General features: G+C 38.7%; 1 protein-coding gene and 1 long non-coding RNA gene across 2 annotated transcripts; one reads left to right on the forward strand and one right to left on the reverse strand.

The window, feature by feature from the left end:
* Positions 1 to 15,560: 15,560 nt before the first annotated feature.
* LOC134478087 (uncharacterized) lies at positions 15,561 to 18,048 on the reverse strand. Its single transcript, XR_010050466.1, has 2 exons — positions 16,092 to 18,048; positions 15,561 to 15,756 (listed from the first exon to the last, which is right to left on the reverse strand). It is a non-coding gene; the product is annotated as an uncharacterized LOC134478087 (long non-coding RNA).
* A 3,889-nt stretch (positions 18,049 to 21,937) lies between these two features.
* On the forward strand, positions 21,938 to 32,626 carry Isl1 (ISL LIM homeobox 1). The gene is made up of 6 exons (XM_003470190.4): positions 21,938 to 22,258; positions 23,096 to 23,285; positions 25,900 to 26,159; positions 27,984 to 28,270; positions 29,432 to 29,599; positions 31,491 to 32,626. Exons 1-6 carry the CDS (start codon positions 22,231 to 22,233, stop codon positions 31,605 to 31,607), a joined length of 1,050 nt encoding a protein of 349 aa, XP_003470238.1. The 5' UTR covers positions 21,938 to 22,230; the 3' UTR covers positions 31,608 to 32,626.
* Positions 32,627 to 72,089: the final 39,463 nt, after the last annotated feature.

Below are 72,089 nucleotides of genomic sequence, written 5' to 3' on the forward strand. Positions count from 1 at the left end.
TATTGATGAATCAAATCCAAACTCCCTGTAAAGCATGACACTGGAGCATGAGAATTAAAATGCTAGGAATGTTGTCTGCTGAATAATAACAAATGTAAACTGGACTTTTATTTTGAGATAAATTTATTACAGAATATACCCACTATATACAATCTATAAAATGCCATATCCACATTTGAAAATTAAAAAACAGTCTCAATTCAATGAATTGGTCTTTTTTTAATAGTAGCTAAACACAAGTAATCCACTAATTACACCTAATTTGTTTCAAGTTAAAAATTCATCTTTGGGTAGTGCATTTTTATTAAAAATACTATGTTGAATAATACAAAGTAAAATTAATCAGACACACAAGCTTAAGTATCACATGGTTTCTCCAATATGAAAAATCTAAAATACAAAATAAAGACCAAAATTAAAAAAGAGAGAGATAATAGGAACTAGGGAAGTAGATCTTCTGCAAATGGAAAGGGAACCTAAAGATGGAGGGAAAAGAAGGGAAGGGAACAAAAAAAATTGAGTGTGTTGTGTACAACTTTCCAAAGGGAATGTGATCATATGCACTGCAAGTATATATTAATAAAAAAAAGTTGAAAATAAATTAAATCCAACCTTTATTTTTCTCATGTAAGAAAAAAAAAAGGATAGCATACTGAAATGATCCAGGTTCTGAAGTCAAACATAACTCTGTAACCAAATTGCAGTTGATTTCCAAAAAAGAGAAAAAGAGATGGCACATTCAGAACAGTTTGACTGGAAAGAATTTAATGAAAGCATTATAGGTAGAGACTCAGGAGAACTGAGAAGAGACAAGGGGTCATAAAGAATCCAGGTACTAGGAAAATGGGAAGCCATCCCTACCCCCAAGGACTCATGAAATATGGTACTAACTAAACTTTGGGAGGGTGGAATGAGCACCCACCAGCCATACAGCTGCACAGGGAAGAAAAATGTATATAGCAAAGCAGGGCAGGAAGAGAGAGCATCAGTAGAATAGGGAAAAATAACTCCGCTTCTTTCACCCTTAAAGTCCTGCCCTTTTGTCCCACTGATTGAAACTAAGGCCCCTGGGGATGGATGATACAATTTGAATAGTTCAGCGCTCTGACAGCAGAGCAAAGAAGACTGCAGAGATGATCTAGAGAGTCAAATGGAAAATGATAACCAACATATCTACTATTCGTTATATTATCGAAGGCAAATTATTTAGCTCATGTTTCTGTTTCAGCATTTTCCAAATACAATGAATAGTGACAGCTTCCTTATAGAAATATTATGCAAAAATACATGGGAATTATTAGAAAATCATACTAACAAAATAAATCTCCACTGTTGGTGTTTTTTCACTTCAGCTTATTTATGAAAAATGTCATAATATTCTTCCCATGAGATGTAGCAGGTAACTTGGGAAGCTGAAAATTTAGAAGACGTTCAAAATGTAAAGTACTAAATATATAGAAAAATGTTAAAATTAAATGGAACATTTATTAGACTGTTTCCACTTTTCAGGAAAAGAAAATAGTTTTTAAATTACAAAAAGCAATCCCTTATTAGCAACACAATGTATAGACATAGTTTGTGGTTTTAATCTGTAACTAGAGACATCAATGTCTTTCATATTCATAGCTAGTTCGGATCTGTGGCCTATAGACAGGAAAGTTGCTCCCTAAAGATATCTACTTGCTAATCCCCAGAACTTGTGAATGTACTACCAGGCCTTGCAATGTATGGGGTTAAGATAAGGATCTTTAAATGAAGAGATTATCCTGGATTACAGAGGCGGACCCAATGTAATCACAATGAGAGGCAGCATGTGATGGTAGAAGCAGATTAGAGTGATTAGGGGGAGACTATCGGGTGCCAAGGATGTCTGTTGACTCTGGAAGCTGAAAAAGGCAAAGCTTTAGTTGTAGTTCTTCCTCTTAGCTTCCAAAAGGAACTTGGTCCAGCCAACAACTTTAAGTTAGGACTTCTGACCACTAAATGTGTGATTATTTGCTATAATAGAAATACAATTCTAAAGCCACATGTATTCCAGGTTTTTCCCTCTGATTCCCAGCTGTACTTTCCCATCCTTTTCTGGCTTCAGTCTGTACCATAGGAGGAGAAGCTCTTGTTCCACTTGAGATCAGTGAATGGGAGGCACTAGCAGGCAATGGGAAGGATGGAAGAAAGAGGCGAGGGAGTTTGTTCCTTTATGACTTTCAAGGCCGTATTAGATTTGTTAGTCGTGGTGACTCTCTACAGGTGTACTCATGACAGCATTCACAACTCCCAGGCTGAGGAGTAGTGACAACTTCCCACCCCTGCTCAGTTGAGGTGCTTCACTATCCCTCTGGTCCTCGGGGCCCAACCTATGCCACCTTGAATTTCTTCTTTAATAATTCTCTAGTTAAAATTTACAATGGTGCACACTGTATGGAGCCACTCACTGATTCCATATAGAGAACCTTTACTGTTTATTTATGCAACTATTTATTAAGGACTCAAATAGATGTGTTGTAAAATTCCCTAGAGGAACTCTAAAAGGAGCACCAAACCTAAAACAGGTTAAGATAGTACAATGGTCATTCTGTACTTCAAGATTTGATTTATCTTTAAAATTGAGTTACAGGGAAGGGGTTTAGCTTAGTGGCACAAGTGCTTGCCTGGCAAGTGCTTTGATACCAGGGATCATGAGTTCAATCACCGGTACCAAAATAAAATAAAAAATAAAAAATTGAATTACAGTGTAGCTGCTGCTACTTCAGAAAAATAAAAGCTTCCTCATTTAATGAAAAAGGTAGATGTGATGGTTAATGTTTTTAAAATACCTACCAAAACCAAAACAATATGTTTTAGTCATTTTTCTAATTAGCAAAGGCAGAAAAGATGAACATTTTATGAAGTTGTAAAATTTGCTGCCATGTGAAAGTCAATCAGATTGTTATAGTTGCAATCTGAAGTGTAGCCCAAGATGAACATATTGAGGGTTTGACCCTATAGGAGTGGGGCCAACAGGAGCTATTGGATCATGAGGGTTTTAATGCTAATTTTATGATATTATTAGGAGGAAATGGAAAGAGAAGGTGGGCTTGTATGAAGGAAGTAGATTTGGATGTGTGACCTTGAGGATTATCTCTGTCCTTGCCGCTCCCTTTTCCTCCAGTGTTTGGCACTGCTATAGACCCAGATAGACTACACTACTATGGAGTCGACCAGCCATGGCCTATGTTATAGATTAAGAACTGGTGGTCAACATAACGCCAGCTGGATTACATCAGCATGGCATTGAGCGAAGATGCTCCACCTGAGGAAAGTTGCCAGGATACATAGGTGGAGAAGAAGGGAGGTGTTGAGGGTTGAGGTGTTAAGGAGGCTTTGTGGGTTCTCCTACGAGTTGCTGTCTGAGCTGTTGGTTCTCCTGGAGAAGCTTTGGTCCTCACATCGAGCATTGCTTCCTGGCTCTGGAGAGGAAGATGTGTGCTGCTTGGTCTCCAGGATAAATTTGTCACACTGCTTCCTGGCATGTACCCGACAGTGCTTGTTGTTGGAGGAGCTTGGGGCCTCTGTGTCGCTGACAGCTGTGGTGCCTTTCAGGATAGCCCCACTTTTTGTTATGAGTGTGACTTCTCGGCTCCAGTGTAGAACCCTCATCCCACCAGCATAGCTCCTTCATCCTGCTGGCATAGACTTTCTGGCTTCACCACTGACCCTTGGGTCTTCCTGGCACGGATCCGTAAAAGAGACTGTTTGAGTTCTTCTTGTGGGCTCTGGGCCTCTAGTTGGACTCGTGGGAGGCATTGTCCTGAGCTCTGGGTTTTTATCTGGACTCATGTGGGACATTGCCGTGGGGTTTAGGCTCTTGACTAAATAATCTATGTCTTTGGTGTTGCGGATAGATTTCCTGCATTTTCCTGTGTTAATTTCCGGTGACCATTATAAATATATTATAAACTCCATGTCCTAATCCTAGTTGTTCTCTGTGTACAACCCCTGACTACAACAGCCTGCAACCTCAAAACCATGAGCCAGAACACACCTTCCCTCTTTTAGTTTATTTACAACAGGAATCTTGTCACAGCCATGGAAAATGGACCACAGAGACAGAACAGGTTACTGTAGCAATAAATGAATGGCAGGTAGAATTTTCTTTTAAAAGTGTATGTGCCCTTCAGGAAGGAACACATTTATACTGTTGTGATTCACTATAACAATTACTAGGCTGCTTTAGAAACTGAATCAATGTGAAACCAAATATTTAGGTTGATTAAAAAGATTTAGTCAGTCTTTGAAATATATGCTTTCATATGAAAATAAATATCCACATTGCTTGTTATTTTGTACCTGACTCTTTTGAAACTGTGTATGTGGAGAGTTCAACTTATATATGCCCAAGTAAGATCTGGGTCAAAATCGCCAGTAGCAGGACATTTCTTTTGCTATGCATTTAAATCGCAAGTGTTTAGTTTATTGAATTAGGTTAGTTAGGTAAAATAATAATATATGACAATTCTTAAAAATCTCCACCAGTGTTCTCAAAATAGTTGATAACTCTATTTTATACAAATTATGAAATTCTCTATAACAAAATCAAACCCTACAAATGAATTTATGCTCCCTAGGACCATGATAAAAGATGCTGGGAAGTAAAACCAAGGTTCCCCCAAAACAGCTCAAGATTTCTCACATAATTTGAGAAATTTTTGCTTATCTTTTTTCTACCTCAATTCTTAACTTTACTGCCTTTTCACATTTTACTCATAGATGAATGTCATAATGGAAAAGAGAGAGCAGTGGATTACTCAAGTCACATTACTGCTCTGGGAAATTCCAGAGTCACACAGAAACACAATTTTAGTTTTACATTCTCACTGAAACAAAGATAAAAGAACAGGCTTCACTATCTAGATAATGCATAATAAAAATACCTCAAATCAAAGGATTGTGAAAATACAAAACAAATTAAACATGTACATTAAGATTATAATTTTAGCACTTGAATTTAGCCATAAAATAGGTTTCTATCTCCAGAAGGATATTAAAGTGAGGAAAGATTTATGTTCATGTTGTCTGCACTTGTCTTTAGTTGAACACTCTGAGATGCCTTTTTTATGGATGAACATAATGTGCTTGAAGTGCACAAATAGGGATGAATATTTGTATTTCCAACACAATTTAATATTTTCACATAATATTATAATAAATAATTTATAATTTGTAAGACAACTAAAGATAGATCCCTAATTAATATGTATGATAATTGACCTGTCTTTGATATAAGGTTTAACTTCTTTTTAACTTATGTATACTGTATTATAATTTGTGTAGAGTCTAAATTAGAATGCAAAATTTTATTAAATACATGGTGAGTAATACAAAATATATGTACAATATTAATAAATATGCTCACAGTAGTATTTATTTGCATGATTATCATATTATTTCTCTAGCATCTTTAAATAACATATCTATGTATTTACGTAAAGGTAGAAGTCATCATATTAACTACAAATTAAATAATTAAATGCATGTTTCCTTCCTAAAGCTGTTACTATCTCTACCACCAATCATAATAACAGTAATAGTAAAAATAATGATAATAATGCTATTCTTCTTCCTGTAACCATACTGCCTATAGAACCAATTTGCATGATATTTACAAGTTATTTTCTCATCATTTATCTTTTTTTCACATGAAGCATAAATCTTTTGGTTTTTGGTTTTTGATGCTGCGCAGGTGATAAAATTCAGGGACTCACGCATGCTAGAGAAGTGTTCTACCACTGAGCTACATTCCTAACCCAACCATGTACATTAAAACACACTTGGCCACTTTGTATCCATGGGGGTTGCCCCCAGGACTCCCTTTATCCATAATATTACAATCCTTCCATACTCAACTCTCTTACATAAAATGATAGAATATTTACACATAATCTACACAAATCTACCCATATTATCTCTATATTACTAATAAACTTCAAACAATGCAAATCCTATGCAAATAGATGTTATAATGTACTATTTAGGAAATAATGACAAGACAAAAGTGTATGTATGTTAAATATTCATGCTATTTTTCCCAAATATTTTCTATCTGCAGTTGGTAGAATCCATGGATGTAGAAGACCCACTGGGTACTGTTTATGATAAAGAAATATACTCCAGTAATAGGAAAAAAAATCACATATAAATGTCTCATCTATGTCTTCCAACTAAGACTAATACTTTATCTGTTTTAGGAATGTACACTTTACCTCTGCTTTAATGAAATTGGAAGCCCCTGCACAATTCTTTTTTTGTTTTGGTATATGAAGACACAAGGAAATGAATTTAAGCTGGCATGAAACCTCTTTGGCTCATTAAAGACGCCGTTTGAGAGCAGTGATTGAATCTCCTTGGCCAAACAAAAGTGGGAAGAAAACCTAGAATGGATACATGATGGCTGGAAGAACTCATTCCACTGCAGGTTAGTCCAATCCTCATGTTGGCACGTTAGCTTAGTCAGCATCCAATCTCTACTCATCATGAAATAAGAGTTTGGCAGGCTGTCTCAGCAGGGCTCTAAAGAATCCTGGCCACAGTACCTGACAGCAAAAGAGGACAATTTAAGAAACAAGGAATGCTAATTACCAACTTAACTGTTTTGCCTTCTCAAGAGGAAGATCTATTAACCATTCCTTTTCTTTTGATTCACCATGTAACCTGGATATGAAGCAGCCTTTCAGATTACAGACTAAGAGGAATTAGCTAGAATACCTGATTTTCTAAGGAAAAGGACCGGAAAACTGAATAATGAATTTGGTTTCCTTTTGCCACTAGCCTGATCAATATTAACTGCTTGCTCATCTCAACTGAGGACTTTGCATGAACTGCATGTTCTATGGCATCTTTCCAGGAGTTGTAGAGAGGAAAGAAGTTGCACTGTCATGCTTACATAACACCTTTTTGAATCATATTAAGTGGGAAAATTTGTGGGCAACTACTTCTTCTGAATGCTGAAATTCAATACAGAGACAATTCTGTCTGTATTTTCTGACTTTTTTTTCCAAAGAAATCACAAGTTATCTTAACCAACTTAGACAAGCAACCAGCATTCTCTTTCAGATAACTCTATGATTACTTTATAGACAAGATTTATAAAACTAACTTGAAAGACTAGAAATATTAGAAGTACATATTTTCCAGTGGGAATTTCAGAATGAATTTGGAAAGGGATTCTTTCCCCAATACATAAAAAAATCAAGATTTGTTGTTCAAATGGAATCTCTTTTCCTTCAGTTTTAGAGAGAAAAATCATTATAGACTACATATATTTTGAACTGAGAACATTTAGTTTACTAGTTACAGAGAGAATCTCTGTAAACGTTAGAAAAATTGGAAATATTTATTTGCCCACCCAAAAAGATTTCCAAAATATAGCTTATTGAGATTATTTTAAAGATAAATATTTAGAAGGACAAAACGTACTCAATGTATTTTTAGAAAGTGTTGATATTAGCAGCAGCAGCTAGTTGTTTATTTTATACAATTTTGAAACAAAGACAATCATGATAAATCCTAGAAGTTATAACTATGCTGCTCTAGGATGTGAGTTCATGATGTTATCTCTTTTAAAAACATATACATATATAGAATAATATATAAAATGTGTTTCATATGTCTGCATTATGTGTTTATATACATATGGACATGTATGTTGTATGATGGCAGCATAGAATATTTGTTTTGTGGTTTCATGTGTGTATATAAAAGCACTGAAAATGTCCTATTGGAACATAGGACATGTGTTTCATACATATGAACATGTACATATTATACAGGGCATTTTAAAAAATTGAAATAGGTTTAATAAATTTGGAATTACGCAATACATTATGTTCTCAATATGTGAATCTTTTGTATAGAGAGGGTCTATAATTCCTTTATTCCCAGAGCTAAGTGCTCTAATACTTCATTTGTATCTTTCTTTTTCTCTCATCAGAGAGATATTTGGGAGGAGAAGAAAAGCAATCCCTGAAATATGGGGACTGGTCTCACACTCACAGCCAGTCCTCAGTACTGTCTCACAAGGAGGGCTTGTTATATTTTTGTGGGACAAAACATTCTCACCAAACTTAAACAAGAGATAGTGTAACTCTGTGACTCTGAAAAAATAATTTAAAAAAAGACAAAAAGAAGGCCATTATGCATGTATCAGATCTCTTTCTCAGCTGACTGAGGGGATGGCTGTTTCTTTAGCAATATAGCTTTGTCATCTTAGTCTTTTCTCCTTAAAAAAGATGTATTAAGACATTCAACCATACAATTATCCCTACCTCCTGAAGACATCCAATCCTGATTTTCAAAACCCCCATTCGTTTGATTTCTCCCACAAACCACCCAAATAAAGCACAAATGCTATAGATTCTCACAATCTGTGGCTAAGACACTACAGTTCTCTAGAGTCTGTGGTTTTACTTTTGTAATAAGCAATAAACTCAACTTATTCAACTACCAGTAAATTCCTTGTCCTTGGCTGGAAAGTACTAATGTATGTACAACCTTTACCAGAATATTATCACTCAATTTATAATAAATATCGATCCATATATTATAGGTATATAAGTATGGGTTTCATTACAAATATAAGATATACTCATACAGCAGGTATATATGTAAAACCACAAAAAGGATCAGAAATACAACAGAGAGCAGCTAATAGTATCTAACCTTAGTGAGTGACAAGAGGTTGGGGTATTTAAAGAAAGGTCTTCTTTAAAAAAAAATTACAACTGTATGGTTTTGTGTTACCAGATGCATTTAAGGCCATAAATTAGTTAATTTTTGAGTTAATAAAAGGGAGGATTATTTTGGGTTATACTACATGATTCATCAGCTGGAATCCCATGAAAAAGGTGAGAAGTTCCTGAAGATAGAGGATTCTTTTTCTATTAAAATGTTAGCAGCCATGCTGTGCACTTGGATACAGGCCACCGAGTAAGGTCCTGAATTCGTTGCCTACAGTAGTCCCTGGCCACCAGCTAGCAAGTAAAGGGAGATATTAGTGGTATAACTGAAGAATAGTAATTCTTCCAACCATCTGAGTTCAGAAGCTAACTGTTCCCCTAGTGAAGTCTCCTAATGAGAATGCAGTTTGGCTGACACCTTGGTGATACCTTTGGGCAAACCCCAACCTGTGTGCAGACTTCCGACCTGAGGAAACTGAGCTGCTGTATGAATTTTTAAGCTGACACAGTTATAATTTGTGATGAAACAAAAGATAAAACAACAATGGAGAGGTGGTACGATAGCTATAGAAACTGATCAATAATCCAGGCAATACGCACTGTGCCTGGCTTCCATTTTTGATGTTACCTCAAGCGACGAGATGGCTGATGGGACTCCAGCTATAATGCCAAGGTTTCAACCAAGAAATTAAAGGAAAAGAAGCAAAAGAGATTTGTGTTGGTTGTCTAGTCCTTTTAATTAGTTTTCCCAGAAGATGCACATAGCAGTCTCTACACATACCTTATTAATCACCCCTAACTGTAAGGCAGGCTAGAATAATGTTTGAATTGGGAATATAGCAGATAGCTAAATAGGACTCTGCTAGTAAGGAAGAAGGATGGCAGGGGTATAGGCATCTGGCAGGAACATGGCAATTTGTTTCATAGACAGTGGGAAAACACAGAAAATACCTCTTTGCATATGTCTTTCCTTGTCTTATTTTTGTTTTAAATATTTTCTGATAGAAAAAGAACTCCAAGTAGTATGCTTATAGCAAACAGCAGCAGTAGGCTGGAATCTAGGCCAGATGTGTGCCTCTGAGCTGAGAATGAAGGAAGGGTTCTAATCAGTACTAATACTCTTCATCTTGCTCCATTCTTCCTGCCCCCAAGAATCCCATCTCCATCTCTGTTTTTAAGGAAGCTGCTGCTCACCTGCTGGGCACATGTGTGGCCATGCAGGAAGACTTCAGCTATGAGCCACAAACACACTGACCAGTTCCTTTCCCTGCTTAGTGATGTGTAAAGCCCAAATCCAAGGCATGGAGTAAAATAAATCTTAAATCCATCACATTTGTTCCCCTTTCCCCTTCTCTATGCATCACAGAGAAGTGAGTGTGCCACTGAGCAGTTTTTAAGAAGCCAACATGGTTAAAGATCAGATGTTACATCAGCTTACAATTTAAATTTCTGAGGAATGAGTGGGATACAGAGGAACAAAGGACGTGTTCACAAATATCAAAAAGTGGAGGAAGGTTAACCTGCCTGGAAAGCCCTGGGACAGGGTAAGTGTTGGGTGAACAGCCCATAGGACTAGACAAATCAGACTCCAGGACATGCTGAGCCCAGAGAACATGCAGTGAAAAATATATTCAGGTGAATATCTCTGGTCTATATCTGGACAGGAACATAGAAAGGCAGTAGAACTCTAATAATTGGCCTCAAGAACCATTCAATAATCCACAAAGATCTGCAGATAACCAGTAGTAGTTCACAGTAATGGATCAATGATGTGAACTCTCACCATAAAAATACTTTATTTTAAATTTTGAGAGAGCTGGCCATTAAGAACTACACCAAATCTTACCAGAGGGTGGTTGCTCACTAAAAAGAATCACTCACAAATGTGCGCACTTGTAATCCCAACATTCTGAGAGACTGAGGCAGGAGGATTACAAATCCAAGCTCAGTATGGGCTATTTAGCAAGATCCTATATCAAAATAAAACATAAAAAAGGACCTGTTGGTGGGTGGAGGTGGTGGTGTACCCTCCTAGCATTTGGGAGGCAGGAGGATCCCTGCAAGTTCCAGGCTAGTGTGGGCTAAAAAGTGAACTGTGTCTCAAAAAGACAAAAAAGAGGGGGTGGAGGCTGGGAATGTAAGTCAATGTGTAGGCCCTGTGTTTATTCTGCACTGCTGAGAGGGGGGGAAGAAGAAAGAAGAAGAAAGAAGAAAGAAAAAAGAAGAAAGAAGAAGGAGAAGGAGGAAAAGGAGAAGGAGAAGGAGATGAAGGAGAAGAAAGAGAGAGAGAGCGCTAAAGATTGTTAACATTATTTTCAGGGAAGCAAGATAATAAGGAAGAGATCTTGAAAGCATGCCTTGAGATCAGTAATATACAACAGGAAAGGAAAACACTTAAAATTAAAAATTTGAAACAGCAGTAAATACAGGTTAATATTACTGACCAAACAACCAATTAGATTGAGGTAAATTCCTTCTCTCTCTCCTTAAACATTTTGTTTCACTGCATACAATGCAGTGTATTTGTTCTTTTCTCATCATTTCATTTTGAAAATTATATAATAATAATACTATCAATAATAATAAATAGTAAAGCAACACAAGTTACAGTTTCTTGAGGTCTATTTTAATAGCTATTGAAGAGCAATTGACATACAACCAACTTCACATATCTAAAAAATACATTTTAGTAATTTTGACAAATGCAAATACTCATGAAACTACCATAAGGTTAAAGTAAGAAATACATCTCTCACCTCCAAAAGTTTTCTCAAGATCTTTTTATTCTCTGACCATCCTGAGCTACCATTGATGTTCCTGACACTATTTGTCACACATTAATCTGTACATCCTAGAATACCAGTAGAAGTAGTTCTTAATCTAGCTTATTTCACTAGAATATTATTTAGAAGCACATCCACATTATAACATGGGTCAACAGTTCTTTCCTTTTAATTGCTGAGTAATAGTCCATTTCATGTCATTGATTTTTTTGGCCTGTCATCTCTGATACTTCTGACTCCTTTTGCCTTTTCCTCTGTTTTTTTCTCTCTGTGTGGGGGGAGGGGTACTGGGAATCCAATGCAAGACCATGAACCAAGCTACACCCTTCAACCCTTTTTCAGGTTTTATTTTGAGACAAAGGCTCAATAAATGCTAAATTGCCCAGGCTGGTTTGGAACTTGCAATCCTCTTGCCTCAACTTCCCAGACAGTTGAGATTATGGAGTTATACCAACATGCTTAGATTCTTTCCTCTTCTTTTTTTCCCTTTTTACAGATGTACTTCATTATAGTACAACAGAGTAAACAGGAAAAAATATCAAGCTTTGGCATCTGGATTGAAACCAACAAAACAAAACCAAGAAAAACTTCTCAAAACTTGCAAGTCCCAGTGAATGTCAAAGCAGTAAGTCTTTCCCAGGAATATTTCAGGTATCTTGAAAGATGCTGCAGGGAGGACCATTTCAATCAGGGCACAGCCTACAGCTCTCTCAGCCACAGAACTTAATGGCTGCATATTCAGCCTTCCAAAGAGTGGCCTATCACATGTTATGCTTAAACAAATTCTTAATGAGAGATTATAAAATGAGGCAAAACGCAAAATCTAGGAACACAAAGGGGAGAAGTGAACTCCCAGAGAGCCCCAGGCTAAGAGCAAACAACAATGCTGCTATACTGATACTACCACAAAGTGAATGTCCAGAGTACCTACGGGGAATGCAATTTTGATTAATACATGTTATCAGGAGTGTTTCTACCGGTGAACCACGAATTATTTTTCTTTTTCACTTCTAACATTAAAAAGCCTTTTGGTGTTTCCCATCTGCCATGGGATACTCTCAGCAGTTCCTTCTGTCAGTATTAAGATCAACCTGGCCTTGGCCAATCAATTTGTACTTCAAATAGTGTATTTTGTGAAACTTGTAAGCAGAGATTTCATGCTTGGTAGAATCTGTTGACTCGTTTGCTTAGGATCTTACCGTGATTAATTCCCCAACCCATCTTCCTCTGTGACTACTGCTTCCTACGGCTGTCGCTGTGGATGTTATCAGTCTCATATTTCTTCTCCATAACAGCCATAGTTCAGATGTGGGATTCTGGCTGCCTCTCCCCTTTTATGAGGCACTGCTGCCTCCTATCAGGCTTCCGTGGGCCTTTTGGTTTGTGCACAGGCACAAACACTCTGACCCTGTGACCTCTAGAGTGGCTTTTATGAGAACAACTGTATTTGACCTTTCCATCACTGTGGACACCCAAACTAACTTCCCAAGTGTGTAGGTGCATGTCAAGAAATGCTCCCTCAAGCTTTTGGCTCACATTCTTCTCACATCAGAGGAGCTCTTCTAAGAGAATGTGAAGCCCGGTTAGAATGCTAACATAACAACAAGGTTGCTGGCAGCTCTTCAAGTTGCTTTGCATAAATTGGAGCATGAGCTGTGTTTTCACCACACCTTCCCCTTTCTCTTGCAGTTGAAGTGGGAACTGACAAATATTTGAATTAGGCTTTCTGATATAATCCAATTTTCAGGACTAACCAAAACTCTGGAAAACTTTGAAAACATTTCAAAAATTCTTCTCAAGCTTGGTGCTCTCTCTTGAGTTCTAAATCCTAATGTTACATCTACCCAGTTGCGTGAAATAGCACAAGACTCCATGTTACAGCATGGCTAGTGCTTCTAATTGGTATTTTGTATGTTGATGCACTGTGCCAATAATGAATCTGTCTTCAGTAAAGATTCTAATATAATTCAATAAAATTTTTTAAATTATTCCCAAATAATTTTTGTCTACCAACTATCCTTTTCTTAAATTTCATTATTTTTAAAGTTTTTAATGCCAGATTAAAATAACTATAAATTCCACTTTTCCCTAAATTTCATCTATTACTTGTCTCACATTCGAGTTTTGTTTTTAAACACATGTTCTAGAAGAATGAACTGGGTCATCATGCCTCATTCCTTTCTTTTGTCCCTCTTGACATTTAACTGATGTTTTCTTTTCCGCAATAAGCTTTCTCTTTTTCTTCTTAAAAGTGAGTACTTTGCTCATCTTAGCTCACACCTACTTTCATCCTGATTTTTGATGGCTAATAAAGTTACTGCACTTAATTCTTTTCCTGTCATCACATTTAAATGTTCTATATTCCATCCACTTACGTTTTCTTCCACTATGTGCGCTGTACTCATGTGTCATCCTCATCGCTGGCATGGTCTAAAATATATTTGCCCAAGTATAGGACATCCAAACTCACATCAGCAGATCTGCTATGGTTCGGAGGGAAGGCTATGCAAGGGCACATCATGTGACATTTGGGACAGCTAAGTCAACATTTCAGGACTGGAAGAAACACAATGTAATGGCCTAAAAGATACGCTTTATACCTTTTCTTATACATCAAATGAGAATCTAAAGCTACGTGCTATATATAGTGGTTCTCATCACTAATGGTTTGTGTAGCTCATAAGAAGGAGAGTGTACAATAAATCCTAAGACCTGGCCAAGATGAAATGGTACATTGTATGTATGTCACTCCAGAGTGAGACCAAAAAATAATTTGAGTCCTGATATTTAAGTGAAAGTCAGGCTGACTAGTTATGAGTAATCACATGATTTCTGACTTAGCATTACAGATTAAGGTGCAGGGATTTTCCTGTTTCTGGGGAGAAGCAAGGGATTCTTGAGGGGAAAACATCATCTTAGCTATATAGTCTATTAAACTATGCATCAAATTACAGCTTAGTGTTTTTATAACTTGACTGAACTATCTGATAACAGCTACATATTTGTTACATAAATAAATCTTATTACATTCCTATATTTTGATAATATGCCTTTAACCAGAAACTATAGAAGTACTTCACTTTATATTGATTTCTTATAAATCATGAAGCTATTATATTATCTAGAGTTGTATTAACTGTACTATAGTAACATTTACATTTAAATAAAGATCATGCAATATTGTTAAATCACAATTATTCCTTAAGCATTATCTAGGACTTTTTCAGGTTCTACTTCTTGTTGATGTGGTGTGATTATATATTTCACAAAAAGTAGTAACATACAAACTTAAATGCAAACTTGAAGATGTATGTTTTATGCACATTGAAAGACAGTGTACAAAACAGAAACATATATTCTGATAGCATTTACTGGTAATAGTCTAGGTCCGGAACAAATTCATAGAATTTTTAGTTCATGATGTTTCAGATTTTGCTCTACTTTCTTCATGAAAGCATCCTTGAATATCATTTTAAGTCTGCCAATTATTTCTTTTTGGAAGGAGAATTTTATGCATATTAGCAATAGTGTTTCCATTTTTTTCTTTATGGAATTCTCTTGTAATCTTAAAATGGTACTATCATTAGCATATAATTGCCTGGTAATTATAATAAATGATACGCTATATACTTTAGATACCTTTCCTGTACTAGAGTGTGATAAAGCCAGTTAAATTTTAAATAGATTTTGGTTACCTTTATTATCTTTTTAAGTTAAAATTTTTTGTTTTTCAGTTTTGGATCGAACCATAAATGCGTACCAGGTATCAGTCAATGATAGACAATTGAGAAAAGACAACAAGATAATTACTTCTTGCCTAGTAAACTCTTTAAATCAACAAAGGAGCCCGCCCCTCTGGCTAATCAGCCTGCCAGAGTCCCGCCCTGACAGCAGAGCACAGGAGAGCATCTGCGCTGTGGGGGGCTCTCTCTTGTTTTCTAATTAAACATTTGCACCATAAAGTGAAGGAAATAAACCTGAAAAAGGCCAACTAATACACTGGGGCGCCTACGTGGGGGGAGGGCATTCAGCATTAAGGTACTGTTCAAGAAAGAAAAATAAAACATTTTGTACAATAACCTTTAATCATTTCTGGAGGTTGCCACCATGACAAACGCAGAGGAAACGCTGTCCTCACTTTTCTGAAACGCAGTTACTCAGCGGAAAGCTCGGCCTCTGACAGATGGGAGAGAAGGTGATCCGGCTGTCTGAAGAAGTGTTTTGATGCATTCATTTCTGCAGGTCTTCCTCTGCGGGGAAGACTGGGAGACCGGGATATGAACGTCATGGGGGCCGATTTAAGATTTTAAAGCTAACCCTGCCGGAACGGGTTGCACTGATGAGCTCACCCTTTCTTCTCCCACTTTTTGCCTTTTGGAAGCGGGAAGACTCCCTGTTAACAGCCCCGTGACACAGGAACTCCCTCGCCCCATACATAATGAGCTTCTGTTTCCAGTGACTCCTAACAGGATTCACCTCCGCTTTGAGGTCCTACTCCGACCCACCAAAGCTCGACCAAGGCCACCCAGTCCCGACGTGGGTAGCAAGCAGATTTACATTAGGAAACTCAGTGCGGCCTATCAGGGGCTGTGCTCACCATGGGAAGGGAGAGAAGTCCGTGAGACGCTGGTTCTCTAGCAGAATTAGAGCAGAGATGCATTCTGTTCGATTTTTCCACCTGTGTCTCCAGGACTGGAATGAAAATACCTTTGCGCTCAGAACTTTGAGGTCAGGATGTGTCCAGTGAGAAAGTTGGCAAATAGGCAATTGGGAAGGGAGGAGGCCTACGGGAGGGGCTCTTTGTTTAGCTCATCGCTCGGCCTTTCCCAGACTGGGTTAAATTTCTAGACTTATGTGTGCTTGAACGCGGGCGGGTGGGTGGGCAGTTTGCAAAGACCTTTATCGCAGGACGTCTGAGGCTGAGAAGGGCCGCAGAAGCAGAGTTCTGAGGCTTCAACAAGAGGCCACCTGGGGCAGCGTGATTGATCTTGGACCCTCGCACAGGGAAGGCGTTGTTGACCCTTTCAGGAGCAAGTTAATAACCCAGGCGAGGTGATCAAGGGACCTTCTTTCAGAAAGGGCCTTCTCTCTGGTCCTCTTTCCCTTCTCCGTTGGTGTTTTTCATGGGGAGAGGTAGAGTGAATTCTTCTCTTCACGTGATGTCGCCAAGAGAGTTCTAACAGCCTGGATTTGGAGGCACAGAAAATTCTCCACGCACACGGGGCTGCAGTTCACAAGCTCGCTTGTTCACCTCCATGTAGCGAGTGGCTGCAGACAGCGACTTTCAACGTTGTTCCCCAAATCCTATCTCCTGAACTAAGCAGGTTTTTACTGGGTCTTGGAAAGTTCTGCTCCAGCCCCGAAACTGCATGTACTCAGAATCTACTGGTAGATACCACTAAAGAGTCCCTCCCATCCTTTTAAAAACAGCCCACATCCACGCACTTCCCAGCCACCCCAACGCGACCCAACTCGGTGGGGCAGCCAGTTTAATTCTTGGAAAGTAGCTGTAACTTGACATCACCTCCGCAGCCCACCCTGGTACTCCAGCCCAGGCCACCCTGAGAGGCCGTTTTTTTTGTTGAGGGACGCTGATTCTGAGATATAAAGGGAGGTTATTTGAGGCATCCCGGTAGGTAGATTTCCGGCTCCCAACTCCCTTGCGGCTGGGCTGGTAATTTTCTGCTCCTCCTCTCCCTCTTGACCTCCTCTAAGGTACCTTCCCTTACCCTCCCCCTCGTCCTCGGCAAACCTCCAGCCGGAGAGAAACAACCCTTTGGCTGTAAATTCAGTGCAGCCTGTTGGATAGGACTGCAGTGTGAGAAAGGGTCTCCACGTGCCTTTTTTTTTTTCCTTGTTAAGAAATGCCGATCAGCTAGTTTTGATTAATTTGATCAGCTACCCTGAGTTAACGTGCTTTGGGTTTCCCTAGCGCTCGGGCGGACCTGTGGGTGTTTTGCAAGATTCAGTACTGACGTGAAACACTGCAGCCAAACCGCTCAGGACCTAGGAGAGAAAAAGCTTCGCCTCTAAGACTCCAACGACCTCCACAAAACCCCAATACATTTAATGAACGCTTTGCCAGATGCAGGACTCTGTGCTTAGTCAGCACACTGCGCTACCTGGGCTCCACTAGAATTCAGCTCAACTCCACCGTTCCTAATCATTTAGGTCTAGGAGTTCAAAGAGAGTGGGAAGGCAGTTTCCTTTGACAAAGGTTTCAGCCGATTTTGAGAAATCCTAATAAACACTTCCAAAAGCACCACTGGAAAGGGAGGTGCAAATTTCTGTCGTGGCTGGACTGGACCAAACTCCTACCCGCGCTCAGCTGCGGGACCTGGCATGATCCGAACTGACCTGGAGTTTGTGGCTTCGCCGCTGCCGGGAGCGCGCTGTTCTATCTCGGCTGAGAAGCGAGCAGCAGACTGCTGCCTTCAGGGACAGCCTGTCTCCCAGTAGAGAATACCAGGAACGCTGATGACAGACACAAATGACTACCTGAACTCGAAAGTGCTGGCTAAAAAGCTCTGATTGTAGAGGAAAATTCTTGCTAATTCATCCGGATTGTTTCAACTGGTTAATAAAGCACTCGACACTCAACAAAACCACATTCCCAGCAGGAGTCTTAGGCAATAAAATAATCACAAACAAAGGTTTGTTATTGTTAACAACTACCTTTATTATCATAGCTTGGTGCCATATTTTTTTAAGTAAAAAGGAAAGAAAGTAATCACTTCATACCCAGTGGTACATGACCAGACACTCTTTTTCTCTGAAATTTGAACAAATTCACTTGATCCATCTTCAATAAAGGACCAACTGGAAGAAAGGCAAATTAGTGCTAACACCCACATCCCATTCCCGGTGGCACATAAATAGTTAATCCTGACTCCCTTTAATCACATACAATTTTGTCTGACCCTTGGACATGATTAAAGACACCAATGGCTTATATAGCCTTATTCTACATGATTAGAGACTTCATGGAAAAAGCAAAATGGAGAAACGGAACCTAGATACAATATACTGAACATCTATTTTCAGAGTTGAATAAATTTTTTTGTTTTATTTTGACCTCCAAATTACATATTGTGGAGATCAGAAAACATAAATCCTTCTGTTACACATATTTTTTCCCATCTGAATACCTTATTCATTGAAACTGGCAGCCTAATTTTTTTACTCTCAAACCCAGTCTCAGGGTGGGCTCAGCACAGTGCATGGCCTCCCTGGAAATAAATTCCCAAACATATCTCAAGGAAAGCTAATCACAGACCCTCTCTTTCTCCCAATCTTGCTTACATAGGAATGAAAAAGGCTTTTCACCATACATAAATCCTCAAAGAACCAACTGAAAATTCATTTCTATCTGCCAGAGGTTTTAAGGAATAAACAATTTTCACTGTACATTTCAATTACAATTAAAATCTATTTAGATTTGTAGAAAGTGGCTTGATTTCATGATGTTTGTCGAGGAGTTTGCATCTACCATTAAGTTTGACTTAGAGTTTTTAAATTTTAATTAAAGCAGCGAAAGAAAGAAACAGCACAGGAAAACTTAGGCATAAGAGCTCCCCAGGAGGTTTGGGGTAACCACTGCATTTTGGAAGGTGTACAAGAGCATGTGGGTAGACGTCATAGACTCAGGAGGAATTTATTAAATTTCAGCATCCCTGTTGTATTCAGACACTGTAAAGTATGGGGGGGGGGTTGGACTGAAGTGATCAGTACTACCCTAAATAACTACTCAGTCTTATTTGCCTCTTGTCAGTAAAGAAGCTCAAACCAGGAATTCACATCACTGCTGTTTGGAAGGATATAATTTTTGACCTAATAGAATATACAAAGGTCAAAATGAGTCCAATTTTGACAGAAAAGTATCTAATCCCCTCTTTGAACACAAGAGGTCGCTCCTGTGATCGAGTACTCTTGAAAAACAGTGATAATCACACTTTTATGTAATTACAGTTGTTTGTGTCCGATAAAACTAAAAATTTTACAAATATAATTGATGTACTATATCCACACACAGCAAACAACGAAGTAAAACGGGAAGAATTTGGTCACCTCAGAACTTCCAGTAAAGAGACAATATTGCTTGGTGTCCATTGATTTTGATGAAAAATGTATTATTCATAGACATAGAACTCCAGAACACATCCATCAAGGCACAACATAATTATTTTGTTCTCCAAGTTTCTCCCTTTGAGGGAAGTATCTTATGCATGGATCCTTGTTTCCATCAGTTTAGCAAATATGAAAATACTTGTTTACAATAAGTGTGGGAGCTAAGAAGAGGAAAACGCTTCTTCACCATTCTGGTAAAACTGCCCGTTACTGAAGGTATTTTTTTCCAAGTCACGGGCTAGATTTTCTACTTGGAATTGCTGTCATCAACAATAATTCATGGTAATAGCTTTTGGGTGAAGGGAGTTAAAATACCACATTGTGTATCTATGGGGTGACTGGGGGTAGTATACAGGAGGATGGAATGCGAAAGTCTCAAGTATAAGTCACCACCACTTTTGGTGTTTAATTTCATGTTATAAAGGAGGCATGAAGAGATATGATTGGTTCGGCAAATTCGCTATTTGTTTTGCAGCGTTATGGTGGTATCTCTTTAGCTAAGGTCAACTTGGTTATCTATGTGGGAAACATGCCCATATAGTGGAAAGACTAGCTTTGTATAGTAATTATCAGCACTGGCTTTGCAAACGCAGCTTGATAAAAGGCTCCATGCATAGAATACCAGAGACTAAAAACGTGGACTCCAACAAAACAAGACACAATCCGTAAATTCATCAATTTAGATCAATCCAACTCTCTAGTCTACACACACACACACACACACACACACGACATAATTTATAATAAAAATGGGAGATAAGAGATCTGGATTTGAAGTTTTCCTTGAGAGAAAATAATACAAAAGTATGAGTTCTTGGTAAAGCCCCAGCCAGCCAAGTCAGAAGGGAACTCACGCTTCTCAGATGCTCTCTGCGCTCTTGAGAGGCAGTGCCATTCAAACACTGCCTTTGAGGCTGGAGGAGGGCCCACAGGTCTTATCAAGGACTAGATCTGGTGAAAGATACAATGAAAGCAGTTTCCTAACCCACCGGGTCTTCTGGCCGCCACAAGACACCGAAATTAAGCTTTCTACAGCTTGTGTTTGTAGGCTTTTTAAGATAAAACTGGCAGACTCAGTAGATAAGGAATAGCTGTTTAGAAGCTTTGGGGGAGGGGATGCTCTTCGTGGGCTTTGTGACTTTCTCTTTGGGAGAGTGGAAGAGATGATGAGACCATGTAAAAAAATGAAAAAAGTTACCGGTGCGACCAGACAACAATCTTCTCTCCAGATTTTTCCCGAGAGAAAATTATCAGATATACACAGTGAAGAGAAATGGGCATTTTGCTGTTATTCTATAATATACCCCTTCCTTAGAGTAAGTTTAAAAAAACAAAACAAGAAACGTGGAGACTTGCTTTAAATGATCAAAACCCCACTAACTGCGCGTTTGTTTAAAAACAAAGGGCAAAAAAAGAACAGCGGCGAGAGTAACTGGACAGAGTAGATCGCTTTACAAACTTCAGGCTACTGGGAAATCATTTCGCTCTTTGGCTTCAGGTTAGCACATGCTTTAATTCTAGAGTTAAACTGGAAAGTAGACCTCGCAGGTGGAAAGGAGAGAGAAGCTGTCCGCGGAGTTAACTTGGCTTTACCTGCGCGTTTCCAACCTCAATTGTCCGCTACGGCGGCAAAAGCGCCCCTTACCGCCCACCCCATGGCTTTGGAGATCTGAGACTGGGGTGACAGGGTAATTGCACGGTGGGTGAGCGAATCGTCCTATTCCTGCTTCTTCCCCTCCCCGGCGCCGAGGGCAGCCGGTGCGCTAGGGACTCACGCGACCCGGCGGCCCAGCCAGGCCCGGCCCGGCCCAGGACTGCGCGCTACCAAGAGAGGCCACGCCGAGCTCAACGGCCAGATCCAAGTTTCCCTTTTTCCTAGAGCCCGGGAGGGACCTCGGCAAGAGGAAGACCTACCCACCAGCCACTCGCCACCGGCGAAAGAAAAGTGAGCCCCGCGCTCAACGCAGCCAGCGGACCGCGGGGACCCCCGGAGCGCACGGCGGAAGGAGCAGCGCGGCCCGAGGCCAGGGCGCGGGCGGCGCGGCCGGGAAGGAGCCGGGAGGGGGCGGCAGAGGAGGCGCAGGAGGGCAAAAGTCAGAGCCGCCGGGCAGCCCGAGCGCCGGGGAGAACAGGCTGCGCCCGCGCCGAGCGCGCGGCCTCGGGAGCCCTAATCCTCTCCCGCGGGCTCGCGGGCGGGCAGTGGCGCAGCGCGGCGGCGGGGCTGAAATATGATAATCAGAACAGCTGCGCCGCGCGCCCCGCAGCCAATGGGCGCGGCCCTCGTCTGACGTCCCCGCGCGCTGCGTCAGACCAATGGCGATGGAGCTGAGTTGGAGCAGAGAAGTTTGAGTAAGAGATAAGGAAGAGAGGTGCCCGAGCCGCGCCGAGTCCGCCGCAGCCGCTGCGCCTCCGCTCCGCCAACTCCGCCGGCTGAGAGTGGACTCCCGGATCCGCGAGGGCGCGGCGCCCCCGGGCAACGGCTCCCCCAGGCCGGGCAACCCCAGGGGCCACTGTTTCCCACTTAGCCACAGCTCCAGCATCCTCTCTGTGGGCTGTTCACCAGCCGTACAACCACCATTTCACTGTGGACATTACTCCCTCTCACAGATATGGGAGACATGGGAGATCCACCAAAAAGTAAGAGGCTCTTTTACCTTGTGGGGCTCGGTGTGCTGTTCTGGTGCGGGGGTCTCTCTCAGGCACGGGTGCCAAGGACTCTTCGGAGTTGGACTCACTGCCTGGAGAGAGAAAAGGTGGCTTTTTCTCGTGGCCGTCACGCCTGCTTGCTTGCTGTCGGTTCTGATCTTCGGGAAACTGATCGTACCTTGTGTTTGAATTCGCCTGTGTGCCCTCGCAAACCCTAGTCTTCTGGCGCTAAGAGGCGATTTCCTCCTCGGGAATGCCGAGCTCTCTCCGAGAAGGTTGTTATGTTGCAAAGGTCTGCGTGAACATACAATACCCGGAGATATGAATTAGCATTAGACTTGCAAAAGAGAACGAGTGACAACTATATTGATGTCTGCTATTGCTAACAATATCCAGTCCTAGGTGCTATTTAAGAGCGTGCTTCATAGAAAATATAGACATCCCTGCGTTCACTTAACGCTTCTAGTCAAAACCTTTTCTTTGACTTGACTTATCCATAATCTTTCCCAATGATTATAGCAAAGAGAGAGGAGGGGGGAAAGTACAAAATGAGCGGGTTTGATTGCGTGCTAGGCTTACAAATGTAGACTATTCAAATCTGCATTTTACATATATTCCACCTCCTTTTTAAAATGAGTCAAGGTTTTGATGGCACACTTCAATTACCATCCCAAAGTGCAATACTCTTTAAAAAAAAAGAAAGAAAAAAAAAAAAAAGAAAGAAAGAAAATCTCCCTGAGTACGCCCTATAAGAGAACGACACTAAAAGTGTGTTTATCTCTGTAGGAAGTAAACGGTTAGTCAATCATGTATTTATTTTCATTTCAGAAAAACGTCTGATTTCCCTATGTGTTGGTTGCGGCAATCAAATTCATGATCAGTATATTCTAAGGGTTTCTCCGGATTTGGAATGGCATGCGGCATGTTTGAAATGTGCGGAGTGTAATCAGTATTTGGACGAGAGCTGTACGTGCTTTGTTAGGGATGGGAAAACCTACTGTAAAAGAGACTATATCAGGTATGCCATTTATACTTCTGCCTTAATTTGTGAGATTTCTTTGCCTCTCTCCATTCATTATTTAGTGTGGCTTTGTCTTGGGAGAAGTGTACTTTAGTGGGTCCAGCATGCAAAAGTTTCTTTTTAAGTGTATTTAAAAAATTAAACTGTGTTGTTCATGTAGATTTTTTAGAGGGGAAAAACAGGACAAAACTTGAATACAGGGTTTTCATAAATTGTATTGTATTAAGGCTTGTTAAATTATCACTGGATTTTGTGGTACTCAAATTATTTTCTTTCACCCTCTCTTCAAAACCAACAACGACAACAAAAATTTAGAGGTAGATACGTTTAAGTTTCTAAACTTTAAAAATATGGTCGATTTTCATTGCATAAAAGTGTTTTGTTTTAATTTCACTTTTTTAGTAAGTTTTAAAATTTTGGATGCATCAGTGAAATATACAAAATAAAAGTTTGAAGCACATTTAGGGATGTATCTTGCAAAAGCAAACAATAGCATTACCTTTTTGGGGTAAGAGCCCTCATCCTAGAAATTTTCAAAACCAACCAAAATAATCCTTGCAAAAAGACCTGGAAATTTAATCTTTTTAAATATTAACCCTTTGGTGACATCAGACTGTCTTTTCTTTCTTATCTTATCTGAGCTGATGAATTAGACAGAGCAGATCAAATTGCCCATCATCTGTCCATGAACAATTGGTATATTTAGATAATTGAACAGCTTCCTTTCTCACATTAAAATCTAGGAACTGATAAAATGAGTGAATTGCCCCATTCTGACAAGACTACAACCCCATAGCAACTTTCTGAGTTAGGTTTTGTTGCAATTTAAATTTAGTCTGCATCAGGCTTTGCTAATCTCAAGTTTTCACTGGCCTGTATATGTCAGAAAGTTCATCTTCAGTCTGAGGAAGCTAGTAGAATTTGTAAAGACTTTTTATTGCCCTCACTAACATAGAAAAGCTATCTCCTTTGCTATTATGTCAAGTAATAGCAAAAATATTTTTTAAAAAAATTCCCCAGTGGCTATTAACAAATAATTAGATGTTGTAAGTCAAAGGATTTTTGGAACTTGAGAACTTTCATTAAAGTTTAGTAAAGATTTAATACACAGTCATAATTTTCTCATACATTCATAGTAATATTTTTTTAAAAATATGGAGTGGGGAGTATAATCTTGATAGATAAACTGAATGGCATGGGGGGAGTTTTTTTTAATACTTTGGGGGTGGGTAGGAGGGAAATATGAGGTGGGTACTTGAGGAGGGAGAAATTTTCTAAGTTGTTTGGTCACTGGTGTAGTAAAATCCTAACCCCATAAAATAAAAGCTCTTATATTGGGTAGATGGAGGGAGGAAAAACTTTTCAGTCTACCTTTTAACCTTAACAAGTGAGTCATTTTCATTGTTTAGTTCAAGATCCCGGGGAGAGAGAGCCCAATTGGCACATCCAGGAGCAGTTTTACTGCAATGGAAATATCATTTTGCTAAATTGCATATAGACTTGCATGTGCCTAATTTCGGATATACATTTCTTTAGCAAAACCCAGTTTTACCTTTTTTCTTTTCCCTCTTGTTAATTGTGTGTGTGTGTGTGTGTTTGTCCGTGAACATGCACATGTGCCCGTAGCACTGGGGTTATAAAAGCAGAATGGAGTGATCCTTTGCATTTCCGACTCTTTTCTAGGACAGCATTCCCTCTCCTTCTCACTCCCATGTGGATCTGTTCCTCTCTCCATTCTGCTGGTAGAAATGACCCAGCTTGTGTTGTTACTGATAGAGGGGGCCAACTAGTGCAGCTTAGATGGAACCTCTAAGGATCCTCCCTTGGTAAGGAAAAGCCAGCAAAGAGAAGACCTTAAAATTGAAATTCTCAGGTTGAACACGATTCTCCAGCAAACTGAAATAGAGGCAGACACTTCAGAAACTTTGAAAAGATTTAAGAGCAGAAGAGCAGAGTTTAGAAATAATAATAAAAAGAAACATGGAGAAGGAACTCTGCATTGACATGGTTGCCTGGGGAAAATCCGTGCTTGGATGGAGAATAGGCTGTGCTTGCTGTGCAGAAGGGGACCTGGAGGTTTCATTTTGTTATTCGGTGTACAGATTTATGGGAGTTCACAAATAAAGAGGGGTGACAGTCCCACCCACAAACTTTGGGTTGTTGCTTCAGAGAGATTTCTGGCAATAGCAACTGAGGGATAAGGAAGTGAAAGTGTGGGGCCACTGGCTGGTGGAGTCCCCCTGAATTCCTTTCCGCCAAAATCTGCATGGACAACTAACTATCTGGGTTCTACTGCTGCGGCCCAGGTTTTGAATCCATCAATAAAATTCTTAAGTTTGGGTCCAATGTTCTAGATTTAAGAGATAGAGATTAGAGGTTCATTGAGAAGCAAAGGGGACTAGAGGAAAGGGAGATGGAGATGGAGGAGAAAAATAGGAGAAACGGCAAAGAGCTTTCATTTCTGTCCTCTCCTTCAGAGCTGCAATACTGACTTTTCAAGGCATCTCTGGGCTTTCAGCCGGAGTCGCTGGCTGTCTTGGGCCCAGACGTTGCCTGCGGAAAGTGACCCCTTCTTGTGCTTCTGTCCCCATCTCGGCTGGCCCCCACGCAGGTTGTACGGTATCAAATGCGCTAAGTGCAGTATCGGCTTCAGCAAGAACGACTTCGTGATGCGTGCCCGCTCCAAAGTGTACCACATCGAGTGTTTCCGCTGCGTGGCCTGCAGCCGCCAGCTCATCCCCGGGGACGAGTTCGCGCTGCGGGAGGACGGGCTTTTCTGCCGCGCGGACCATGACGTGGTGGAGAGAGCCAGTCTGGGTGCTGGCGACCCGCTCAGTCCCCTGCATCCCGCTCGGCCGCTGCAAATGGCAGGTATTCCACCGCCCCGGGGAGGCCAGCTGGGGGAGGCTGGCCAGGCCCAAGTCAGCAAGGCCCCTCCCAGAGCCCTGGAGGCCACAGCAAACCTGGTTGCTCTGGGTGGTTGTGACAGCAGGCCTGCGCTGTTAAACCAAGTGTTACATGTACAGTTTTTCCCGCAGACTCCGTTCTTATACAGCAGGGTTCACTGTGCACGCTGCCTGCCTTGACTCCCAGGCACACCTACACATCTGTAGGGCCAAATAGGGACCCACAGGAGCCACTTGTGCACACATGTATACACAGGCCCAAACAGTACTGTCAGTTTACCTTGGCCTCCAAACCAGGGCTTGCTGAAAATGTGCTTCAGTTCTTTGCCAGGTACTCTCTTAGCTGCTGCCTGCTTAAAGGGGTGGAGCCCTAGGTCCCTCTGGCTTCCTCCTTAACTCAATGAAAGAAGCTTAAGTGCCCTAAGTCATTCAGCCTCCCGATTTCTGTTTTGTTTTTCTTTTTACTCCCCTGTCCAAAACATGTTTTAAATTTTATTTTTATCCTTTAGTAAGAAAAGGGACCCTGAAAAGATACAGTCTTAATAACTGCAGGTCATTGCACAGAGCTGTAATTTAAAACTGTCAACAAGCTAATCTGCAGTAATTGCCTTTTAAAGGGAGCCTGCCTCTTTAAACCATTCAGTCTATGTGATTTGGTGAGAATTTCATCTTCAAGCCTGTTGCTGGAGCTCTAAATGGACCCCGTGGGTGTTGGCATGACCTCAGGGGGTTGCGGAAGGTGCAGGATTTCTACAGTATAGTCAGAGGATAGGTTCCTTTTGAAGGAAAGTGGTGGAAACATCCAGATTGACCAGGACAAGGCTAGGATAAGAGACTGTGTTTCCATACCTGCCTCTGGTCCTGAATAGATCTACAACCCCTAACCCTGCGTAGTTTTAAAGTATCAGTTCACTAAATAGTGGAGCTGACAAGTAACTCTTCCCCTGCACACACACACACACACACACACACACACACACACACACACACACTCCTTGCCCTTTTCTGGCAGCTCTGAGACTGTCCTGGGGGATTTGTAGACTAGCTTTCCTGGGGGCAAACTCAAGGGTGGGAAACACAGAGGAGGCCAAAATATTGGGAGGGAGGTGAGGGACAACATTTCCCAGCAGTCGTTTATCTTGAGCCCAGGCAGCTCAGCAGACTTTGAGTTTTCCTTTGCTTGGGGTCAGCTGTCTCAGGAGCATCCCACGTTGATTTAGTGCAAAGAAAGACCAGACTGGAGAGATGGCCAAAATAACAGAATTTCTTCAGCCCTTAACATGACTGGCCTCTGAGACTGAAGTTCAAGGCTTCCTGGCAGAACCCTCAGCTTTCCTGTTGCAGATGCTTTGCTGTCATTGGTGTGTAGTGTTCTGCATTTCCTTCCCTAGTACCCTCTTGGCCTCCACCCAAGAGGAAGTACCATCCCCAGAGGTGGAGGTCTTCCTTACAATGTGGGCCCAGACTGGGTATGGGTAAAGGCGGGGAAGGAGGAAAACAGTGCTTGAATATAATGCCAGGGGTGGGGGGACCCATGGAGTTCCTTCCTGTGACTAGCACAGGCTGGCAAGAATGGGCAGGGCTGTGTTCCCACTGGAATTACCGCTCACCTCTGCGGATAAAGGAATGAGATTTTATTCTTCCTTATCTCCTCCCCACCCCCACTTCTGCAGCCCTGCTTTGTGTGCAGAGGCTACAACAAACTATGATGGTCAGATCTGAGCAAGGTGGCTCCGGGTGGGTACACTAATGCCCTGGCCCCGTGTTCACCGCTCCCCTTATCCCGCAGCTGAGCCTATCTCCGCCCGGCAGCCGGCCCTGCGGCCCCACGTCCACAAACAGCCAGAGAAGACCACCCGCGTTCGGACTGTGCTGAATGAGAAGCAGCTGCACACCTTGCGGACCTGCTATGCTGCCAACCCTCGGCCGGATGCCCTCATGAAGGAGCAACTGGTGGAGATGACGGGTCTCAGCCCACGCGTGATTCGAGTCTGGTTTCAAAACAAGCGGTGCAAGGACAAGAAGCGGAGCATCATGATGAAGCAGCTCCAGCAGCAGCAGCCCAATGACAAAACTGTGAGTGGCCAGAGAGGGGACCAAGGGGAAGGAGAAAGGAGAAGACTTGTAAGGTGCCTTCTGGAGCCAGCAGGAGCCAGATGGGGAGGTCCTCCCTCCCCCACGCTTACCCAAACCCTGACAGAGGAAAGGCAGGAGGCACACACCCACCACAGGGCTGGCAGATTAGACAGACTCCTGGTGAGGTGGGTCCCTGGTGGCCCTCATCCAAGGTTGGCAAGCATAGCACGGGTGAGCTTACGCACCCATGAGGGAAGGTGCCAATGAGGCCTGGCCTGGGCTTTGCTAAAATTGACATCATCAGTTCCACATTTATGGAAGAGGAAGGAGGGGCAATACCTTGAGTGCCTATATCCAGGGCTGAGAGAGCAGTCACCCTACCAGCCTCCTGGGTCTACCATACCACTTTGTGAACCCTTCCCTGAGGCTGGAGAGGTCTCCCAAGGCAACCCCCACACAGAGCATCCTCTGCTCCCAGTGGTACTCAGACCTCTCCAGAGGTGCCAGGCCCCTGGCACTGTTATGTCAGGCAGTACCTCTTCCAGGCCTCCTGGTTACATTAAACTGCAGTTTCTTTCTTTCTCTTTTAATTTTTTTTTTTTTTTCATTTTACTGCCTTGGCACTATTTCGAAATGCTATAAAATCCTCTGTCATTAAACTTGGCTGCCCTGCCAAGACTGGGCCAGGGTACTTTCTAAGTTGGTGAGTGCATAATATCACAATAACAGCCAGACCAAAAGCTTGAGAACAGGGCTTGGCTGTGCAAGGAAGAACTGCTTGGAGAAAATCTGCAGCTAACTGAACTGCCCAGAAAACCACCATGTCTGGGGGCTGAAGGGAGGCCCAGCCTGCCTCAGCTTTCTACTTCTGGGAGGGTAAAATCTATGAAAGTAGATGGGAGGAGCTGGGGATGAGCTATAAACATGAGAAGATAGTAGAATTTGTTTTAGTGAAATTTAAGTAGACCTAATAATCCAGCCCACAGAAGTAGAAAAACAAAACGGAATGCTAGCTCATATCCATAGGTGCAGTAGATTAACTGAGTCAATAAAGAACCACTATACAGATAAGATAATACTTGGGTATATTTGCTTAGCCTGGGCAGACAATGGAGGGAGGTAGCTTGCTCATTAACATTTTGGGATGGGGGCTATTCACAGAATATCCAGGGAATGACAGGAACTCCCATGGTGGCTGCCAGTCCAGAGAGACACGACGGTGGCTTACAAGCTAACCCAGTTGAGGTGCAAAGTTACCAGCCACCTTGGAAAGTACTGAGTGACTTCGCCTTGCAGAGTGACATAGATCAGCCTGCTTTTCAGCAACTGGTAAGTGTCAGCTCCCAGTCAGAGAAGGCTGAATTCCCCACAGAAAGGGGATTTTGGTTTACCTGTCACACACTGGAAGATTCTGGGGGACAAGGCTCCCCGGGCCCTTGGATTGAGGAGGCTGAGGAGGTATGGCAGAAAAGAGAAGGGAGGCAAATACAAGGGAAATGAACGTTTTGTGAGTCTGTTTTGAGGCTCCATAATTTGATTAGATAGGTTGAATTTTCTATCAGTTGAGCACACTTCCCAGTATTATCTTTAACATGCTTAACTAGATGATATGCATGAAAATGTATGCACACTGCAAAATCACACATCTTCAGCTTTGCAAACTTGTAGGGACTTTGGAGGCATTTTAATACTTGGTTTAGCATTCAATAAATTTATTTTTCAGCATCTAGAGAATGGGATATTTCAGGGCCCACATCAAAGCAATTGTAATACATGTGTGATGTAAAAAAGCACAGTCAATGTTGTTATCAGAAAGCATCAAGAACTCTTTAGGTAAATTTTTAAGTACATCAGTAGAGAGGTAAATCATTCAAATCGTTGATTGATACTTTATTATTATATCCCCTTTTGTGAATATATTGAGATGTAAGGCTTCTTAGATTTTTTAGTATATAAGTTCAAATATCATATAGATACATTTATGTGCACTGTGTGCAACAAAAGAAATAGAAGCCGTTTTTATGGAATCTTTGAAAACTTACTTTGGCATTCATATGTTTTACACAACCAGAAAAGAGAATTAGCCCACATTTTTTAACCTACAAAAGGATTTAAAGGATCAAGATAAATGAAATACTAAATATATGTCCTTTATAATATGGTATACTTGTACTTAGGATTTTTTTCTTCAAGTGTTATATCAGTTTTATAAAACTTGCGACTCTATCCTTCCTTTAGCAATAAAACTAAAGCATTAACTGAGGATAGATCTACCCAAAGGCCATTTGTTTCCTGCGTGCTGACAGTGAGGTCACTGGCCAGAGGCAAGTGGTTAAGAGGACGGGCCAGACTCCAGTCCAGTCTGTATAGAGGCCCGTACAGAGGACAAGCAAATTTGGGACCATGAGCAAAAAGGAAGGTAGACTCTGGAACTAGAAAAAAATTGAAAGTTGCTATCTGAGGAGTTAATTGAGCAAAAACCTAGATGATAGAAGAAAAGGAGAGGAAGGTTCAAGACAGGCAAGTGTTGTTGAAACTTTATTTTCAGATGAGCGCAGCTGAGTGAGTGGAAGAGGTGGGAGGTGGGGATGTCATTGTGGAAGGAGGTGGAGAGCAGCAGTGTAGTTCTTTTTGAGTTAAGTGGAAAAGCCAGATATTTATAATTCGATGATCTCCTCTTTGGAAGAAGGGTCTGATTTTAGAGGTAGGAGAAGTGGGGAGGGGAAGACAGACCAAACAACAGGAAGCAGAAACAAGGAAGAAAGCCATTCTATTGGTCATTCCCTTGGTCCAGGGAACCACATCTAAATCTCCCTTACATGCTGTGAGCATGTGTGTGTGTGTGTGAGTGATGGATTTTCCAACTCAAAAAGAGAAGCTTTGATGCCTAGAGACTGATAACTTGCCTTCTCCCAGGGCAACATGTAACATGTAGCCAGCAGGATAATTTTATTTTGAGCATGCATGATAGAGTTGTGATGCCATTCATCTTAAATAATTTAATGCAACATAATGTTGGGAGTTCAGTGTGAGTAAAACAGAGATCTGTAAGAGGAAAGGAAAGCCAGAGAATTTCTTCTCAACTTTTCATAGGCTTTCTGTAAGCCTGTTATATATGTGGATATCTTTATACAAGCAATGGTACATACAATTTGGTGAGCTTATATTTATATGAATATTGTTACAGCCTCCTTGATTGACTTCTTAACCTTCCGTGCAGGTCAATTTTTCAGAAGGAGGACCAGGCTCTAATTCCACTGGCAGTGAAGTAGCATCGATGTCCTCTCAACTTCCAGACACACCCAACAGCATGGTAGCCAGTCCTATTGAGGCATGAGGAACATTCATTCAGATGTATTTTTTTTTTTCCCTGTTGGAGAAAGTGGGAAATTATATTGTTGAACTCTGAAACAAAATATTTAACGACCCAGTCAATGAAAACTGAATCAAGAAATGAATGCTCCATGAAATGCACGAAGTCTGTTTTAATGACAAGGTGATATGGTAGCAACACTGTGAAGACAATCATGGGATTTTACTAGAATTAAACAAACAAACAAAACCCAAAACCCAACATATGCTATTCAATGACCTTAGGAGTACTGAAAATAAAAGACGTTTTTAAAACGTAGAGGATTTATATTCAAGGATCTCAAAAAAAAAAAAGCATTTTTGTTTCACTGCACATCTAGAGAAAAACAGAAATAGAGAATTTTCTAGTCCATCTTAATCTGAATGGTGCTGTTTCTATAAGGTCATTGCCTTGCCAAACAGGAGCTCCAGCGAAGAGCAGGAAGAGAGACTGGCCGCCAGGGCGAAAGAGTCCTTTCAGGAAGGTGGAGCTGCATTGATTTGCGCTGTTTTTAGTTGACTAACAAGGGGTTAATTGAAATCCTGGGTCTCTTAGCATGCCCCGTAGCTGGTTTCCTTTTTAATTTTGCCACCCGCCACCCTTCCTCACCCTTTTTTTTGAGATCCATCCTCTATCAAGAAGTCTGAAGCGACTTTAAAGGTTTTTGAATTGAGATTTAAAAACCAACTTATAAAGCATTGCAACAAGGTTACCTCTATTTTGCCACAAGCGTCGGGATTGTGTTTGACTCGTGTCTGTCCAAGAACTTTTCCCCCAAAGATGTGTATAGTTATTGGTTAAAATGACTGTTTTCTCTTTCTCTGGAAATAAAGAGGAAAAAAAAAAAAGGAAACATTTTTTTGTTTGCTCTTGCATTGCAAAAATTATAAAGTAATTTATTATTTATTGTCGGAAGACTTGCCACTTTCCATGTCATTTGACATTATTTTTTGTTTGCTGAAGTAAAAAAAAAATAAGATAAAGGTTGTATCGTGGTCTTTGAATTATATGTCTAATTCTATGTGTTTTGTTTTTTTCTTAAATATTATGTGAAATCAAAGCGCCATATGTAGAATTATATCTTCAGGACTATTTCACTAATAAACGTTTGGCATAGATAAATAAATAAATGCAATGATTCAGGGTCCCTCTTTTATATGTTTATTAGCAAGACTTAAAAATGTGTGAAATTAAGAATTGCATGTAAACTGGGGTACAAGAAAAATATAGTAGGCGATATTGTATTGCAAGTAATTAAGAATGAGTTTGCAAGTTTGGATTTCAATGCAGTAGTTGGATCAAAGTTGGTTGGAAGAAGCCCTTAGCTCTCAGGTGTGATAATGTTACTGGTTTTGTGAAAGTGAGATGCTGTCCTCTTACCCCCCAACTAGGTCTCTGCCCTAACCAGTCCACCTCACACTCCCCAAAGGAAGACTGTCCGCCTTAAAATGGCTTTTGAATTAGAGTCATTATTTTCTTTCCTTAGAGTAGTAAGTGCTTTATACCAAAGTCTCCTGGTTAGGGTTGTTGAAATGCCCCTTATTTGAGACACAAGCTCTTGCTGAAAGAGAGACCTTCTGCCCAGTCAGTGAAGGATGACCATTATTTACTAGCGGCGCTGTGGGCCGAGAAATTGGGAAATGCTGCATCATTTGCGCAGAAGGAAAGGCTGTGAGTGGAGGTCCTCAGCCTTTCCCAGACCGGGCTGTGGGGTCTTTTTCTCGCACCCCCTTCCTCTCCCAACCATCCCTTCTTTCCCAGCTCCAATTCCCAAAACCTGACGAAGGGGGAGAAAGACAGCAAACGTGGGGTTGCAGAGCGGGGGGCCTGGTGTTGCGCTTTGCAGTGGGGGAGGGGGCGATCGCTTGGGTGAGTGTGCCTCGGGGCACGCCCCTCCCGCCCGGTTTAGCAGTAGTTTGCAAGCCACAACTCTGAACCCGGGGGTAGAATAAACAGCAGGACCCAAACTTGGGTTGCTGCCCGCCTCTCTGGCTGCTCGCTGAGGGCTGGGGCTCCGCGGCTCCTCTTTCTGTCCCTCCCATGCGCCCTCTCTCCATCCCGGGATGACACTGACTCCTTGGAAACTAGATTCATTTGTATGCGCGAGTGTAATGCCGTTTTCAATATCAGAATACTCTTAATAAATACGAAAGCTGACGTACCCTGCTCGTGTGTCCTGTGGCGCGTTTCCCCTTCGGCCGTGACCGGGAGCAGGGCGCAGGCCGGGCTGCACACCCGGAGTCCCGCGACCCCGAGCGCTCAAGTCGCTTCACCCTCTCAAACCTGCCGCCAATCGGGAAGCCAGCCTCAATTAGGCTTTTGTTTGGCATCGTTCTACATAACGGGTTAATTACAGGCTCTGACGTGGGGGCAGAGAGAAAACAAACTTTGCATTGAAAATATTGCTGTGCATTAGACATGCCCCTTGATTACTCTGATTGTTGTGTCTAATTCTTGCCAGAGGGGTAATAATTTGGCCGGCGGTAATAATGGCTTGTAGTCTTCTGTTGAGCAAAACAAAGAGTTATGTCTTATCTCACACAGATCTTCTCTTGGGAAGGATTTTCCCCACTTTTCTCTTCCCACTCCCTGCTCTGATCTCTGGTCCCCGACTTCTTTCTTAGCTTCCTGTCCGCTCGCTCTCTCTCCGTCTGCCTTTTCGGTTTGCCTTTTCTCTCACCACAGTATTGGAAAGGCTAGTAAGCCTGTGCAGGGTTACCAGGTACCAGCATAATGTGGTGAGACTGTAGAGCCAGCCTGGCAGAGTTACTGCGCTCCCCAGCCCTGGCCATAGTCCCTGGTGGACTGTTGGATCTTTAGGATCCATGGATAGAAAAAAATAAAAGCAAACAAAACCAAAACAACTTTATTTAGACTCTGCATGCAAGAAGTGACTTATGGGAGGCACACATCTGTGTGATCCTTTTTCCTCCTGGCATTGATTTGTAAGATTAAATGTATGTGTGTATGTATGTATGGTGTGCAGTATAGGTAGGTAGGTAGATAGATAGATAGATAGATAGATAGATAGATAGTTTGTCTATTCCGAAGTCCACAGCTTGAATTTAAGCAAAATAACTTAGAAGGAAGTGATGAATGATTTGGTTTTACTTGCTAGATTCAAGATATTTGTTGCCTGATGGCTGAGAATGGATTGAAGGGTCGATAGCTTTCTAGTTCTTGTATTATTCATATGAAAGGTGTGTCTTCCCCTTCTAGACTCAGCATGCACTCTAAAATATGTAGCTAACATGTCATCTTGTTTGCAGATCATCTCTTACACATTCCATTTCTTTGCACATCTCTGGAGATCAACTTTTGAGCTCTGTTCTTTTCTAATGAAATTCCTCCTTTTTGTGATTATCTATGATCTTCCCCTTTTTGTTATTCTGAATTTTTTCTTCTGGACATATGGTAATTACACATTTCTCCAGTTTTTGCAAGCTAAAATTTAATGTATATAAAAGCACCAGAGATATTCTTTCTCAATCAATAAATCCGTATCAGTATTGATGTATTTATAGGCAAACCCTCTACCATAGTTTCAGAGTAAGAGCATCTAATTCATTCTGTTCTCTCTTTTTCCCTTTCATCAAAGGGGCTTGATTTTTTTTTTTTACCACCAGAAAAAGATCCCTTTTAAATTAGAATCACATTTAAAAACATTTCCCCCTTTTGGGAAATAACTTTTCTGATTATGTGTGATTCTGCGTGGATATATATACCTAGCTGACCATTAACAACTACTCTGATGCTATTCACCCTGAACAACTTGCTAAACTCATCTTGGTGACCTCTTCTCTGGTCTCTCTTTGTCCTTTTTGATCACCAGCCAAGGAATCAATGTACTTGAAAAGTTACCTGAGAAGTACGTTGTATTTCTCTAGGACTTGAATTTGTAAGCCACAAGCAAGAATGTTGATACTGAAATATAGCTGCAATAAAACCCATGTGGATTTACTTGGTGTTTTCTTTTCTCTTAAGAAGTAATTCAGTTTAAAATCTTAGTCTGAACTCCCAAAAGAGATGTTTGTATGCCACTTTGGATTTTTAATCTCATCCCTAATGCAAGTAAACTAAACAGAAACTGTTTATTTTCTTATTTGTAAAGTTCAGTTAGTCAACATTTGTAAAGGAAATTTATAATCCAAATTAGGCTTAAATTCTGTTGATTAAGGATTATTTACTTCCTCTGTACAAATCAACAATTGAAGATTAAGTCACAACAAAGCAAATAGAATTTTTTTAAAGAGTAATAGAAGAACGAAGGAAGGGGTTACTTTTGTGTTTTTATTTAAGAAGTGTTACTTCCTAAAATGATCCCAAATCTTGAATTCTCATTACTGATTTGAAATAAAAACAAGTAACTTGTACAGTATTAGTCAGTGTTTTTAAACTAAAATACAAGTAGTTAATTCAAGGCTCTGGCAGAGATTTTGTTTACTGATCTTTTCTGCTTGTTGTTTTCTTGATAACTGAGCAAACCACTGAATGGCTGTTTGAGCCCAGGCGCCACAAACATAAACTTCACAGCTTACAATGTCCCAAGCCCTGATGGAGGATCTCTCCACACCTCCCGGAGACTTCTGAAGTGTAGACAGAGAGGTTGGGTCGCAGGGAGCCAGGCAGGGGGAGGGGCGGCCGGGAAGGCTTCTGGGTGTTCCCTGCTAGCATTGTTACTGTCCTTCCTTTAATTTTTATGATGCTTAAGCGGTTGGCTCCGAGAAGCCCATTTCCCAGCCTGGAGGAAACCAGTGTCAGCCCTGAACTACACTGAAGGCTTCTTGATTCTTCCTGTTAAAACATTTTATTATGCAAATCTTTCTTCTTAATTATCTTTTTGCAGAAGCGCTCAGTATTGACAAGCAAATGCATTCTACACAGATGATCCTCTGAGTGTGCGTGTGTGTGTGTGTGTGTGTGTGTTGTGTGTGTGTGTTTCCTAGGGAGGCACCTAGATTTGGGAGTCAGATGTTGGCTGATTGTTTTCTTTCAGGTGAGGGGAAAGCCTCGTGGACCTAACCTTTAGGAGAGCCCTAGGTAAGACTTCCCTAGCCCCAGAGCTGTTTCTCTCCAAGGGACCCCTTTTTATTCTGGTGATCCGAAGTTCGCGTTCGTTAGCGTGACGTTATGTGTGAATTTGGCTCAGTTGCCCTCTTAACACTGGCCATCAAGCTGGCGAGTGTCTCTCAGGGTATCTTTCCCACGTCTAGCAGGAGGGGCAGCGCCTGTCTGCACTCCAGCTGGGCAGGGAGAGGGCTGGGAAAGCGGGGACCCCACACTGGTCTAACCAGCCCTGCCACCCCCCACCCCCCGGGGCAAGTCAGCCCTTGATCCCTTAAAGAAGGGACAATCGTCGTGGCCAGGAGAGGGGGAAAGGGTGTTTCTGGGCCCTCCTCATTCAGGAGTTGATCAGGTTGGCAGATCTGGAGGGCTAATCCAAACAAGGCGCTTGACTTGTGGGGTCGCGAGTCTAGACAGAGCTGGTGGCTCGGCGGCTCCTTATCTGGCCCTGGGATCAGCCGGAGAGGCGCTGCCCAGCCCGCTGCACCCGGGTCGCCGCGGCCGGGAGCCACCGCACGGCGCAGACGGCACAACAAACAGCACCTGAGGCTTTACGACTGTTTTATTGTTTAATGGAGAACGCTGCAAAGCGTTCATCTGTCTTCCCGGCCCGCCGCGGCCGCTTTGTGGTCCCCAGCGCCGGGCGGGGTGCTCCAGGCCCTGCCACGGGGCGCGGGAGGCTCACGGCCCGGGCGGCAGGTCAGGTCCCCAAGGGTGGGAGCACCCCGCCGCCGCCCGGTCCTGGCTTCTGAACCCCGGGACCTTGGGGTGCAGGGGCGGCGGGGGCAGGGGAAGGCGTCGGCGAGGTGTGGGACTAAAATCCAGGATCCTCTTGCTGCCTGGAAATGACAGTTGTGCGCTAAAGCCATTTATGGTTTGCGGGGTCAGTGGGCTCTGACTCAAAAGCGATCAATAAAAACATTTAGTTCAGTAATAACCCGCACTTCCCCCCATCCATGTACCCAGGAAGATGCGTCACCGCCTTGGACAGCGTGTCCCTGCGCAGCGGGCGAGGGCCCTTTCTCCCTCCTGAGCACAAACAAGTGGCGCGACTTTTCAGGGTTTTGCTGGTCACTTCACAGGCCACACCGCGCAAGCCTGGGTCCTCTCTAGCTGGTTGCACCAGAGAGGCTGCCGCTGAGGTCCGCGGGAGCAAAGGCACCGCTGGACAGACACTGCAGTGACAACACCTTTGGATTGGGGATTTACAGCCAGAGCTTTGTAGCTTGAGTTTCAAATTAATTGAATGAATTTATGTTAATCATAATGTTGCTCATTTCCTATCAATTTTTTTCTTTTCTTTCTTTCTTTCTTTTTTTTTTTTTTTTTTTTTTGCAAAAAGGAGGGTGACGTTATGGTTGCATCCTTCTACTTTACAGAATGTGTATAGTATGTGTCAGTGGTATAGATAGAAAATACTGCCTCTGTGTGAAAACTAACCATAAATGCAGGTGGGAATATTTTGATTATGTTTGTAATGTAGAATTGATACAAACAGAACCATCTCCCATTTTTGGTGGCATAGCAAATCATGCTTTTCCCTTCCTGGTCGCTGTTCATAGACAAACTCAGTCTTACAAAGTGGAAGGATTCTGTACGATGGTTTTTACTTACGTATTTTTAATTCTTTCTCCAAAAAAAATCTTTAAAAGTAACTCAGACACTGACTTTGCTTTTTCTCATGGGTAGAGGTTGCTGTTTATGTTGACCTGTCACAAATACAATGTGTTGTTTGAAACCTGCTGAGTTTAGCAGGTATGCAGAGATAGTATTAGACAGGCCACTGAATATGATAAAGCCAGCTATGGTGGGAAATAACTTTAATGGCTGTAAAAGACATTGTTTTTTTCCTAATAGCTTTTAAATTAATATTTTCTCAAAATGTTTCATCTGTTTTCCCACAGTTTAGTAACATAAAACAGTACACTAGTTCGTCAATGCACAATAGAGATAGGATTTGCAAAACAATTCTCGTGCAGGTTCTGTACTGCAGTTATTTTGGTAATCCAAAAGCCTGTACTCTCAGTTAAAAGTGTTTTCTTTTACCTTTTAAAAAAATTAGTCACACCTCAGTAAAAACATATTTTGTCTTAAAATTTTCAGTGATTATTACTTAGGGAACTGTTTTCTAAGTTAGAAACAGGATGCTTATTTTAAAATAAGTTTGACAAAAGAAAATATGTATTAGAGTTTTGAGATGATTAGGAAAGACAGAAAAAATGAGTTAGACTTGTATAAAGAAGACTTGTATATATATATATATATATATATATATATATATATATACACTTTAAACCTTAAAGGAAAAAACTTATGGACTCACATAGTAAAAACTTCCTTTTAAACTCAGGATGTAAGATGGTATTTAGTAATTTATTTTAATTTATCTAAGAATTTTAGTTATGGAAGATTGCTTTTCACAGAGAAATACTTGAAATAAGAATAGCTTAGAAAACAAATAATGTTTAAAATTGATTCACAAAACAAATGAATGATTTTATTTACAAAATATTGCAGTTTATTTTTATTGAATCTGATAGCCTGATGTTTAAAAAAGATTTGATGTAGAAAATGAGTATTAGCAGTCTCTAGAGAATGAAACTTGTGAAGTCATTCATTTATTTTTCTCAGCAACATATGGAAATATTTCCAGACTGCTACTTAAAGTTGTTATGATATCAAAATAAATTTCATATTTAAGACTATCGTGTATCTTTAAAGACTTTATAATTCCAAAGGGGGCAGTCATTCTTGTATTTTACATATAAGAAAATTTCTTCCTGTTTACCAAAAGTTGATGGTTGGATGAAGAATGGTATATTGCCAATAAAAATTCACCTTGTAGTTCTGTTAGCCCATCATTATAGACTCATGAGTCTCATTATGGTTAATGGAAAATCTCTGTATGTCATGTGCAAAACAGATCTCAGAAATATTTCAAGTAACAATATCTTTGTAGAAAGAATGCTGGAGCTAAAACAACATAAGAAGTAGTTTTGATCACCTCTAGACCCAGATAATATGTTAATGTCAAAAGCAAAGATAAGCAAAAGAAATGGTAGTTACAACTGATTTTTAAAGTAAACACAAAAATAAAGATCTGAAAATATTTTCCACACCTTTTGTAGCTGTAGGAGTAAGCTGCAGTTAATTGATACTAGAGAAATAGCTGGCAAGTGGTATAGTTCTTTACCACGGAGAGCTAGAGCAGAGACTGTTAGGCACTCCTACACACCCCACACATAGAAAGATGTTTCTATTGAATTATTTACCGGAATTTGAGTGGTGCTTTGTTTGTGTGTGTTCATTTTGTTGTGGCAGTGCACTATATGAAGTCAGTCTTGTGGATTAATGTATGCATTTGTGATGTGCATTATGGCAGCGTCTGGGTGTAGTATAGTGTGTTTTCCTAGGGCAAAGCTAAAGTGGCTGGCATTAGACTGGAATCTGTGACATTACAGAATTGAATGATGGTCCAAAAGAATACATGATGAGTGCTGTACCTCTTGAATGCTATTTTGGTTATTTGAGTTAAGTTCTTCTAGAATCACTATCCAGACTAAGAAAGTCTTTTTTATAGATTGGGCTCCTTTATAGGACGGAGTTTGTTTCTTCTAGAACAAGAAGCAGGTAGTGGTTGTTCTTGCCATGACATAACACTTTTCTACAAGTGAACCACTGTACCAACATTAGTTAATGCATGCTGGCTGCCACAACTGCTTTTCCTACTGAGCTTCATACCTGTTTCTCAGCAAAATTCTTGGTTCCTGTGTTTTCAAAAATATAATAATGGAATATCAAGAAAGTAATACTTCGTTCTTGGTGACTTCATGAATGACTAGTTTGGTCAGATAATGGAAATCACTTTATAAAAAATTTCAGTGAGGTCTGTTCTTACAAGAATCAATGGAAAATGCAGAAGGGTACAATGAATGGGTGTCACAAACCTTGGAAAAACTAATTTATCCCCTTAAATGGTGACTCTCAACCCACCTATATGCCCATACTAGGGATCAAACTCAGGGATGCTCCACCATTTTGTTTTGAGGCAGAGTCTCACTGAGTTGCCCACACTGGCCTCAAACTCATGATCCCCCTGCCTCTGCCTCTTGACTAGATGGAGTTACAGGAATAGGCCACTACCCCCAGCTCAAGTTTGATTTAAGTACTGTTTTATACTCTTAGAAATTCTTGAGGACCTCAAAAATCTTTTGTTAATGGATGCTATCTCTATTACTATTTATTCTATGATAAATTAAAAATGGGAATTCAGAAAATATGAATTCATTTAAAGTGATTCACTACTCACTATATATTGACACTTTTTTTTTTTTTTTAGTTTTTTTCACTACATAGTCTTGTTATTTTGCTCAAACTGGCCTCAAATGCCAAATCCTTCTACCTCAGCTTTCTAAGTGCTGGGATTATAGTCATACATTGCCTTGCCAGGCTAATGCAAATGACTTTAATGAAAAAATGATAGGTTATCAAATAGTGACAAGATGAGCTTTATTTTCTAACTTTTATAAATCTTCTCTTTGTTTGACTTAGTACAAGTAGACTGAATTCTCATAGCTGCTTCTTCACTCAATCTGTGGTGTTATCACACATTACATGGTCTCTGGAACTCTATGTCCACTGTGAGAAGATGAAAGTCAAAAAGACAAATAGTGTCAGAATATTACCCTAAAAGAGTTTTAACTGCATAGCGCCACCAACATGATTCAGTGTCGTCCCCTCAGCACTTCCCAGAACATACAATGAGCACCACTGCCATAAAGTGGGTTCATACAGAAGAATTACGGAGAAATTATTGCTGATATTCATGGTGCCACTGATACAGGTTTAAGTGAAGTTCCGGTTGAAATTTTCTTTTGTGATTTTTCTGTTTCACTGTCAAACACAATCTGGTGGTCCCTTATAGCTAGGGTATGATTGTGATATCCTGTAACTGAAAAATTCAAGTCTTTATTGTAAGACACTCTAAGAACGAAAACTACATAGGTACCAATTAATGTGTGCAACATGGTTGTAAGTTATCTCTTAAAGCTTAACCTTGTGCAGGTGTGGAGTTAATGGGTATTGAATATATTTGACCTGACTTTGGTGGAAACTGCTAAAACACTATTTTGAGACGAGAAGTTAAAATGGACTGTTACGATTTGTAAAACTCACTTGATTTTTGGAATGAGCTCAACTAGTATAGATGGAAGACTGAAGAATGGGAAATAAGTCAAAGATCATGAGATGGGGCTTTTTTGTAGCTGGCATGAAAAGAAAGGAAGGGCTTAGTCAGGGAATCAGAGAGATTCTGAGACACTGGGCTGTGTGGGGGGCACTGTTAGTCATGAATGAAGCATTCATAAGCACCTACCAGGCTCCTTTGCAGTTAGGTGAGTCGTGGAACCACATTGATAATGTGAAAAATAAATAGAAGTACTGGTTCTTTTAGGTGTGGATTTTGGGATAGTGAACGCATTTTCTTTGTGTTGTCATTTTCTTTTTACTTGGTTAAGCTGGTGTCCACTGAGGTCCAACTTCAACCAGACAGTTGTTGACAGTGACCTAGTGTTATGATGGCAAGAAATATGGCGGGTAATCCAATGCCCTGAATAATTCCAGTGACTGGAGCTGCCTGCCAACTTGAAACATTCAGTTCAAACTGTAACGGAAAAATTCATTTTTATTTTCATTAAACCACAGAGTCATGGTGAGGTCTATTTATTACATGAGCCAAACCTTGCTCTAGGACTGGATATAGACCGTAGCACTGAGGTAGATCAGAAGTCAAATATGACTCCACACTTTCAAATTTGAAAGACAGATCTTACTGAATCATGAATGTATTCATTGCTTCATTCATCATTACCTAGTGCGTACTGCTTGTCATGAACTATTCTATGTGCCAGTTACACAGCAGTGAACAAAACAAAAGCTTCTTGCCTTCATGAAGCTTTTGTTTTTGTGATGCATTCAAAGAGTGCGTGAAGAAGTGTGTGTTATAATGAAGGTAGGGAAAGACACTATGAAGAAGAATTGAACTGAGAAGTAATACAGAAATTGAGACAGTGATCAAGTATGGCTTTCCCAAAGAGGTCCCTTTGAAGATACAGGCACTTAAAAAAGTGACAATAAAGTATGTGTGCATGTACCAGTCTTGTACTGAAACTGTGGAGTCACATTTTTATCTGTCCTTGTATAGAAAGCTGTACCTGTATAGAAAGCTGTATCTCTGTTATTCATTTGCATAACTCAGTGAAACAAAAGAATCTGTATAAAATTTTAAAAAGCAGGATGACACAAGTAGTATAGAAATTCATCAAGATGTGATGGAAGAAAAGTGGACTGGAAAGTTTTAAAAAAAGGAAAGAAAGGCATAAATGTGAGAAATAGGTGAAGAGATCGGGTGGTGGTGGTGAAGAAAAATAAAAGACAATAGAAATGTCTCAAGAACTGAAGCCAGAAGTCTTCAAAGGGGCAGGTATAGAAAGCTGTGCCCCACACATCAGAAAGATCAAGGAAGATAAGAACAGAGAAAATGCCTTTGAACTTGGCTGAATGGAGGTCACTAAATACCGTAAAGAGGCAAAGATGGAAGCCAGATTTAGGAGGGGAGTTAGGAGGGAAATATTTTAAATATAGTTCATCTAACTCTTCACTATTGTTATTGGACATTTATTGAGTGTAGTGATTCTCTAAAGCTCTACTTTGATAACCAAAACACTTGCTGAGACCAGTTACCAGACTTGTGAAGAATGACTTCAGTTCTAGAGGCCAATACTTCTCTTAACTCTGTTGGATGATCCGTACGAGACAGAACTACCTAAAATATTTTCATCTTTTTGGCTGTTTGGCTTGACTAAATTCAAGAAATCTCCAGATTCTACAAACTCAGTAGACAAACCAATTAGATGTTAGATTCCTGGAAGCTAGAATTGAACTGTCAAAAGAAAGTGAGAATGGAGAGGTAATTGTAGAGTAATTACAAGAGTCTAGGAAAAAGCCAAGAAAGAAAATTATGTGGCATGTTGTTAAACTGTTTGAGAAGTTAACAATTTGCTTACTTTTGTTGACTTTAGTCTAGACTAAAATAGGTGTTATTTCACCAGAAGGTAGTGTTTCTTAGAAGGTGAATTTCCACATTATTAAAAATTTAGTTGAAGAAACAGAACTCAAAGCAATAGGCTTAAATATCACATGAAAAAAAGTCACTTGAGCCTTAGAAATTCAGGTGACAAGAAGAAAATCCTTATATATGTTGTAATTGATACACATTGCCAGTTTGAAAACATTTAAGAGAAAACTTTGATAGAGAAATATATTCTTATAATACTTTTGCTGTAATTTGTCTTTTCTGGAATGGAGACCTATTAAGAATTTATAGTTTTTCTTAGGTTTACATTGCTTTGTACAAAATTGTAGAACACATAAGCTATAGCTATGTTTATAATGCAATCCCATCTGAAAATAAAGATTAAAACTAGCAACAAATACAAACACACCAGGTTTGCTATTATTTGTAACTCAAGATAATTTTAGATTATTTGCCATTCAATACTTTGTAGTGTTTAGTAAAGGTAGGAATGTAAAGAAGAGATCATATTTGATTATTTTGTGGGTTAATGTAAAGAATATCTCCTGGGTAGGAAAATGCTAAGGTTTAGAATAGAAGAGTGTATCAAGACAAAACAAAAATAATGTCCTTTTTTAAAAAAAAAAACTGGGAATCTAACTTAGGACCTCACAATTGCCAGTCAGGTGCTATGCCTCTGAACTATATCCCCAGTATTCATAATAATGTCTTACAATATTTAATTTTATTGATTTATTTAACACAGTTTTCCCCAGAACTATAGATTCTGTTTTTTTTTCCTGAGCTCTAATTTTGATATGTTAAAGTGTATAAAGAAATAAAAGGAAGGTAATGTGATGATACATATTTTAGTTATTCCATTCTTTACAGAATCCAGATTGGCTTATAAAATGCTTTCCAAACAAACCCTTGATTTTTTTCCTGAATGAACTATCACTTGTGTTCACTTCATAAACTTTTTAAAAGTTTTAAATGTGTATGATATGTGTTAGTGGAAATATGATTTTTCTTTTCTAGCTGGGCATTTTATATTATTAGATATTAGTTCTTTTTAACAAGGTATTAACTGTATATTTTGAAAGAAATACTGCAAAATTCAGACTAGTTTTGATTTCAGACAATTGGCTTACTTCCAAAAATTAAAAAATACAAAGCAGATGATAAAAATCTATTTTTATATTTGAAAGCTGACAAGAATCATTTTCTTTCTTACTATCCACTATCTCAGAGTAGCAAGTCCAAATCACTCACTGTTGCTTAACAAGAATACATATGCAACACATTCTGGAAAATTGCAGACTTAAATGATGGGCTGGGTTTTGTAAAACATAATGCAATTAATTATCTCAGAAAGAAACATGCCCAGATAAACTCATGACAGCTAGGTACTCTACCAAAGACACCAGACATCTTGGCAGTGAACAGATTAGCTCTGCATAAGCTGCACATAAGCTGGATGAGTGTCTAGAAGATGATTGTCTAGAAGCAAATAAGAACTTTTGGGACACTTTCTGCTCGGTCTAGCAATGTCCTACACTTTCTCTAGAATCTTATCTTGATTGAGTCAAGGCTCTGCTATGACTTGCAGCTGTAAATCCAAAACACATATTTTTATATCAAACATAAATAGATGTGAAGAAACATATATGCATTCTGAATCACTAGTAATGTTCAAATTTGCTATCTGTAAAACAAGTCAATATTTAAACAGCTAGGCGGAAGAAGTGACCAAGTTTGGGGCAGATAAGGAAATGGTTATTCCTGCCTCATCACTAAATTAAGGTTTATGCTAATTTGACTTTCTAAGGTTTTTTTCCATTACTAGGTACTGAACATAGATACTTTGCACTGAGTTATATCCCCAGCCCTTTGCTTGTACTTTATTGAGATACAGGGTCATGCTAAGTCTCTAAACTACCCAGGTTATGCTTGAATTTATAATCCCTTTTGCCTCTGTTTCCCAGAGTTGGGATTACAAAGAACTGTGATAACGTTACATGGCTTTCTAAACTTTTCCAAGGGTGCCATGTAATATGTATCTTCTTTGTGCTAGCTACCAGGGTAGATGATAATTTCATATTAATTTTCATTCTCATCTACAAACATATGACAGGAGGATTTTGTAAATGAGCAAAGTAATTTCTAATCATGACTACTTGCTCAAGGTCTCAGAATTTGCAGCAATTATTTAAATTCATTGTATTATCAAATTGTATGACAATGCTTGATTTAGATATTCTTATTCACATAGCAGTGTTTACTGTTGACATGGATCAGGCAAAACCTATAAAGTGTTGCTTTTTGGGATTTAGAACCATTATTTCCTGTTAAAGTAAGTACTTCAGGTCCTCAAAAAGGAGTCTGTACTAGTTACAACAAATGATGGTTATTGTTAAATCTGTGACCAGTTAATTTATGGAATGCAACACACTTAATTTTGTTTTTGTCTTCTTTTCGTTTTCTCCCTTTGGCCTCTGGAATTATTTCCTGCCAGGCACTGTTCACCTACCTAATCCCATCTCATCGTTCAGCTTCATGCTCCATGCTCAGGAAGATGTGATACTATGTGCCTCAGTGATGTGCTTTCCTGACCAACTGCATTTGCCTGTTGTATACTTGTGTGGTCTCTTTTCCTTGGGCTCCATAATATCTCGGTAAAAACGAAAAAGACCAAAAAAACAAAAATATTTCTGTCTCCTTTAAATCACTAGCACTAGCACAATGCATTGTGGGCTCTCAAATGTTTATTTACTGGCTATAAATTAAATTGTACATGAATATCAGAACTGTCAAAGGAAATAAGTGTATTGCTTTATTAAGGGGTAATAGCTAAGGAAAAAATAGAAAAGAGGGTTATTTCACAATGATGCCTGGATTTACTTAAAGATGATAGACAGGAGAAAGACAGGAAAAGAAGTGACAGACAAACTGAATGGCAGTTGTAACATGGTGGCTAAGGTCATAGAGTCAGACAGGCAGTTTGGATGTGAATATTTGCTGGGTAACTTTGGGTATATTACTTAGTGTCTCTGAACCATATGTTTCATATGTATTAGAAACACTAAACTAATTCAGAGTGTACCTACTATGCAATAATATATGTGGAGTTATTATTTATTAGGACTGGTGGGAGAAAATCATTATTCTCTTAAATAAATCAATTTGGAGTTCTTTTAATATTTTGTTCTTTTTTCTGTGTCAAAATGAATGCTGAATCTTTATTTTTAACTTGTTTTTAGGTGAGATGTGCATGCTTTATATTTTTACATTGATTTTCTTTCTCTTATTTGTTTTATGAGAATTCAGTTATACACATATTTTTGTTACTTTCTTTAATTGAAGAAAATATGCAACACTGAAGGGATTTTGGCACACAAAGATAATTTTAAAAAATATAAGTACTCTAGCACAAGCTATTTCTTTTTTGCATATCAATTTCTCAAGCACAGATTTGTGCATAATTACATATATATATATATGTTTCTTTATTTATTATCCTATATATATTTTCCCCATGTATTTCCAGAACCAAAAAATCTTGGCGAAATGGCTGTGTTGTATCAGTTGCTTCTTCAGCTTTCCTCGTAGGTTACTCACATTTGAACAATCTAAATGCAGTATTCCATCTGGCATTGTTGCACGTGATGTTGTTATTTTATCATATTTCTTGCTGTAGAGGTTTGCCTTTTAATTATGCAAATATTCACAAGGTTAATGAATCAGCCCTCGAAGAAGCTTCTGGAACAATATAGTAGCAGAGGCTTATTGTCCCTGCCTTAAAACTGATTATGTGAAAGAACATTGTGCACCTCTAGAAAGGCTAGCAATTCTGCCATCAGATAAATGATTGCAGCCTTCAGTGGGCTGGCTCTCTTTATTTTAGCTACTGGTTGTAGAGCTGGGAAACAGAAGCCTGCATGAAGAATAAGGGCCCAGATATTTTTTTTTTTTTTAACTGAAATGTCAAGCTATGCGACTATGCCCGGCAGAAGACGACCCCCTGAGAGATGTGATAAGCCCTAGGTCTGCTCCACACTACACTGAAAATGCCGTGGGAGGGCTTCCCTGGCTGATGGAACTAATGACAGTAATAGCCCTGGGTAATTTGTCTTTTTCCTTACTGTGCACATTCTCTACATGTGGTGCACTTTACACCTACCACCAGGCTCACATCTGGAATGCTCCGACTCTCTCAGGCCTGATTCAGATAGGTTGAAATACCCTGTAAGGTAAATCTGACCTCTAATTTTCTTAATAATTCAGGATTATGCTAATGTTACTCAGCAACCATTGTAGAATGGTACAGGAGAACAGAAGAAAGCTTAAGCCCTGGTACTGGGAGCATGACCAAGCTTTCCTTGTATATTTGGTTATTAATTCTTTCCCTATGTCTTACAAATAGATAAAATCTAAATTTTGCGAACTACATAAATTACACCATTGATTCATTGTTTCTAATTGTAAGATGTCCTCTTAGAGAAGAAATTTTCTTTCCTTTTTTGCTATACAGATTTTCCAACAAAGATTTATAAGAATACTAATGGTAAGCGTTGGTTTTTAATTCCAACTGTAAAACATACTTAGATAGTTAAAGAGGCTGACAAAATAATTTTAGGGATAGATAAAACAGACTTCACAGCAGTTCATTCTCATAAATGCAGTGTGCTCTCAGGAAGATTTTAACAATGAAAATCCTAATTTAGTGATAGTTCCATGGCATGATTGTACATTTAACATTTTATATATGTCCTATATTTTTCTGTATTTATGTTAAAATAGCTATTATTAGCAGTGTAAGCATCAGATCTTTTGGAAAAATATAAATGGTCTTAAATTTTAAGAAATTTTGTACTGCAATCAAAGGTTAGTCTCTTTAATTCTAGCATTCTGTGAATAAAGAGAAAATCAAAGTATCTGTGTAAATCAGCCATTGTGAGGAAGGAGAACTGCAATATATGACACAAAAAGTCTGCTCATTAGTATGGATATCTGAGTCATATGTCAAAATATTTGTAAAGTAATTCCTGAGTTATAAATACACTCTTAATTTTATTACTTTTTTTAAAATTTGTATCCAGGAAGGTGATTATAAACATTTTGTTTCTGACAACTAAAAACTATGCACAGAAGTACAATAAACTGAAGATTGTTTATATGAATTAATATTTGTCTTTCTCACAAACAGTGTAGAACTTGTAGACATTTTTCTACACATGCATAACGTCCCTGGCTATTATTGGTCAAGAAGAAAATAATTCATCAACAATGTTCAGTCTCTCTCATGGCACCTCTGACAATTGAGTTAGTTATTCAAACTCCACATCTATTTGTAGGCCATTCAATAAATCTCCATCTGTACTTTCTGGATGGATGAATTTCAAAATACATACACTATATATATATATATATATATATATATATATATATATATATATATCTTGACCATCCTAAGAGATAGACACTTAACCCAAATATATTTAGAGCAAAACAATCATCAAATTAGGGAAAAAGAAGAAAGGAAAGAGGAGCAGTATGTTGAATGTCTAGATTCTCAGAATCATTCCTCCTACCCAGATCTCTGCCTTCGGAAAGATTTGCTCTGGAAAATAATAATTGATCACTGTTATCCCTGGGTGAGGCAAAGCAGACGGTGGGAAGGCTGCTGGAAAGGTTAATGGTGACAGGTGTACTGGACTGACCCCTTGTGCATGATGAGTCCCTTTGGGCAAACCTGGTGCACAGAAAGGAGCATTCTGACTGTGGCACAGGTGTGGGAAAACAGGGTGCTCAGAGCAGCTTAGATCAGGTGTTCGATATTGGGTGAAAACTTTCAGAATCCGGAATATTACAGTGTCTCTTGTGTATGATGCTTAAAGATATTTGGTAAGTAGATGCCTCAAAGAACAAGTAAGAGTGATTTCAGCAGAATCTGCAGGTTAGTGCAATTCACCAAATTAGATGATGAGCCAGTAATGAGAAATCTTCAAGGACATCCTGTTCATGACAAAATGCACGTCCATGATGCTGGCTATCACTACCCTCACTTCCCATTTACCAAGCAAGGACCTCATTTGCATCTTCTCATGTATTCCTCACTACAGCTCTAATTATCCTACTGTGTCATAGAGCTCTTCATATAGGGAACGTAGTGAGAAATGAGCTGAGACTTGTCTGACAGCCCTCGCATCATCTTGTCTCTCATTCTCTAGTCCTTGTTCCTTCCTCCCTCTACCAGATTCCTGATTTTACTCTTCATAGACAGCAGAGTGCTAAGCAAACAAGGGTGTCCAAATTAAAAATCAGGATAGGGAAGCTCGACTCTCCGTTCAATCAGCTAAGTGGTCTTGGGCAGTTTCCTGACCCCGCTAGGTCTCCCTGTTCCCCTCCACAAACCACAGACAATTCTTACTCATAAAGCTATCGCAGAGAAGACAGCAAGAATGATCTGAACTTCTGGGCACGGTACCTGACATACAGTGAGCACTCTGTGAGTGCCAGCCATGAACTTATAAGGATAAACCTTCCATGCAGAGTTTTCAAGTTTTTCTTTTCCTTTAAGAATCTGAAGTGTAGGTCTTTACAAAAATACAGCACTTTTCCTTAGAAGCCTTATAAAAATTGAAGCATGTTTATAAATAAAGGCATGTTTATTTATGATTTTATAAGACATGGCCACTTAGGATGCTCGATACTTTTTAGATAGAGTCATTATATGAAAAATATACTTCAGAAGATTTTCCTCCAAATCAGTCTCTGCGGTCTGTAAAAATGGTAAGTATAGCATTTTGATTTAGAAAACATTTAAGGTTTTATAGTTTATTTAGCTGATTCCTGAGAAATGCTGATAGGCATTTATTATCTTCGTTTTATTCCTCCCAGAATCACCTTTCCTGGAGAGATACCTTTTTGCTATGGAGGGTAGAACGTGGTTATGTTAACCAGCCCTTCAGAGAGGAGTGCTTTAATGGGTCATTCTTCTAGAGGCCATTGGCAGTTATATTTTTATGGATTTACTGATTTAGTCCTATGTCTTAACAATGTCTAAACTGCAGAGATATGTTTTTTAAAAAGGCCCTTTGACCTAAAACAGCTTATTGTCAGGCAAAAGAGCTGAGGCATTATATATAAACAGATAGAAATTTGTGCCAGGGGAAAACACTGAGTATACAGGAAGAAGGAATCACTTCAATTAAGGGATTAGGTTTCATGGATGGGTGGTTTTTGAACTTGGTTATAGAGTGGGTGTGATGTGGATAAAGATAAGGGGAGACGGTTCAGGTGGAGGATGGAAGGGATAAAATGAACAAAGGCTTGGGAGCGATGGAGCCAGGGCTGAGTGCAGAGAATGCAGCACAGGGAGATGTTCTGCGCCCTGAGTTTATAGCAGAGTCACCGTGGAGCTTACTGGTTCTCAGACCCATCCCAAACTTCCAGGAATCTAAGGGGGGTGCTGACCAGGAAACTATATGCTTAATATAGAGCCAAGCTGATTCTGATAGAAACCATGAGAAACACCAGTATGGTGCAGGAACCAGAGATAGCAGAGTTGCTTTAGGGTAATAAGTAAGTGTGTCTTGGCCCAGGCTGCACGGCAGGGTACGACATTTGCTTTCCCCCCCTCCCTTTTAAAGACAACTGCAGGGGTGAACTAAATCTCAGTGAAATTTATCTGGATCTGGTAGCTATTTATGAAATGATTAGTCATTTCAGGGTGTTGCTGGGCTACTTAAATTGTCTGTAAGCAATGTTAGATATATACATACATGTGTCTATTTGGTCTGTCTCGAGGCTGCTAACCCAGACCAAAGTGAACCTTGGTATATCTATCACTTTGATATTCCACAAAGGAAAATAACAAAAAGCAGGTAGCTTTTATACAATGAAAGTCTAATTGATGTTACCATTGTCAATAATTGTTGGAGAATGCTTGTCAACGTACTTTATTTTTTATCATAGACATTGACAAACTATAAAGAATGTGTTGCATAGATTTTAAATTTTTACATAAATGTATGCATATGCATATTTATCAGACTAAGGTTTTTGTGCATATCAAGTTTCAAGATTTGTGTAATAAGGCCTGAAATCTTTTACTAAATGATAGGATTTATCATGACATTTGCATATTCCAACATCCAATCATCTTGGTTTTAATGAAAATATTTTCCTTAAATATTTTGAAACTAAGGCATCTTCACTGTATCAAAATTGACATTTTAATTTGAACTCTCCACTCTGAAAAGAGTTTGCAGTCAAAATTTGTCATTAGAAAAACTCAGTGAAATGAAAAATAATGATATGCTGGCTTGCTCTTACAAGCATTTAGACTAGATTCTAATAATACTATATTTTAATGCTTAGCTGCTTTTGCTGCCATATAGGGTTTAAGTGGAAGGCAGCTCTGAGTGCAGTGGAAAGTGCCATGCACTTAAACTCAGAATTGCACTTGAAGCAGAGCTGGCTCACTTGCCATTGGGATGACTTTGTTCAAATCAAGTCTTAGTTTCTCCATCCTTAAAATTGAGATAAAGTAAATATACCAAATAATACTTCAAGTATAAGATTACTGAGGTCATATGTTACACATTTTCTAATAAATGGTTTTATTTACATTTGGGCCATAAAATTCCATACATATTTGTTTCCATTTTTGTCATAAAAAGAATACATGGTGAAGTTGATGAAGAAAATTAAAATAAGCAAAAACATTGAGTATTACACATAATCTCACCACATAATTATCATCATATGTCTATATCATTTTTCATTAAAAACTTTACATATAATTTTAAAAATTGTTTTCCTCTTTATTTACTATTACTGTTGTTGCTACAATTTGACTCTGTCCCCCAAACTTCACGTTGGAAACTTAATCCCCAAGCACAGAGAGGCAGGACACTGTCACCAGGGCTCTGTCCTCCTGAAAGGATTAGTGTTTTAGAGAAGTGAGTTCAGTTCTGTCCTGCTTGTTATTTTTCTCTTTGCCTTTCATGAACATGCATTTATGTTTTTTCCTGGGCTCTCTTGCTCTTCTACCTTTTGCCACGGGATATTGCCAAAAGAAGATGCTCACCAGCTGTGAATCCCTTGACCTTGAACTTTTCAGCCTCCATAAATTTAAGAAATAATTGTCTGTTCTTTATAAATTACCTGTTGTCAGGTATTGTAAATACAAGCACAAAATGGAGTAAGACAGTGGTGTGCAATATTCAACACGTGGTTTGCTGCTTTTCTCTGAACATTTTATTAAGCTGATGTTTTTGGGACAAAATGTAAACCTTACAGGACTGCATAATTTAGCATATTCTACCTTATGCAAGCAAATCATAATTTATAATTAATTTAACCATTTCTATTAACTGAATGAAGATCTCAGAATATTTTCAATCTCTGATAGGTGAATATTATTTGTATTAGCCTTTGAATACACTTATTGGCTTTCTCGGATGAAAGAATAAATAATATTATGTGACTTTTTATATACATTGCCGCTTGCCTCCCAGGAGGATGTGGCCAGTTTCTACTGTCACAGTAGTGTGAAAAAAGGTGCTAATATCTCTTCATACTAGTACACATTGGGCATTATAATACTTTTTTAAAAATCTTTGTCACAATACTGAAGACTATAAATATTATTCAGTTTCATTTTCTTTAATAGCCAAATTAACAGAAGCTTGAAGAAAGTGAATCTCTTGCTCAAGATTCTGTTTCACGATTTGTAGTTTCTATCAGGAATGTTTTATTTGCTGATTGTGAGCTTGAGATGTCAAAAAAGGAGCTTCAAATGCAATTTAAGGGTTAATATATTAAAGTATTCAGTGGTAGGGGTCAGACTGAAGAATGTAACAGGTGAGAATGTAGTCAAATTTTTACTTATGTGGTTTAAGCTACAGAGAAAATTATGAACTTTAGGTTTGATGTAATACTGGAAGTAATCTTTGTTATAGAGTATGTAGTCTAGATAAGTCTTAAATTCTCAGATAAAGGTATTGTCACTGTACTAAAGAATCAGAATATATATGATGAGTAAAATATGATTACTAGTGTATAATAGTTGATAGTGATGATTCAATTCTGCATTTACTTATTAAATACTTATTATTACATCCAAATATAATGCTGTATGATAGCGGTGGGGAGAGTGTCATGCAAAAAATGACCAAAATATCATATAACTGTCTAGTATAGAATAATATCATATACATGCTCATTTACTAAAGATTGCTATATCAAATTTATTCCTAAGTAGATTGCAAATCATGGAGAGATCAGTGGAAGTCAAAAGTTAGACTTTGTTATGAATAAATGTGGAGTCTTGGCAGAAAGGAGGAGTAGAAGGAGTGGACGTGGGTGTAGGCGGATAGTATTGGCATTGCTTCAAAGTTTTTGATAACAAGCAACAAACTGACCTTTGATAACAAGAGTAAAGAAGAGATGTGTAGCTGTCAGCACAAAAACAAGAGTTACCAGGTGAGTTTTTAGGAAAAAAAGAAATATAAGGAGCTTTGAAATTCTAAGAACCATGAATCTCCATGTACAATTGAACATTTAAGATTCAAATTTGCAGTATTTGTTTCAGTCTACTGAGGAAAAGGCATGTGAATGTGTCAACACCATTATCGGGTAGTGGAGCTTATTTGCTTATTCCTTAGACAGGAGCTTCCTATGTGGAAGATCTTAGTTCTTTTTATCTTAATTGCCACCTGTGACCAGAAAATCATATCGAAAAGCTTAGGATCAAAGATCTAAAGTATAAGAATAATTAATTTCTTTTGTAGATCAGATTGATCATTTTTGCTTTCTGTTCTGACCGCCTGGTATGTAATCACCCAGGTCCTAGGTCATGTGCACCCACCACTCTGCCACATTGGTTTTAACCCTCACAGGCCTAGACCTGGGGTGAGCCTTGGCCTTGTCTGAGATTACTGTCAAGCTGATTCCTCACCATGGTTTTTCTTAGCTCCCCTGGTCTCTCCACCAATTTTGTAGACATAGCTAAATATGTTTGATTTCCATGTTGGGTTTCAGCTGCTGCTTCACTAAAGATATCGCAGTGTTGATAATCTTTACTCCTCCTCTTCTTCCAAATCAAAATGGCTAACATGTCCACCTATTTTGCATCGTAATTTTTATATGTGAATTCTGATTACTAAAAAAAGTAGAGAAAGTGACAGTGTAGATAAGAGTGAAGAATCTGTAGCCAGTCTTCCAGGTGCAAATCCTAAATATTATTGAAACTTGGAAATCACTCATCCTGTTCTGTAAATGTTATGTTCTGTAGAACAGATCACAGTTGTGCTTGACATTCGGGACTGCTCTGAGGATTCAGAGTTCCTACATACTAGATTCTCCTGTCTCTTTACAGTGCACATAGTTTCAAGCACACACACATACATATGGTTCATTCAAAACACTTTGGATCATATTTCTAATGAGAGTTAATGATTTTTAAAAAATCTATAAATGTCCTTACATCAAAATTTGAATCAAAATTAAAATATTCTAAAATATACTATTTAGTGAATTTCTTGGTTATTTTATTAAAATTTATCAAAATTACTAGCTTCTATCCAAATGTGTCAGTTAACATTTAAAATGTTCTCTGAACTTTGAAACATTTCTCCTTTGATCCTTATATAGTCACAACCTCTCATCATAAAAATTAGTCAGTACAATGGACCCTTTACTTACAAACTTGGTTTGTTCCTGACGGTTGGTTGTTACTAAAGTTGTCAATTGAAGATTCAGGCTTCTCTACACAGCCTTCAAAGTGTCTCTGCTGTGTACAGGCAGATCTCAGTGTAGATCTCTCTTAGACACTGGCCCAAGATGTTTCAATTTACCCCATGCAGGAAAGGGTACTGTAATGTTCCTTCCAGAACCCTTTAAGGAGGTACATCTATCTGGGACCATCTGGAAGCACAAGTGGCCAGTATTACGGTCATACTCAAGACTTCAGCCCTAAGTTAAGACTAAAATTCTGATCATAGCCCAAGTTGTTCATATGTCATGCTGGTCATATCTCGAGGGTCCACTGTATAGCAGTTATTTCTTAAATAATAGTATTAGAGAATTTATATTTATTTTCAAACAGTAATTCCATAAAATCATAAGCAAATCAGAAAAGAATGGGCAGTGAATATGAAAAAAAACCTCTTATTTCACCAAACCAGACTGGATATTGTAGAGTAGATCTAAGCCATGCACATCCATTTGTTAAAATAAAGATATAATCTATTTTAAACTTCAGCAGGAGCTAATGTTTGAAAGGTCCCATGCATACCTCCCGTCATTTTAATCTGCAGTGTAGCATGGTGTTAAACTTGTCAACAAGACTCGCTCAGGTATGGGATAAAACTTGAACAGGTTCCCTCACCTGCTCAGCCCCATTTGATCTATTATTTGGAAGTTACCTAGCACTTGAAATTCTCAAAATGGGCCATACATTTTCTTACACCGTCTGGCTCTTCTGCAGCAATGTCTGTGTGCACATTGTTTGCCTGAAAAAAAATCTTACCTGTCAGCTCCCAAATCAAATGTCATAACTTTAAGGAGCTTTCCTAGATAAACAACTCAAACCAAAATATTCCTTGTATGGCACATTTGTTTGCCTTCTGATGATGTTTATTTCATTACTGCAGTTATTTATTTCTCATCATCAAATGCCAAACTTGATGACATAGGCTCGTGTTAATCTAATTAATCTACAGAACTTAGTGAAGTTCTTGGAAATATTCGTAACAGCAGTAGCACAGCTTAATATTTATTAAACTCATTATTACTAGGCACTGTGCTTAAACCCTCCCACCCATCACAGTGACAGGTTGGTATTGTGCTATATCTTCAGCCCTTTTTGCTTTAGCTTGGACAGGGTTTTGCTAAGTTATCCAGGTTGGCCTTGAACCTGCAGTCTGTCCGCTCAGCCTCCTAGGAGGTAGGATTGCAGGTCCAGCCAGTGTGCTCTTCTATTTACAGTATCTCATTTACTTAGATTATTTCCATTTTGAAAATGAGGAAGGGCGGTGAACCATAGATATTAAAACTTCCTGCCTAGAATTGAAAAAAAATGCTACTTGTTCATATTTAATTAGAACATGGTTAATTATATTGTGCATTGAGTAGGGAAGTTTTATCCTTCCTCAGGGAGTGTCAGGGAATGTTTAAATATTCATATAGTCTACTACAGATACTAATTCAGACTTTCCTGACTCCACAGCCCACATTTAATCACCAGGATAATATTAACAAATACCTTTCAGCTTTCCTCTCTTCTCCATATAGGAAAGTGAAAACTGAAAATGGAAAAACACCATGTTTAAATAATGAAAGACAGTTACATAGATGAGAGAAAAATAGTCTACGTTGCTTCTTAGGCGAAACATAAATGTCAGTTTTTTTCCAGTCCATTTTTCTGGTATATTTGATGACCAGTGGACATGTAGAAAATTTAAGTTCAAGTATTATTTACTAGTATCATTTACTATTACTTGCCTTATATCATTTGTGGTATTTATTTGCCATACAACAACTAGCTTATTTGTGAATATAAATGATAGAATCTGAATTTTTGTTGATACTCATTGCCATTGGATTTCTAAATATAGAAACACTTGTGACTGATCAAAATTAAACACACTTTCAAAAGTAATGTGCATTGTTTACTGTGTTCAGAATTGACCAGTGAGGCTCACAGGAGCAGAAATAGACACAGTATTTAGAAGACTCATTATGCTATTCTACAAAGTCAGAAAAATAAAGAAATTCTCATTATAATAAGGTTCTCTCTTTGCCTATAGTAATTTAATTATACTTGTGCATTTTTATTTGTTTTCATAATTAATTTTTATCTCCTGGACAGAGTGATTGGCTACTGAGACATAAAATTTTCGGTTAGGAGACTTTACATAAGAAGACAGATCAGAAACTCCAATAATGATGCTCTGCTGATACTGACGAGGATGACATTGTCATGCACATCTCAGGGCCGCCTCAGCTGCTTGGTAGAGAAGGAGCGCTCATCAGAAGGAGTCAGAGGACACCCCGCACTGAGTCATGGTAGTTCTGCGTGCTCTTGTCAAGTGCACTTTGGTTTAGTTTTTGGTTTGGTTTGGTTTTGTTCTGCATTCTCCATGTGTGGAGTTTCCGCAGGTTTACAGCCTCTTCCAAGGCCTCAGATTCTTTTGCCACTCCACCATCTGGACTGCTCATAAAGAACAGCAGAACCATTACTGTCAGTCTCTTCTTTAATTCATTCAAGCTGCCACTTGCTTTTCTCATACTCCTCAAGGGTATGAAGCACACAAAAATTAAGTCTCCCTGTTCTTGCCCCAAATACTTAGGATCAGCAAGATCATTGTATCACTCTTTCTAAAAAGTTTTTCTGTGTCCTTGTAGAAAAAGTTGACATAGGATTATTATATACAGTAATTGCCGGTGAGATAGCATTTATAGGCACATGTTATGCCCATCTTTTTGTTCTTCCTACTCAGAGTGAGGGTAATAACCAATTTCAACAGCATTAAGTACTGTTTTGCTGTTTCCTCCCTACTTTGGTGTACAGCTTCAAATCCTTTTTCATAGCTACATAATATTCTACACATCAATTATTTATTTGATTTATTTTGTATTGCTAGGATATCTCTATACATTAATTTTATTATTTTTTGCAAAGTAATTCTTATTAATTATGTAATTTATTTAACAAATATGTTATGAGTCAAAGTATATGTGCAGTTATAAAATCTTCAATTCATATTGTCAAATTGCTTTCTAGAAATGTATTAATTTGTAGTGGTACCATGATAGGCCGGTATCTTATATCTTGCCCCAACACAAGCATTAGTTTTAGTAGATTAACTCAAGACTTCACACAGGAAACTATTCATGTATTTGCTGAAAGGTAAAATAACAAATGGCCCAAAAAGTTGTTTAACCATCTAAGGTTTTCCAATGCATGATTATTAAAAAACCAGATTCTAGAGACTATGTTTTTCATACCATTTTCAGAAAATGAAAATGACCAAGAAGAAATGCAGAATAATTTCTCTTCTACATAGTATTCATTGAATTACACATTAGAAAAGTCTTTTACATTGTTGAAGCTTTAACACAACAACAACACATTTTACTACATTTTCTTTGTGAGATCTGTGAAGAACCAAACAACACTTTAGTAAAGTCTGTGAGGTAAATGAAAGTGTCTTTGACCTAGGATAAAAAACCCTATACATAAACAGTATGGTCAAGAAAAATTTAAAACAGCATGATTTTGTTTTTAAAATGACAGTACTTTGATGTTTTCAGAATACAGAAAGATAGCAGGTACATTGGAGGAATATTACCTTGTGGAAATTATATTTTTTTCAAAATTAGCTTCAAGTTCTTTGTGAATATTATTTCAACACATATTTCACAGAACAATTACATTAAATTTAGCAGCTAGAAATTACGTGGGATCAACCTGTATGAAAGAAAAATATTTCTGAATTGAGAGAGATTTAAAAAAACACAACAAAATCTGCATCAATCTTGAAAAACCCTGTTATCCTTGTGTTAGCTTTATTTTTGGTAGACATCAATGAAAAGATGAGTTCCCTTAATTCTCATCTTGATAGGAAGTGGAATTTTTATATTTAACACTTTTGTCTACTGCTATAGATATAAAGAAAATTTTATATTCCAAATGGACGTAGATTTAAAGACTGTTCCCAAATATAGTATATTATTTAAATATTTTCATGTATAAATATTTTTAACGAATATTTTCCACAAATTACAGGCTACGATTTTCTTATTATTTAATTGTATTTTTCACGCTATGTAACAGGTGAAAAACGAGTGCTTGTGCTTGGTACCGCAGTGCGGTGCTGGTCTGGTGCGGGTCGGGCCCCCTCTTAGCCCGAGTTGGTTTAGGTTCCCACACTTGGAGGATTATCTCAATGGGAGCGTGCAGCAGGATCACATCAAGTGGTGAATGGGAGACAGGATCTGAGCTGGAGTCATCCCAGACACCACAGTTTCATTCTTGTTGTCAATGTCGAGAGCCAGTATAAATATTTAGAGTCTCCCAGGCTGAGCTGATTCCCTTGTAGATCTGTTAACCTTGAAACTCCAGATAGCTGAAATCTCCTTCAAATCCCAGCGCTGTTGATGCTGCTTATGTCGGATTCTGCCTCTTCCTGCAACATATTCCTGTGTGTCGTCTGAAGACATGGCACCGTGTGTGTGTTGTTACGAAGTTGTGTTTCTTGGAATAGGAGAGTTCTTTGGTAGTTCATTTGGACTACACAAAATACATTAGACAGGCTTTGCATTAGTCTGAGCACTACCCTTATCAATTTTTCTTCGGCTCCTAACGTTCTTAGTTTTGAGGTGGGAGTGATACCACTTGTTTTGTATAGCATGAGTGATTGAGAAAAAGCCTTTTTGAAATCAGTTCTTGACCAACAATAGCATGCCTACTTGTGGGCATGTGATGTTTGCCTTGCTGTGACCTCTTAACCATTCTATTGACATCATAGGTATTTGCACCATTGTGTCGTCCAGGTGTTCGATGAATACATAAGTAAAAATGTATACTTCTTCCAACTTGTATAAGTGATAGTTAACTCTAATCTGTATGTTTCTATCTTTACATTCTCTGATTCTACAGAGAAGAAATATTTGTTGCTCTAGGAGGTCCATTTTTTTAAGAAAAAAATTCAAATGTTCTTTGTATATCAATTGTAACTAATATATTAATTTTTAGTAAAATAATAATTCCTTTGTACTTAGTCTCCCAAAGAATGACCCCATTGGATGGTGAAAGGTACACTGAAAATGTGTTTTATCTGTTCCTTTAGCCAAACTTCCGTGTTAGGATAAGGTTAAGGATTACTATGAAACTGTTTGGAAGAATTGTACTAAAAATAAACAAGAATCACTGAAAACCTATTTCTAATCTTCTTGCCGTCAGACCATCAGTTTGTCTACACTGAAATCCAAGTTCTTCCTTTACTTCTGTCACAATAGGGAAAATGTTTCTCTTTTGATTAAAGGCCTAATTCCATCTCTGGTTCTCTTTACAAGTCCGTATTCTTTGACGAGTCTATTTTTCTTGCATCATCTTGATTATTACACTAGCATCCAATCGTATTGTGTTACTTTGCATCTCAAAAAACTTTAATATTTCCAGTGTGAGTAAACCTCAAGAAAATGATCTAGATGCATCTTTTTTTTTTTTTTAAATCGGTACCAGGGATCAAACTCACAACCGCCTGCTTGCAAGGCAGGTGCTTATGCAGCTGAGCTAAATCTCCAGCTCCCCTGTTTTCACAGTTTTAACCTCACTAAGATATTGAAATTGTTCTTTCTGAGCCACCAAGAACTTCATATGTCATATCTTGTCTTTGTTTTCAAGTTAGTTTTCTTCCTTCTTGAAATATTATCTTCTTTGGCTTTACAGATCATACCTGTCCTTGGGTTTTCTTTTCTCATAACTGACCTTTCTCTAGCAATTTGCTTGGCTGGTTTCTTCTTACTACACTTACAAACATCCGTCCAGGCTTACTACCGAGACATCCTTAAAGAAATAAATTTCAGGGCTAAGGGTTTAGCTCAGAGGCGTAAAGTACCTGCCTGGCAAGCACGAGGTTGTGAGTTCAATCCCTGGTACAAAATAAATAAATAAATAAATTAAAAAAAAAAAAAAAAAAAGAAATAAACTTTGCCCAAAGTATGGATTTTGGTTCTTCATTCTCAGCAAGCCCATTTACTTCTCTAGGTCATCTCTAAGTAAACACACCCTTCATCTACTTTGTTTTTGAAAGCAGATCCTAGATTCCAACAATGGATTCTGTCTTCTTCCATGCCCCATTCTCCCTCTTTCACCGATCCTACTTACAGTTCTCTCTTTTCTGGTTCCACCACTGTCACCTTATCCCCTGCCATGTTAGGTTTCTCCTGAAAAACTCCAGAAGGTTCCTGAGATTAGGTGTTCTCACCAGCTTTGCTTTCTTCTAATCCAATTTACACTCAGCAGGAATCCACATCATTTTCCTTGTTGAAGGTCATCAGCTATTCCCACTGAGCTTAGAATGAAACTGAAACCTCTTCCCAAGGTCTGAACTGTGACTGACCCTGGCCATCGCTTGCTGAGTCATTCGCTGGGCTTCATCCCTAATTCTTTTACTATTTCAAAAAACTCAATTTCTTTCTCTCTAGCACTATTGAAAATCTTTTTACTTCTACCTGGAAGTCCCAGGACTCATCACCTAAAGAGGTCCTTATCTTTTTGGGGTATCAGGTTAAATGTTACCTCCTCTAGAAGGACTTCTTTGATTACTGCCTATCATTTTTGACCTTAGATCAGTGCCTATCTCCTTCCTAGAACTTATTATAAATTACAATTTTATTGATTTAGTTTTAGTTATTTAGTTTTTGGTCTATATATGTAATGTCCATGAGAGTACAGAAGATTTCTTACATTGTACTTTGTTTTGTTTTCAGTGAGTAACATATTTTCTGGCACATATTAGCTACTCATAGGTTGAATGAACTGATACAATGTTACTTGTTTTATTTGGAGTACAAAAAATTCCACTGTATAAAATTAGTTCAAACATTTTTAATGGAAAGGAAAGACAGATTCTCTAGAACTAAGTAAATTGGGAAGTAGGATAAATAGTTGTAGAAGAGCATAAGATGAGACTGTTAAATCAAACAAAGTGTGTGGATATATGCTCCTCCCCGCCATAGGCAAACATCTATGATTGAAATTACTAGGATGCAATGGAAATTCTCATTTTTGATTCAATGTCTTTTGTTACAAAAGCAATAGATAACAATATATGTTTACCATAATTTTAGGCACTTTGAAGATATAAAAATGTAACTTTGAAATTATTCCAAATATAAATTATGGTCAATTATCATAAATATTTCATAGTCTAGTTTTCTTCAATTACTGGAATCAATTACATGAGAATTTTGGCTTGAGTTACTGGGATGGTTATTTCAATATTCCAATAGTAACATTCATGGATAATTGTCTTCAGTGACTTTGGCGTCCCTTTTTGTGTTGGAGATGTCACACTGCAAAACAAAGAGAAGAGGAAAATTTTCTCAGTCAACCTAGAATACTGTTCACCTCAGGTACTGTCACGTTTGATTTTAATTAAAAGTTTCCTTGTGCTCCCACAACCAGTGTGGTGTGGATACCATTTTTTTTCCCGATAGAGGGTCTGAATTATGCTATATTTGTTTATGGCTTCCTGTCCTCCCTCGCTGTGTGTCTGTGAGATGCTGACTGGGGACCAGCTGCCAACACAGGCAGATGCTTCTGCATTTTCCATCTATGAAAGTGATTATATGTTCAATCAATGTACTGATTTTTTGGTTAATATGCTCTCATGAATTTCTTTGAAGGCAGGCACCCACTCACACGAGATGCCTCTTCATCTTTGCCCTGTGTGGGTATTCAGGCCCCTCCTGCTGTTCTTTACAAACACCTGAAACAAAAGTATGAGATTCGGCATTCGTGAACAACACAGAAAGACTTAGATGTTTCTTTCATTTGCTAGGATCTTAAAAATTTGTAATTTTGAATTTTTTCCAGTTGTTCACATCAGGAAATTCTGTAACATTCTATTATTTTTCTTGTATCAGAAGAGAGAAGTATTAGTGATTTAACAGTTGATTTAAATATAAATTTGTTTCTTAATCAGATCTATTATGATTAAAAAATATTTTGACCACGTATTGCTTAGTTTAATGCAACAAGATAGATGAGTAACCCATTTGTATTTTATTGTTTTCTGTATTTCTGAGCAATAAATCTTTTGAATTGTGCGTATTTTCAAAGCAGCAAACTTCAGAAAATGTTGTATAAAATCCTAGTTCACTTTTAAAAGCGTCAACCTTGTGATACATAATTTATGCATAATAAAATATGTCAATTTAAAAAGTACAATTCCATGAGTTTTGAAAAACGTGTCTATTTATGTAACCATTACTACACCAAGATATTACACATCATTATTACAAAATGTTCTTTCTTGTCCCTTTGAAGCAACTACTGATTGGATTTCTATCACTACAGAAATCCACTAGATTGTATTTCCTTTTCTAAAATTTAAGATGAATAAAATATTGTGCCCAATCTCTCAAGTCTGGTTTCTATTTTGTTTTAACATGTTTTGTGGTTCATCTATGGTGTCATGTGTATCAGGAATTAATTTCTGTTTTACTTCAAAGTAAGACTGCATTGCAAAGTTGCATTACAATTTATATATTTGGTCATGTATTGATGGACATTTTTCCAGGTTTGGGCTAATATGAATAAAGATTTTCTGAATATTGTATACGTTTGAGTGAGCATATAATGAGACCTTTTGGAAAATACATTTGAAGGATAAAAATATGTGTTTGTCAGATCCTTATAGAAAATAAAACTTGGTTGATGATAACTATGACATAAGCTCATAACGTTACAACACAGTTATCAATAAAGTTTGAAGAAGAGCAGAAGGGCAAACTATTAATTAAAATGTATGATTACATGTTTTTATTTCCCTTTGGTAAACATCTACGATTGAAATTATTAGGCTCTGGCTGCCTTAAGAATGTGTTGTTCATATCTTCTTCCCTGAGGAGCATAGTAACAGCTCAAGCTGTTGCCACTGTGTCCCCAAAACCCAGTGTGCAGGGAGGCCACACTACTGTGCCCACAGTCCTCCCAGACATCGAGTCAGCGGAGGACATCTGCAGGGAGTCCATGCCTGCAAGATGCCAAATTCCTCCAGTGAAGGAGTTTGGATCAAGGATTCCTGACCAAAAAACCTTGTGGATTTGTGGACTCTCACTTCCAATCCTTCCTTTTTCCTCTCTTTCTCAAGTGTCAAATGTAGATTGTGTTTTGAAGGTTCTCTTTATTCTTTCTGAGTCTCACCATTTTATTCTTCATCTATTTCCCCAAATAAATCGGTTGCATCTCTAGTGTCAGTCATGGCATCTGCCTCTTAGAGGAACTAAATCATAACACATGCACCACATTCTATGTGTGTGTTCAAATCCAGCATAAACTTCCAAGCTCTTTTCCAAATTGGTGACTCAATTTACATTCACCAGAAGAGGATGAGAGTTCACGATGCTCCACGTCTTCACCAACATTGGGTACTGTTGCATGTGTTAGACCAGAGATGGTATACGATGTTCTTTTCATCTCTTTGAATTTTATGTAAAGCTTACTCTCTGTGGCTGTGAAATGCTTCACTAAAAATCAACAAATGGGATTAGTGGAAGGTTAGTCCACAGAAAAGCATGAAATAGGACAATCATGGAAAACAGAGAGAAAAAAAGAAAGAAAAGAAAACCGGTTATTTATGGAATTGTAGTCCTTGAGTTATCTTTTTCCCTCTCACTATTTGCAAAGTACAGTGATTATTCTAGAGGTTTGTCCTTTGCTTATAATAAGTGAAAGTAAATAAAAGAGAGCAATATGCATGTAATTGTATTCCATTATGATGAATCAATTAAGTGATATATATTATTCATAATAATACAACGAATGAGACAGAGAAAGAAAGAGAGGGAGAGGCAGAGAGAGCTTCTGGGTTTCAGAGACTTGCAGTTTTTTCCTACTTCTCTATTTTCATTTAAATGTCACAGAAAAGCTTAGTAATAAATACAATGGCTCTGAGATCATGTGTAGACTGTGGGACTCTGCCTTCATGTAACCGATAAACATCTTCTATTTGAATTTCCATTAAACATGAACTGAACAGATACTAAATAATATCAACATTTAAAAACACATTATGAGCTTAAAATCAAAGGAAAACCAGAAAGTTATACTGAATTATCGACATAAGATTTTCATAAATTATTTGTAGCAGAACATAGACTGAAATGGGGATGGAAAATCAATAAATTTTAGAAACATCAGGTTTTCATTTTCTGTTCTGCAAAGAAATAAATGGAGCATCAACAAATGCATTTGGCCCCGGCATATTTCTTGGGAAGCTTTCATATGTAAATCGATACAAGAGAATGTCTCTCTACATGCTACCGTGACATCGTGTAGTTTTAGACACTATGTCTTGCTGATTACCACATAGCCCAACTGCCACATAAATTATCTTTATAAATAAAACTTCACATACATATGCAACATCTAGAATGGAGCAATAAATTGGTCATGACTCCTTGTCTCCAATGGCGCCACTTCATCACTTCCTTTAGCGTGTTGGGACTGAGGGCAAGCCGGTGAACGCCCTTGACTAATCTCCTATCATGATGCACCTCATATTTCAATATACAACTGGCACAGTTGGCCTTTGGAGGAAAGAAAAGTTCCGTTTCCTGCACTGTCAGTCTTTTTACCTTTCTGCCTATGGCAAGCCTAGAAAAAAAATTACTTGAGAGAAATGTTAAGCAACCAAACCTTTTATAAAACATGCCAAGATTAATTGCTAGTTTCACTCATGAGCTGTGTAAACTGTTTCCTAAGATTCTCATCTTGTTAGATACCATGATTCATATTCCCTTTCTTGGCAAAACATCTGCTTCTTTGCAGATATTCCCATCAATAATGTAGGCAGTGATGGGATTCTGCCAACCCTGAACTCACTAAAAAATTCAAAGAATAAAATCCTTTCAAGAAACTCTTTGGTCTTTGGTACCTGAGACAGTAAATATTTGATGCTTTGGTACTTGAACTCCCATTGTATTTAACTATAGTATGAGAGTGATCTGAATCCCAAACTTGGCTTTGTTTTAAACTCAATTTGGAAAGCTGTTAATGTATGTTTCTGAGAATTCTTGTCCAGCTCTTCTTTGCTGTGATTTTGCAGTGCTAATTCTATGACCTGAAACAATTTCTTGGCTTCTGCGTCATGTGCTGTTATTGCAGATATTGATGCTAGCCATTTCAATATCAGTTCTCAATTCTGCAGCTCCAACCTCACCACTGTCTTTTTTTTTTTTTATTCTTTAAACGCTTGATTTCCTAACTTCCCCTCTATGCAAAGAAATTTGTGTGATGTACTTCCAGCTAATTACAAATCAGTGAAGTTTTGCTGTGCGTTTTCTGAATTTTGGTTTGGTTATACAAAGCAGAGGCAGGACTGGAAAAATCCTGTCTACTTTCTTCCCCTGTTGGGAGTGCACATATAATTACTTGGAGCTGCAGCAGTGAACTTGTGGCAAGGAAATGACAAACTTGAGAATGATATGCTTATTGACCTTAGTGGTCCTGACATAGCTCAGCCTCTGAACTGTTTCCAGCAGTCTCTTACTTGCAGCATTGGGTCTTATGAGAAAAAGATACCCCTTCTTATTGAAGCCACACTGGGACAGGGCTCATTTCTTTGCAACTGCAAGTCAACTAATAATACAATTGTCATTGGATTCAGTGATGGAAGTTAGCCTGATATTTAGACGTCAAGTTGCCCATTAAATTGACAGGGATCCTCTAAGAATAAGATCTGAGGAGCAGTGAAATAATAAAATAGGTGAAACTTTAGGTGAAATTTCATAACTAGTCCTGGGTGAGTGCTAAAACTAGGCTTTATATTTGTAACTATAATGGAAGTTTGTTATAATTTTAACTCTTAGATATTAAGGGTCTTCTTCACAGGGTTGGTTTATTGATGATTTCTGAGGAAAGCAACGTGGATTCTAATCTCTGACCCTTTCTTATGACTTCCTCAAAATTACGTATCTTATTTGCTTTACTCTCATTTCTTCTATCCATCCAACACCACCCAAGTCCCACCTTACCTACATGGCAGGACTTTAACTACACAGACTCACAGTGATCATTTCCTCCCCTAACCTAGAACTGAATTTTGTGAATGTTTATTTAGCTTTTTTCATACTGTAACTCTTTGTTCTGTTTGACTCTTCAACTCTTTCTCATATTTCTTGAAACTAGAAAATTTATTTTATGCTAAATATGGTACACATAGCACTTCTCTTGCAGGAAGCATCCAAGAAGTGTTTGCTGAATGTGTGTACTTTGGTGTAGTTATTTCTAATTATTATTCACTTAAGCTTTTTGAACGGTTCCCATGATGCATGTAAAGTTCCTGCCTATTTGGACTGTATAGTTCAGTGGTAGAGCATTTTTATAGCATTCTTGGATTTGATCCCCATTCTTGGATTTTGTACCACAAAGACAAAACTAATACTAAACAAACCAAAGGATTAAAGAAAAATAAGGAAAGTACATGAAGTACCCATAGAATTATCAATAGAAAGCCATTCAAACCCAGTTAGAAAAGTGAAAAACATTCTGATGTGATAATTCACAAAGAAATTCAAATAATCAAAAATTTAAATTTAAATCCCCCAGCTTTACTAACACTAAAAATACACAATTTAAAATAATCATTTTTGGGTTATTTTCTTGTTTTGATTTTTTACTTTACTTTTTAATGTATTTAATCCATTTAGGTATTTATTATCAAACATAGAAATAGAATCAATGATCTTTTTATCATTTACATGGTTATCAATGATTCCCTACTGACTTAAATATCTTAGATATCATTTTTCTTACCTATCAAGTTAAACCAATATATCCTACTTTTCTTCTTTCTCCTTTCCTTTCTTTTTCTCCTCCCTCTTTTCTTTCTTTTTGCAGAAGTGGGGATTGACCCCAGGATTTTCAGTTAGCCACATTCCCACCAGTTCCCTCTCCCCACCCCTCACTTTGTCTTAATTTTGATACAGAGTCATATTAACTTACTCAATTGCTCAGTACTTTTAATCCTCCTTCTCTGCCTATCAGAGTGATGGGAATGCAGGCATATTGCACCGTGCCCGTTCCAGTTCCAGTTGCATTTCTAAGGTGACAATAACAAGTGCAGGGCACACGCCCTTACATACACCTCTGAGCGAAAAGGGCCACTGTCACTTATCTAGGAAATCAGGTCAAGAGATTTGATTTTGTAGACTTGATCCATTTCCAGAGATATGCTCATAGAAAATAAGGAAAAGGGACTAAATGTTCACTAAAACATTTTTTTAAAAAGATGAATTATTTTTAAACAAATCTTACCTATGGAATAGGTAAATTGTTAATCTGAGAGTAGGTCACCATAAGAAAAGAGTAAAAATATTTTCTAGGGCTTTAAAAAATGGAGGGATGGGAGAAAAATCTTTCTTAAAATCCAGTAAAAGGGACAGAATAGTATGCAGTAACAGCAGGGAAGGGAAGAAACTAAGGATAACATTACATTTATTTGAGTATTTCTGAAAGTGCCTTTTTTTTTTAGAAATGAAAGATCTAACATTATTTTCACTAAAATCATTTAATTGAACATGGCTTGTAATGCACCTGCATTTTTGTAAAAATCAACAGCAAAGATGATAGCATCCACTATTTTTCAAAGATAAAGATTCTGTCTTATACTTAGTGCCATATGCAGATTCTCATTTAATTCTCCTCTCAATCTTAAGAAGCAGATAGTGAGTCTCAATAGGACTATTTTACAAATGAGAAAAACAGAAGCCATACCCTTCACTTTATTCTACCCAGTGACACACTTACTGAGGGGTACTGCTAGGATTTTAATTTACATGGTTTTGATATAAATGAAAAAATTTAAGCCAGTTTTTTTGGGTAATGTCATACATTAGCTGATACTCTGGCACATACTAATTTATGAAACAGTCTTTTATATCATGGAACATGTAGGATTCTCTTTACTCTCACTTTCATGTCATGGCTAGGGCAAGGTTTTTTTTTTTAATTTATTTTAATTTTAAAGAAAACAGAAAAATCAATAAACAAACAAAAAACAAGTAAAAAATAATAGCAATATAGGTTTTTAGGTTTTCAAAACAAAGTGATAGAAATTTAACAATGGGATGGCGAGGAAGATGGCAGCTTCATAGGTAGCAGGGTAGGGAGCCTCTCTGAGAAAAACAACTCAGACACTAGAATTTAACACCATGGAGAAGACCAGATGAAAGGAGAGGGATTCTCATGACTCAGGAAGAAACTGAGGAAAAAAACAAGAAAGAATGGAAGGAAAAATGTGGATGAAAGGCTGGAACAAGATGCTCTCACTGGGGCTGGTCCTGTGCTGGGTGCGCCTTAGAGTCAGATGATTCATGGCCGCAGGAAGTTGCAGCTGCTGAAATCGGGGGTTGGTGAGCCCAGGGCCCTTGGCGGGAGGATGTGGTGCAATGGAGAGTGGGACCAACATGGAGAGCTGCATTAATCTGTGGTGAGTGCTAGGAGTTGGGTCCCACGGAGGGGGTGACTGGCTGGACGACATATTGGAGTTGGCAGGATGGGCCTGAACCCGGAACCACAGTGGGGCCAGTCAGCCACCCTTGACCCAAAGAGGACTGGTGGGGTCTGCTTGGGCTGGGTCACGCCCCTGGAGAACTCAATAGCCAGAGTCAAAACTGACCTGAACCTGTGTTGTCCACACAACACAGACTAACATGCTGAAGGCACTCACTGGTTGACTGGCTCAGAAGAGGGGCTAGAGCGCACCTCAGGTAACAGCAAACTGGAGAAGGCAGCAAGTTCCCAGCCAACATGCTATAGAAAAACTAAGCAATACGGAGAAGGCCTGAAACCTCCACCATGCAGCTGTCTGAAAGAAACTAGAAACATGACAAGAGAAAGAAATAAGAAACAGGTAACAAGTCACTGACCCAGGAAAATTAAATTTGGAAGAGGTAAATACAGAAGAGATCAAGGGCAGCAATCATGAAATACTGGCCACAGCATCAGTGGAAATAAAGAAATACTTTTGTGATCTCATAGAGGAACTTAAAACTGAAATTCTAATCCAAGTGAGGAAAGATATAAAAAGATTAATAAAAGAAATGCTAAGTACCACTGAAGAAGACACAGATGGAAGAATGGAGGAACCCAGAAAAAGGAAAGAAACCTCTGATGAAGAATATAAGCAAAATCTAGAATACCTGAAACAGATCCAAAGAGATTACAAGGTAATTAAAAACTCCACTGAAAGCTGGAAAAATTCCTTGACAGAAACTAAAGTTAGACTTTCAAAACTTGAAGATAGATTTGCAATGTGTGATCATGAAAGAAAAGATTTCTTAAAAATAACAGGCAACCAGGAAGTAACAATACAAAGGCTAGAAGACAACAAGGGGATCTACAACTTAAGAATAAAGTGAGCGAAGAAGCAGGAGTAACCACAAATGAATTACAAAGGCTATTCACAGAAATAATTAAGGAAAACTTCCCAAGAATAGGAAAAGGAGATGATATCCAGATAAATGAGGCATATAGAACTCCAGTCAGCTACAATGAAAACAGATCTATACCCAGACATATAATAATCAAGATCCCAGAAATTCATCACAAGAACAGAACATTAAAAGCTGTCAGAGAAAAGAAAGAGATCACCCATAAAGGAAAACCAATCAAAATCACTACAGACTTCTCAAGACAAACTATCACATCAAGAAGAGCTTGGAGCAATGTATTCCAAGCCCTGAAAGAAAATAAGGTGCAACCCAGATTGATGTACTATGAAAAACTGTCTCTAAAAATTAATGGAGAAACAAGATGCTTCCATGGCAAAGAGGAATTGTGGGAGTTCATGACCACTAATCCAACACTACAAAAAATACTGAAGGACATTCTAGAGAGAGAGAGAAAAAAAAATACCAGGATTCCAGTAACAGGGGCAGAGAGGCCTCAATAAATGGGGCAGACCGTGGAATGAAGGAGAAAAGCAGACTATCAACAGCCGAAAATGCTTGATAGTATCAAGAGTGGAGGCAACTACTCTGAAGATATCAAAAATGCAATAGGATACCCATTCTGATAACTGCTTTTGAAGTCCTACAATATTTCCAATGTTGTGTTTTTATTAATATTGCTATATAGTGCTATGTTCAATTATATTATGCCTGATGATATAGACAACTGTATTGAAAATAACAAGAGACATCATAGTAACTACTGTAGATCACCTAGTATTGTGGTTTTATATGTCTTTTTCATTTCATGTTTTTCTAGGAATTTGTTTTGTTGTCTTGTATGATCTGCTTTTCTCTATAATACAGAAAGGATAGGTATACATGTAGAGATTAACACATATGTAGAACTTCTAAACAGTTTATGAGAATAGATTATATAATGCACAAAGTAATGAATAGAAACACTGAAGAAGAGACACTAAGATACCCAGTGCTAAATCTGTAGCATTATGATATAAAATCTACAATACTATTATTTTGTGTTCAGAGTGATATTAGTCTATTTTATTTTGTTTAATTTCAACATACATAAAGATATGGACAGCTATTTTGAAGAGAACGAGAGACACTATGGC

The sequence above is a fragment of the Cavia porcellus genome, unplaced genomic scaffold, assembly GCF_034190915.1.
Source record: "Cavia porcellus strain 051 isolate PalLab524CR breed Dunkin Hartley unplaced genomic scaffold, mCavPor4.1 scaffold_11, whole genome shotgun sequence".
NCBI lineage: Eukaryota > Metazoa > Chordata > Mammalia > Rodentia > Caviidae > Cavia > Cavia porcellus.

Excerpts from the sequence above, each read along its gene's own strand:
- Isl1 (XM_003470190.4), top strand. The coding sequence starts at position 22,231 with ATGGGAGACATGGGAGATCCACCAAAAA. Across the intron at positions 22,259-23,095 it reads CATGGGAGATCCACCAAAAA|AAAAACGTCTGATTTCCCTA; the intron begins GTAAGAGGCTCT and ends TTTTCATTTCAG. Across the intron at positions 29,600-31,490 it reads AGCCTGCTTTTCAGCAACTG|GTCAATTTTTCAGAAGGAGG; the intron begins GTAAGTGTCAGC and ends CCTTCCGTGCAG.